At 41.0% G+C, this 71,793-nt stretch overlaps 4 protein-coding genes, 1 non-coding gene and 1 pseudogene across 6 annotated transcripts; 3 read left to right on the plus strand and 3 right to left on the minus strand.

Annotated features, from left to right (window-relative positions):
• Positions 1-11,707: 11,707 nt before the first annotated feature.
• Positions 11,708-11,812, plus strand: LOC143579805 (small nucleolar RNA R71). Its single transcript, XR_013143529.1, has one exon. It is a non-coding gene; the product is annotated as a small nucleolar RNA R71 (small nucleolar RNA).
• Positions 11,813-15,703: 3,891 nt separating this feature from the next.
• Positions 15,704-19,746, minus strand: LOC143579798 (ATP synthase subunit beta, mitochondrial-like). The gene is made up of 9 exons (XM_077062998.1): positions 19,263-19,746; positions 17,688-17,763; positions 17,519-17,607; positions 17,311-17,428; positions 17,128-17,231; positions 16,859-17,017; positions 16,544-16,768; positions 16,051-16,362; positions 15,704-15,964 (listed from the first exon to the last, which is right to left on the minus strand). Exons 1-9 carry the CDS (start codon positions 19,728-19,730, stop codon positions 15,851-15,853), a joined length of 1,665 nt encoding a protein of 554 aa, XP_076919113.1. The 5' UTR covers positions 19,731-19,746; the 3' UTR covers positions 15,704-15,850.
• Positions 19,747-36,976: 17,230 nt separating this feature from the next.
• On the plus strand, positions 36,977-39,701 carry LOC143579803 (fruit protein pKIWI502-like; annotated as a pseudogene). The gene is made up of 5 exons (XR_013143528.1): positions 36,977-37,499; positions 38,798-38,892; positions 38,980-39,075; positions 39,168-39,248; positions 39,342-39,701. The product of XR_013143528.1 is annotated as a fruit protein pKIWI502-like (transcript).
• Positions 39,702-40,269: 568 nt separating this feature from the next.
• Positions 40,270-43,658, minus strand: LOC143579804 (lysM domain-containing GPI-anchored protein 1-like). The gene is made up of 5 exons (XM_077063001.1): positions 43,002-43,658; positions 41,498-41,612; positions 41,248-41,409; positions 41,044-41,075; positions 40,270-40,585 (listed from the first exon to the last, which is right to left on the minus strand). Exons 1-5 carry the CDS (start codon positions 43,642-43,644, stop codon positions 40,305-40,307), a joined length of 1,233 nt encoding a protein of 410 aa, XP_076919116.1. The 5' UTR covers positions 43,645-43,658; the 3' UTR covers positions 40,270-40,304.
• Positions 43,659-55,876: 12,218 nt separating this feature from the next.
• On the minus strand, positions 55,877-58,263 carry LOC143579795 (shikimate kinase, chloroplastic-like). Its single transcript, XM_077062996.1, has 9 exons — positions 58,200-58,263; positions 57,341-57,393; positions 57,094-57,218; positions 56,876-56,963; positions 56,716-56,798; positions 56,517-56,646; positions 56,158-56,236; positions 56,004-56,068; positions 55,877-55,912 (listed from the first exon to the last, which is right to left on the minus strand). Exons 1-9 carry the CDS (start codon positions 58,261-58,263, stop codon positions 55,877-55,879), a joined length of 723 nt encoding a protein of 240 aa, XP_076919111.1.
• Positions 58,264-69,038: 10,775 nt separating this feature from the next.
• Positions 69,039-69,527, plus strand: LOC143579796 (uncharacterized). Its single transcript, XM_077062997.1, has one exon. It carries the CDS (start codon positions 69,039-69,041, stop codon positions 69,525-69,527), a length of 489 nt encoding a protein of 162 aa, XP_076919112.1.
• Positions 69,528-71,793: the final 2,266 nt, after the last annotated feature.

The following is a 71,793-nucleotide window of genomic DNA, read 5'->3' on the forward strand; positions in this document are numbered from 1 at the left end:
TCCATGGTAATTGGGTATGTGGTAACCATCCTCGGTCTTATTCCGAGTCAAGGACCGAACCAAAAACCGAACTAAACCGAGTTCACTAGCTTAAAACACACAAGTGTGTTTTTAGCCACCAAAACTCATATTTTTCTTCAAGATTATATTTTAAATCAATTTTAGTTAATTTCTAAACATACTTGGCATGTCGGTAACCAACTTGATCTTATAACAAGTTCGAACCGATAAGGTCGTATACTCGCTTAACGAACATTAAGGTTCTTCACAATAGAACTACATACTTGGTTAAGTCTATTTTGATTTTATTGAGCTATCTCATAACATTTATTATTTTGGGAAGTTAACTGTGAGCTTGGTCAATTATCAAGTCTCGAACCGACAAACCCGAACACTCGTTTAAACCTCGTTTTGGTATTCTTATAACCAAAAGTTTTGCAATATCGCATTTTAACCCACATTATTACTTAACATAGGTTGAGTAAAAAAAGAAAAAAAACTAATGAATAGAATACCGAGACCCGGTTTCGAGAAAACTTATTTTACAAAACTCGTTTCTTTAATTTCTCAAATATTTACATTTTAAATCCTAAACTTTATTTATTTACTTTATTTGTCATGTATTTTATTTTAAACCCTTCCAAGACTACCTACTAACACAAGACCCGTTTAATATAGGTCTTGCTCGTTAAACCGATCTCTCCGATTATTCACGACACTATCTTTCAAGTTACTTGTTAATGTGAGTACTTTTTCATCCCCCGTTTTCCATCTTTCGTTTTGGGGGTGGCATTGCATACTTATTCAAATTCAAATGATTTATACTTGAGTCTTAAACCACAACACGTATTGTATATGTTTACTTAAATAAATGCTCGATTTGGTGTTATATGCTTTACATGATTATGTGCAAATTCTTGAATGCTAAGGCGGGTAGCCTCTTGAATGCTAAGGCGGGTAGCCTCATCAAAGTATGATCATACGTTAATTCCGAGTATATATGGTATCCCCATATAGAAAGGTGTCGTCAATGTATTCTTATTGACGATTTCATTATTGTCGTCAATGTATTCTTATTGACGGTTCGTCAATGTATTCTTATTGACGGTTTTATTCTCTAAATTGTTGCTACTATTTATTGTTTTCATATACTAGTTGTGGATTTCATACTATATATTTATTGTCCAAAACTATGAAAATTGCTCACCAACCTTCGTGTTGACAAACTCTATTTTATGCAATGTTACAGGTTTGATGTTAGCTTGATTTAATTACTTGAAGAAACTTATTATCTTGGCTTTAGGATATTAGAAAATAAAAAAACAAGTTATTTGTTTATCTATCTATTTGGCATTTTGTATGAACAATTGTTATGTTATTTATGATGATATGGATTTAAATGAGTTGTTTAAATATTGTAACTTTATAGTGTCATTGTGCGATGAGCAATCATGTCGCGCCTCGACGTTTCCGCCTTCATTGGTCGGGGTGTGACAGATTGGTATCAGAGCCATCGACTATAGGATAGGTGGTTAGACGTAACAGCCTAGTATAGTTTATGCTCTAGGGTCCCTATACGTGTGCTCATACGTGTTTACCCTACTTGATTGTTTATTGCATTTATTAATTATTTATAAACTTGTTTAAAAATCTATCTCATCATAAATGTACACATACACACACTTTCAATAGTATTCTAAGGCATTTTTACCTTAAAACAAAACATTAGTTTTTATATTGTGTTTTATGGATCACAAGCTTAACTTGGATCTCGTTGTTTACAATCTCCTTAAAGCTAGGTTCTATAATTTGTTTTGTGACGACCGTAGGGAACGAAACACTTGATTCGATCATTTGACAAAAAGATTCCAAGAATCGAAGGTGATTTACTTACCTGGGATGATTGGGTTTTGTGTTGGTTTCTAGGTCAAGCAACTCGAGTTATATGAGCCGACACTTTAAGTTGTCGTATGCGAGCGTTCCGGTCGCCTCTTTATTTTTGGTGTTAAAAACATAAAAGCCACGGTGATACGTGGACAAGTGTTTTTAACATCTAGTTGTATCTCCGTTTTATTGTATGTTATTATCATGATTTGAGTCAACAACATGAAAGACGCGGTGATACGTGCACATGTTCGACTCCATATATATTACTTTTACATAAGTTTTTATTGCCGGGATATCAAATCATGGTGGTTCATGTATGATTTTCCCAACTATATATATGTTTACAAGAAATTTTGTTGTTTTTTTTTTCGGAATATCAAATCATGGTGGTTCATGTACGATTTTTCCGACTATATACAAATTTCAACACTTCAAAACGTCCAAATTTTAAATTCTCGAAACTTTGAAACATATACTTATATATACGTTTTTATCATTTGGTTTATGTATAAACTTTATTTCTACTAACATTCTCATCCTTATGACACTAGGATTCACGTAAAAAAAATGGTTACATACATCTTCTATTTTAAACTCAATGCCCTCAAACTCACTACAATTCTTTATAATTTTTAGAATGCCTCCGCTACGACGCCACTACCGCAAGGACTCTAGACGCAAGATGGCCGCTTTAGTAGCCGAACAAGTCGCCGCTGTGATTCCCAAACTCCTAACTCACTTGCAAGCAAACCAACCTCCACCCGTTGTAGTACCCGTTGAACCCACACCCGCTCCCTACTTGTATAAACAATTTACCGGTGCTAACCCAACCAAATTCCTTGGTACGAACTGTGCGACTACCTTGTTGCAATGGTTTGAAAAGATGGAAAGTGTGTTCCGACACAGCGAGTGCCCTGATGCGAAGAAAACTAATTTTGCTTCGAGTATGTTTGAGGAAACTGCTCTTACGTGGTGGGGTAGTGTTATGCATCTCCAAGGGGCGGAAATTGCCATGGCGCTTCCATGGACCGAACTTAAGGAACTCATGATGAAGAAGTTTTGTCCCAAACACGAGCTCCAAAAGCTTGAAGCCGAATTTTGGGAATTGAAACAAGAAAGTGGTGATAATGCCAATTACTCGCTCCGTTTTCATGAATTGAGCACCCTTGTACCTCATTTGGTTACCCCGCTCAAACGTAAAATCGACAAATACATCGGGGGTTTACCCATGCTAATTCGGGACTCAGTCATGAGTAGCAAACCCGAGAACATTGAGGATGCAATTACTCTAGCCGGTGCGCTATCAGAAAACCATGTTAAGGCGGGTACCCTAACGATCAAGAAGAAAAGTGATAAAAGCAAAACCGAACCCGCACCTCAAGCCAAAGTTGACCCACCACCTCAAGCCATCAACTACTCAAACTCTTCCCGCCACAACAACAAAAAGAAACCCAAACAAAACCACCGAAACTATGCCGTTACCCAACCGCAACCGCAACAACAACCCCAAGCTCCCCCACAAAATCGAAAACCCTATACCGGTACTTTTCCACTATGCAACAATTGTCAACTTCATCACCCATCTCACTTACCTTGTCGCCATTGCACCATTTGTAACCGTTTTGGCCATCAAAGTAACACATGTCGTTCCGCACAACGTACTCAACCCAACAAACCAAGAACCACTCCACAAAACACCCAAAACCGCTTTGCACCTTACCCGCAAAACCCTCCTCAACAACCCCGAGCTTGCTTTAACTGTGGTGACCCAAATCATTTCCGCAACAATTGCCCACGACTCACTTTTGCAAACCAAGCCCAAACCGTAACCATACCTTACTATCAAACCCAAGCCTACCAAGTCCAAACCTACAAACCTCAACTTCCCCAACTCAATGCACCACTCATCCAACCCATGCAAGCCATCCAAGCACCTCCTCCTCCACCACCTCATGCACCTCAAGGAAATCCCGGTAACCAAGGACGAGCTTTTATGATGAATGCTAATCAAGCTCAAGTGGCAAACGATGTTGTGAACGGTATGTTTTTAGTGAACGAGCATTTGGCTTCTATATTATTTGATACGGGTGCCGATAGAAGTTTTATTTCATTAAAGTTTGAATCTACTCTTGCCGTACCTCGCACTAAACTTTCTCGACCCTTTTCTGTCGAAGTCGCCAATGGAAATTCTATCACCATAAACTCGGTCCTTCGTAATTGTTCTCTCACTCTTTGTAAGCGTAAATTCTCCATCGATCTCATTCCGATGCAAATGGGAAGTTTCGATGTCATAGTTGGCATGGATTGGTTATCTTTGCACCGTGCCGAAGTCGTTTGTTATGATAAATTCATTCGGATTCCGCTTGTCAACGGTAAAACTCTCAAGGTCTACGGCAAAATGTTTCCTAAAAGGCTCAATCTCATGTCGTGTTCTCAATCGCAAAAATACTTACGCCAAAAGTATGTTCCGTTCCTAGCCCAAGCGGTGGTAAAAGACCACAAGGAAAGAAAAATCTAAGATATCTCTATTGTTTGTGATTTCCTCGACGTCTTTCCAGATGATGTTACCGGTCTTCCACCCATTCGTCCGGTTGAATTTCGAATCGATCTTGTGCCCGGCGCAATGCCCGTGGCCAAGGCTACTTACCATTTAGCCCCGTCGGAAATCCAAGAGTTATCAAACCAACTCGAAGAACTTTCCGACAAAGGATTTATTCGGTCCAAGCTCCTCTCCTTGGGGCGCTCCCGTCCTCTTCGTGAAAAAGAAAGATGGCTCATTTCGCATGTGCATCGATTATCGTGAACTCAATAAACTTACTATCAAAAATCGTTATCCTTTGCCACGAATCGACGACCTCTTCGATCAACTCCAAGGCGCAACGTGTTTCTCCAAAATCGATCTTCGATCGGGATATCATCAGTTGCGTGTTCGCGAAGAAGACATTCCAAAAACCGCATTCCGTACTCGATATGGACATTTCGAATTTTTGGTCATGCCCTTCGGGTTAACCAATGCACCCGCGGTATTTATGGATCTCATGAACCGCGTTTGCAAACCGTTTCTAGATATATTCGTTATTGTCTTTATTGATGACATTCTCATATTCTCTAAATCCAAAACCGAGCATGAGCATCACTTGCGTTCCATTCTCGAAGTCTTAAGAAAAGAACGACTTTACGCCAAATTCTCAAAATGTGAATTTTGGCTAGAGGAAGTTCAATTTTTGGGACACATCGTCAACGACAAGGGTATTCATGTTGATCCCGCAAAAATCGAAGCCGTCAAAGATTGGAAGACTTCGCCTACACCCACGGAAATTCGATCTTTCCTCGGTTTGGCCGGATATTATCGGCGTTTCATCCAAAATTTTTCCAAGATCTCTTTACCCCTCACTTTCCTAACTCACAAAGGACAGCCTTATGAATGGGGATCCAAACAAGAAGAAGCATTTAATACTCTTAAACACATGCTTTGCAATGCTCCCGTTCTAACCTTCCTGATGGAAACGACGACTTTGTAGTATTTTGCGATGCTTCTCATCAAGGTCTCGGTTGCGTTCTCATGCAACGAGGTCAAGTTATCGCGTATGCTTCAAGGCAACTCAAGGTCAACGAGAAGAACTACACGACTCACGATCTTGAACTTGGTGCCGTCGTTTTCGTACTCAAAATTTGGAGACATTACCTTTACGGAACGAAATGTGTGGTTTTTACCGATCACAAAAGCCTTCAACACATTTTGACCAAAAAGATCTCAACATGAGACAACGAAGATGGGCTGAGTTACTTAGTGACTACGATTGCGAAATTCGCTACCATCCCGGTAAAGCGAATGTCGTGGCCGATGCCCTTAGTCGAAAGGTTAATGTCAAATCCGTCTTGCTTCTTAGCGTCACTGTTCAAACCGATCTCCAAGCTAAAATCTATCAAGCCCAACGTACCTCCGTTGACGAAGGCAACATGTATGACGAAATGTCATGTGGAGCTGAGCTTCAACTCGAAACAAAACCCGATGGCTTATTGTATTATCTCAATCGTTTATGGGTTCCCGATCGTGATGACCTTCGTACTTGCATACTCGATGAAGCTCACAAGTCACGATATTCTGTTCATCCCAGTGCGGATAAAATGTATTTCGATCTTCAATACCTTTTGGTGGCCGGGTATGAAGAAAGACGTAGCAACATACGTTTCGAAATGTCTTACTTGCTCTAAAGTCAAAGCCGAACATCAAAAACCCTTTGGGTTACTCGAGCAACCACCAATCCCCATATGGAAATGGGAAGACATTGCTATGGACTTTATAATGAAACTACCCACTACACAAAAAGGCAACGATAGCATTTGGGTGATTGTTGACCGACTAACCAAGTCCGCTCACTTTATTCCAATTCGAGAAAAATACTCCGTCGAGCAACTTGCCCAAATCTACGTTCGCGAAATCGTGTGTCGCCACAGTTTACCTTTGACTATCATCTCCGATCTCGATGCTCGATTCACGTCTCATTTTTGGCGATCACTTCAAGAAACCTTGGGAACTCGTCTTGATCTTAGCACCGCTTATCATCCTCAAACGGATGGACAATCCGAACGTACGATTCAAACACTTGAGGACATGCTTCGAGCGTGTGTACTCGATTTCGGTGGGAATTGGGATTCTCACATTCCTTACATTGAATTCTCTTACAATAACAGTTTCCATTCTAGCATCGGTATGCCTCCTTTCGAAGCTCTCTACGGTCGCAAATGTCGTTCCCCGATTAGTTGGAACGAAATGGGTGAAGCTCAAATTACCGGACCCGAAATGGTCCAAGAAGCCACCGACTGTATCAACCAAATTCGCAAGAACCTACTTGCCGCTAGAAGTCGACAAAAGAGCTACGCCGACAAACGGCGAAAACCGATCGAATTCAATGTCGACGATCTCGTCCCTCTCAAGGTATCCCCTTGGAAAGGAGTTGTTCGTTTTGGAAAGAAAGGAAAATTAGCTCCCCGTTTCGTAGGCCCATTCAAGATTCTTGAGCGAGTCGGAAAAGTAGACTACCGACTCGAACTATCGGAAGATCTCACCGGTGTTCATCCGACCTTTCATGTTTCAAATCTCAAGAAGTGCTTAGCCGAAGGTAGTCTCCATATATTTCTTGACGAAGTACAAGTCAATGAATCAATGATTATGGTTGAACGACCCGTTGAAATCATGGACCGCAATGAAAAGAAAACCAAGCGAAGTCGCATTAAGTTAGTTAAAGTTCGATGGGAATCACGGCGTGGCGCGGAGTTTACATGGGAACGAGAAGACTCGATGAAGGAGAAATATCCAAATTTATTTACATCATCTTAATTTCGGGACGAAATTTCCTAAAGTAGGGGATACTGTGACATTTGTCAATTTCGGGTTATTTTATACTTGTATTCTTAATGTAAACCCGACCCGTTTTGTATCCCGAACCTTTCGATATTATCAAAATGATGATTGTATGTTAAATATTTGTTTTATAGTTGTTGGGTTAAAAAAAACACCATTTTCGGTTCTTAAAATTCCCCGAAAACGCTCAAAACGAACTCCGGGGACTAAAACTACCAAAATGGAGACTTGAAGGACCCATTTGTAGTTTGTGCTTTCTTGGGTCTATAACCAACCCATTTTCATGAAACACCCTTTATGAAAGACCCATTCAACTTACCCTATATATACACACCCATCTTCTTCATTTGTGCTTGCTCATTTCTTCATTTCTCTCTCAAATTCTTGAATTCTAAGATTGTTCTTCATAAGCTAATATTTCATTTTAACTAACTTCTCAATACTTAAAGCTTGATGTTACAACATATATATAATATACACTCCTTGTTTACCTTCGGTCTTTCATTTCTCCGGTCTCGGCCGGTTGAAATGTCGGACTAGTAAGGCAAGGTTACATGGAGGACTTTGTAGTCCTTGTTTATATATTTAACAAATCTAACCATATAACTTGTTATACTTGCTTAAATTCTACATATTTTAGTTTATTTTTCATATTTGTCAAGTTCCATGGTATTGGGTATGTGGTGACTAGCCTCGGTTTCATCCCGAGTTGAGAACCGAACCAAAAACCGAACTTTTGTTTAAAAGCATTATTGTTAACTTTTTGAATGTAAAACTTGAGTATTATTATTTATAAGTTATTTTACAAGTTCCATGGTAATTGGGTATGTGGTAACCATCCTCGGTCTTATTCCGAGTCAAGGACCGAACCAAAAACCGAACTTTTGTTTAAAAGCTTTATTGTTAACTTTTTGAATGTAAAACTTGAGTATTATTATTTATAAGTTATTTTACAAGTTCCATGGTAATTGGGTATGTGGTAACCATCCTCGGTCTTATTCCAAGTCAAGGACCGAACCAAAAACCGAACTAAACCGAGTTCACTCGCTTAAAACACACAAGTGTGTTTTTAGCCACCAAAACTCATATTTTTCTTCAAGATTATATTTTAAATCAATTTTAGTTAATTTCTAAACATACTTGGCATGTCGGTAACCAACTTGATCTTATAACAAGTTCGAACCGATAAGGTCGTATACTCGCTTAACGAACGTTAAGGTTCTTCACAATAGAACTACATACTTGGTTAAGTCTATTTTGATTTTATTAAGCCATCTCATAACATTTATTATTTTGGGAAGTTAACTGTGAGCTTGGCCAATTATCAAGTCTCGAACCGACAAACCCGAGCACTCGTTTAAACCTCGTTTTGGTATTCTTATAACCAAAAGTTTTGCAATATCGCATTTTAACCCACATTATTACTTAACATAGGTTGAGTAAAAAAAGAAAAAAAACTAATGAATAGAATACCGAGACCCGGTTTCGAGTAAACTTATTTTACAAAACTCGTTTCTTTAATTTCTCTAATATTTACATTTTAAATCCTAAACTTTATTTATTTATTTTATTTGTCATGTATTTTATTTTAAACCCTTCCAAGACTACCTGCTAACACAAGACCCGTTTAATATAGGTCTTACTCGTTAAACCGATCTCTCCGATTATTCACGACACTATCTTTCAAGTTACTTGTTAATATGAGTACTTTTTCATCCCCCGTTTTCCATCTTTCGTTTTGGGGGTGGCATTGCATACTTATTCAAATTCAAATGATTTATACTTGAGTCTTAAACCACAACACGTATTGTGTATGTTTACTTAAATAAATGCTCGATTTGGTGTTATATGCTTTACATGATTATGTGCAAATTCTTGAATGCTAAGGCGGGTAGTCTCATCAAAGTATGATCATACGTTAATTCCGAGTATATGTGGTATCCCCATATAGAAAGGTGTCGTCAATGTATTCTTATTGACGATTTCATTATTGTCGTCAATGTATTCTTATTGACGGTTCGTCAATGTATTCTTATTGACGGTTTTATTCTCTAAATTGTTGCTACTATTTATTGTTTTCATATACTAGTTGTGGATTTCATACTATATACTTATTGTCCAAAACTATGAAAATTGCTCACCAACCTTCGTGTTGACAAACTCTATTTTATGCAATGTTACAGGTTTGATGTTAGCTTGATTGGATTACTTGAAGAAACTTATTATCTTGGCTTTAGGATATTAGAAAATAAAAGAATAAGTTATTTGTTTATCTATCTATTTGGCATTTTGTATGAACAATTGTTATGTTATTTATGATGATATGGATTTAAATGAGTTGTTTAAATATTGTAACTTTATAGTGTCATTGTGCGATGAGCAATCATGTCGCGCCTCGACGTTTCCGCCTTCATTGGTCGGTGTGTGACATGATATTTCTATGTTTAGTTGTTTATCACATTAGCTTGCATCACGAATTCATGATTCACAGGACCATATACACGTAGTAAACTTAACACGAGAATGGTATGTAACACACACACCAAACACATTCACGTGCACATAAACAAATATACACTGACGCCCGCGCACAACACTACACTCGTACGTACATACAAAAAAAATGTTATTTAATTTCGTCACATGTCTTCACTCTTCATGCTAGCTTTTTGTTAGATAGTATAGGATGTTATGTTACCTAAATTATAATCTTGTCATCTGATAATATATGTAATTATAACCATCTAGTTATTATGAAATTATTTTTCCATAAAACACTAGTTTAAACATTAATATCTTGCACAAATACTGGCACTCAAACTTGATTTTTTAGCACAAGCTACTTTAAATAAACCATCAATCTTGATGTTTTTAGCATGATTTTCTGTTATTTGAGTTTAATATATCATATGCGAATGTGTGATTTGTATTAGATGGATTACCAATAACAATTTATTAAAGACCTGCTGAAGAAGGTGATCCAAGATGCGAGGCCCTTGATCAAACACACAAACACAAAATTGAACAAACTCGTTCGACTCTTTTTATTATTGTAAAATAAAGCGCACAAACTACAATAGCCTTAATTTACATCTAGATAACAATTCTTTTTTGGTTATTCATGATAACATAACAGTATAAGTATCCTAGCTAAAATTGAAAGGCCAACTTTTACAATTGAAACATTTTCTTCTAGCAGGAAAACATGATAAGCAAATAAAAAATGCAAATATTTAAAAGGGGGTTACTCTGAGCAGGGGTGTATTAGTCATTTGATAGAAGCTTACTTTGTAATAAGCTCAATAGTGTAAGGGTCGAATTGTAACTAGCGTAACGACCTCTCTAACCGTAAGTCGTTATAAACTGTTAATGAGATTAACGAGTATGTTTGAGCTGAATAGTTTCTCACTCTAAAATCACTCTCTTTAAACTCTCCGGCTATCATTGGTAACAAAGCCAACATTGGAGTGGTGGCTTGAGGAAGCCAATCATGACCAACGAGGACATTGGCCCTTAAGGAGGGTCGATTGTTACAGACTGAAACCATTGCAAGTGAGAAGGCTTGTCCCACGTTGGTTGTATGGACAATTGATGTAGGGTTTATAGACCAAATGGATTCCTTACCAATTAAACTAGTATTATATCCGTCCGTTTGGCTTATAACAAATAATCAAACAGACAGGGCTTAAAACTAGTTTTTTTTTTTGCTTTTTTTATTTTTATTTTTTTTAAAGACAGATAAATGGATAACAAACTTTTGTTCCAAAGAGACATGGCTACTGGTCGTTAATCCAACACTTATTTCTAATAAACGTACTGACTTGGGTTGTCTTTGTCACTCAAACAAGTCAGCTAAAACAAACAACTTGCAAATTGCCAAGAGTCTATTTTTAATGCATAACCACCTACTAAACTGTTCCTTTTTTTTTTCAAATATTTGGATTACTACCCTAAACATATTGTTTGGGCCATCATAAAAACGCATTACATAACTAATAAGATTCAACGAATGAACGATAAACTGTGCAAAAATGTTTTCTAGTTTTGATTTTCTCCGCTTGCGAACCTCTATTCAAGCCTTATAAATGCTAATACTGATAATACTCAGTGATAGTGTTTGTTTGCCAACTAGAATTCGAACGGTTCAAACTTCATTACTCGGGTGTGGTCCTCCACAAAACTCACAGGTTGCTTGCATCTGGTCTATTTTACGAGTAAGGGCTTCTAGTTTCGCAGCCAAATCAGTCATTTCATCAGCCTCGTGAACACCCTGATTAGACGGCTGAGTTCTTACGTCTGGCCACACATAGTCGCACATGGCCATGCTCTCAAATCAAATCAATAGCATCATCTGGAGATTTTCTCATTAGCGAGCCCCGTGCTGCCATATTAAGTGTTTGCTTTGCTTGAAACGATAGACCTTTATAAAACATGTACACTTGATCATAAAGTGGCAACCCGTGAGTCGGGCATCTCCTTAACAAATCTTTATCTCTCCCAACTTTCGTACAAAGATTCACCATCCATCTGTGAAAAACAAGCGATTTCTTTTCTCAACTTACCAGCTCTATCTTGCGGAAAGTATTTTGAAAGAAACTTCTCAGCCATCGTGTCCCAAGTCGTGATGGAACCAGCGGGAAGAGATCTGACCCACAACTTTGCTTTATCCCGCAGTGAAAATGGAAAGAGGTGAACCCTGATAGCGTCATCAGTAGCTCCATTGATCTTCAAAACATCACAAACTTGCAAGAAATGTGCAATATGACCATTTGGATCTTCGTCTGGTAAGCCATTGAACTGAACCTCGTTTTGCATGACTTGAATGACCCCTGGCTCGAATTGTATTCTAGCAGAGGTGGCTTTAACGATTTGTTGTTTAGACAACTGTTCCTCATTCTGTAAAGCTTCAAGTTTCGACTTGAGTTTCTTGTTTTTCTCATCCATCCGCTTCAATGTGTCATACGCATCATTGTAGTTTCTTTCAAGATCAGCAAGCTTAGAAGACATATCATCAATAACACATTACTTTACTTGAAGAACAATGTACTAATTTTTTGAATTATTGTGCATGAAACCGAGGAAAAAGACCGAACCGAAATAAAAACCGACGGTTTGTTTTATGTATTTGTAAAAACCGAAACTGAAAGCGAAAACCAAAATCGAAAAAACAGATACCGAAACTGGACGGTTTTCAAAAATTCAATAACCAAAGCTTCAATCTTTGGTTTAGTTTTAGCCTAAAATCGAACTGACCTCAAACTAAACAACCAAAACTGAAAAAACCAAAACCAAACGGTTTCAAAAAGTTCAGAAACCAAAGGGTCATTTTTAGTATAAAACTTACCCAACTCAAACCAAATAACCAAAACCGAACGGTTTCCAAAAAATTCAGAAACCAAAGTTTCAGTTTTAGCCTAAAACTGACCCAACTCAAACCAAATAACCAAAACCGAACGGTTTTCAAAAAGTTCAGAAACCAAAGTTTCAGTTTTAGCCTAAAACTGACCCAACTCAAACCAAATAACCAAAACCGAAAGGTTTTCAAAAAATTCAGAAACCAAAGTTTTAGTTTTAGCCTAAAATTGACCCAACTCAAACCAAATAACCAAAACCTAACTGTTTTCAAAAAACAAAGTTTCAATCTTTGGTTAGGTTTTAGCCCAAAACCGACTCAAACTGGACCGTGCACTGGGCTGTTCACGAGTCGAGCCAGGGTGGTTTCGAGCTCGGGCTCGAAATTTAACGAGGCAACTTAGCTAGGCTCTAGCTTGATTTTGAAGTTAAGCGAGCTTAAGATCGAGCCATGACTCGAGTCGAGCCAGGGTCAATTTTGGCTCGGTTATAAAAATGATCCAAATCAGCTCAGGATGTTTCAAATCAACTTTTTATAGCTAGTTTTATTCGAGCTTTTATCGAGCAAGCCATGAGCCTGCGCTTCGAGCCTCGAGCTTTTTGAACAGCCAGTGCACACCCTAATTAATAGTAGCAGGTGTACAATTTACCACTATATTAAAATCTAGAAAACAAAATTGTGTTTGAGTGTAACACTACAAGCAGCCAGGTCAAATTGAAATGTTAACTTATGCAATTGAAGCATGATGAGCAAATGAAGAATGCAAATAAATAAATAGATAATAACAGATATTGCAGATTGAGAGTGTTGAGCTTTCTGAGATATCACAGATGGATCGCCGTAGCAGCGGTAGTATTCTTCATAATCATCGGTCATGAACAACGGCATCTTCTCCGGTTGATGAAACCCTAACCCTAACAGATGATTCTGGAGGGAGAGATTACGCTTAAATGCCAAAATAACAATAATAATAATAATAATAATAATAATAATAATAATAAGAGTTAACGACTATTTTTTGTCCCTTTCGTTTCTAACTTTGCCGGTTTGAAATTTTGTCGATTTAATCTTTATAGCTTTAAACATTAGCCAATTATGCCTCCCGTTTAACAGCATTAAACTATGTAGTTAGTTTAAGAGTATTTTTGTATTTCTCTTTTTTATTTTGAGTTAATGGTCATTTTCGTCCCTACGGTTTGATAATTTTGTCACTTCAGTCCAAATTTTGAAAATTTGTCAATTTAATGTATAATTTAATTCAATCTTTTTTTTTTGTCTATAACCCCAAAGAGCATAATCCAAGCCCAAAACCATCGAGCATCGACCAAAACAGGTCTACATTTACTCTGTCGACAACAATAATCATACCCCCCCTCGTATTTAGTTTCTAAACATCCTAAACTCTCCCCCATGGTGGAATTCAATGGTAAAGTGGTTAGGGTAATTCCCTGAAACCGAACTATACCGAAAAAACTAAAAATTGTTTCTTTGATTAATCCATAATAGTTATTGTTTAGAAATTAACATATTGTAGCAAACATCTGGGTCGAAATCAACATCAAGAGGTCGAATATCCCACATTTCCATGTTTGCTCAATAAATCGATACACTAAATCGCATGTGTTTTCTTCAAGTCGTGGTGTTGTTCTTGAATTCATCGAACTCTAGGGTTGTAGATGGCTAAACAGTATTGATTTTGTCTAAAAAGATGAATATAGCCCTCACATAATGTATAAAAAGACATATGACCCTCACGTAAGGGAACGTGAAAACGAAGTAACGGCATAGTTGGATGCCGATAGACGGAGGGGCATAATTATTGGTTAATGTTTAAAACTATGAGGACTAAATTAACAAAATTTCAAACCTTAGACTGAAGTGACAAAAGTATCAAACCACATGGACAAAAATGACCATTAACTCAAAATAAAAAGGAGAAATATAAAAATACCTTTAAACTAACGGCATAGTTATATACCGTTGGACGGGGGGGATACAGTTGGCTAATGTTTAAAACTATGAGAACTAAATTAATAAAATTTCAAACTTTGTACTGAAGTGGCAAAATAGCAAACCACAGGAACAAAAATGACCATTAACTCTAATAATAATAATAATAATAATAATGATAATGTCTTTAAATGCTAAAAGTAGGTTACAAGGTTGTATTGTACATTTGGGGGGGGGGGGGGGGAACAATAATAATAATAATAATGTCTTTAAATGCTAAAAGTAGGTTACAAGGTTGTATTGTACATTTTTTTTTTTTTGGGGGGGGGGGGGGGGGGGTTCATTTTGCATCAAACTAGTAAATGATCTTGTTCGTTACGACGGTGATACACATTAATCTGTGCGTCGCAATGAGGACGTTGATAAAATATAAAGTTTGTTCATGCGTTATAGTGACTCGCTTTTAATAACGTTTTTTACATTTAAAAATATGTAGAAATAAGGTTGTTTTTGTGAAAATAAATAAATAAATAAACCCAAGTTATCTCGAAGAAAACAAAAATATTATATGCTTTGAATGGCTCACAAAAACTAAGCATTGAACTTGTTTATGAATGGTTCACACCCCTTGATTTCAGCATTAGACATAATCATCGTTTTAAGCACCAAAATTCATATTATAAACATAGTTATCTCAAAACAAAGGCACATGCTTGAGCACAAGTGTTTTTTTTAATATCTTCAATCATTTACTTTCATGTCATGTTCTAAAACATTAACCCATGGTTAATATTTTAAAAGACAAATCTAGTTTATATTATAAAACAGAGTCTAGACTATTTTGGTTTTACATTTAATGAATATATATTAACAAACGTTCAAGAAAGCAATTGAACAAACACGACCTCTGTTCATGTATATATGTTCCTTTAACCAATTGAGCACGATTCTTTGATTATGCTTGTTAATTTGTTAAACGCAAACAAACTTCTCGCCTAACGAATATGAGACAAATAGCATCAATGGTCAATGAATTTGTTATGCACAAACTGGGATTAAGAAAAGATCAAAGATGAACTTCCATAGAAGCAATAAAACAAACAAATATACAAATTCCCAACACTCATCCCTCTTATTATATGACAATAAAAGCCCAAACAGCCATGCCATTGCAATAAAAACTCAAAAACCAGGAATCCATTAAAGAATCCCACATACACCTCAGTATTTTTAAAACAAAATTATTCAATCATTTCTTTTCGCAACTATCTGATATGAGAATTGATGGAGAACATCTAAGAAGCATTCTCCTTGGCAATCTTCTCAGCCTTGGCAATAACCTCATCGATCCCTCCAACCATGTAAAACGACTGCTCGGGTAAGTCATCATACTTCCCATCCAACACACCCTGCCAGATCACCACCCAATCAGCAACATTTTAAATTTAAATTTCTAAAACTGAGAAAATAATAATATTAATATATAAATGCTGACCTGGAAACTGCCAATGCTCTCCTTGAGTTCCACATATTTACCAGGGGCACCGGTGAAGACTTCAGCAACATGGAAGGGCTGGCTCAAAAACCTTTGAATCTTGCGGGCCCGAGCGACAGTTAACTTGTCGTCTTCACTAAGCTCGTCCATACCAAGAATGGCAATAATATCTTGAAGATTCTTGTAGTTCTGAAGAACCTTCTGTACACCACGAGCTGTATTGTAATGGTCTTCTCCCAAAATGTGTGGTGAAAGCATACGCGAAGTAGAATCAAGTGGGTCAACAGCAGGGTAGATACCGAGTTCAGAGATCTGTCCATTAATAACAGAGTCACCATGAGCAAAACAAACAGATTATAAAAAGACAACCAAAAACAACCCATTAATAAATGAACAAACTTGGGTTGGTTAGGTTTAGTTCTGAGCTTAAACCTGAACCTTTTGGAACCCATTACCCAAACGGGCTGACATAATCTAAAAAAAGATAGATGACCTGTCTAGATAGCACAGTTGTAGCATCCAAGTGAGCAAAAGTTGTGGCGGGAGCAGGATCTGTTAAATCATCAGCAGGAACGTAAATAGCTTGAACGGATGTAATAGAACCCTTTTTGGTTGTTGTGATACGTTCCTGAAGACCTCCAAGATCCGTAGCCAAAGTTGGTTGGTAACCGACAGCAGATGGAATACGACCAAGTAAAGCGGACACCTCAGAGTTTGCCTGCATATAATTATCATTATTATTGTTAATATCATTATTAATCTCACCCATATAAAAGTAGATACATGTAATCAACTAACCAAAACCCACCTGAGTGAAACGGAAAATGTTGTCAATGAAAAGAAGCACATCTTGTCCTTCAGCATCTCTAAAGTGTTCGGCCACAGTCAACCCGGTTAGCCCAACACGTGCACGAGCACCTGGGGGCTCATTCATTTGACCGTATACAAGAGCACACTTGCTCTCACTCTAGAAACATATAGCATATCAAATATCAGTGAAAAGGAAACAATTCTCTTTAAAAGAATAAATAATAATAATAATAATAATAATAATAATAGAAGCTTCAATAAACACACCTGCTTGTCACCTAGCTTAATGACACCACTTTCCATCATTTCTCTGTATAAATCATTACCTTCTCGGGTGCGTTCACCAACACCAGCAAAGACAGAGAAACCACCTACAAAGATTAAAAGACAAATAATTCATAAATTATGAATCAATCAAAATGTGGTAAATGTATGATAAAATTTACAAACCATGAGCTTTGGCAACATTGTTGATAAGTTCCATGATAAGCACAGTTTTCCCGACACCAGCACCACCAAACAAACCAATCTTTCCTCCCCTTTGATATGGAGCTAATAAATCAACAACCTATAACAACCAAAACAATGATTAAAAATATAATCCAACATAATAAAAAATAAAAACATGTCTATATATTAAATTCCACAGACGAAATACCTTGATTCCAGTGACAAGGATTTGTTGTTCTGTTGCTTGCTCAACAAAAGCTGGAGCTTCTCTATGGATTGGCAAATAGTGGTCGGTTTCTGTTGAAAAAACCAAGAATAAGTTAGTTATTAGTTCCAATACAATAGACAGCAAGTGTGTTACTCAATAGAAAACATACTAATTTCGCCTCTGTGGTCAATAGGCTCTCCAATAACATTAATAATACGACCAAGGGTTGCTCTACCAACAGGTACCTACCAAAAAGATCAAAATTAGGTCCACAAATTAGCGTAACTCAACATAAATCAAAGATCAGATTCACAGCAAATATAAACGACAATCAAACCAAAAATCAGATTCATGTAAACCTTCTTAAACAAACAAATATGTAGAGAAAAAAAGTTGATAAGCAGTTGCAATTAGGTGCCCAAACAACCCAAGCCGCTCGTGATCTACTCGCTAAAAGCTCAAACCAATCCGAGCTTAAATGAGTTCAAGCCCAAGCCAGAGTCTAAAGATAAATGTGTTTAATAAACGAGCTCAAGCTGCGATCAATTTATGTAATTTTTATTGAGTGCATTTATTATATATTATATAATTCAATAAACAAACAAAACTCAAGATTAAAAAAACTACTCACAGTCCAAGCTCGAGCCGAGACAAACTCAAACTCAACTCATTTACACCCCCTAATTCGCAAACCACACTACCAAATTTTAAGGTTGTATCAAACTAATATAACAAATTTCAATATGCAACAATTATGTCAACAATACACTTCTATTAAACATTTTAAACCAATCAGATTCATGTAAACCTTCTTAAACGAACAAACTTGTGGAGAAAAAAAGTTGATAAGCAGTTGCAATTAGGTGCGCAAACAAACCAAGCCGCTCGTGAGCTACTCAAGATCGGCTCGCTAAAAGCTCAAACCAATCCGATTAAATGAGATCAAGCCCAAGCCAGAACCTAAAGATAAGCATGTTTAATAAACATGGCTGAGCCGGCTCACGAGCCTAAACAAGGCTTCAATTCATGTAAACCTTCTTAAATGAACAAACTTGTAGAGAAAAAAGTTGATAATCAGTTGCAATTAGGTGCGCAAACAAACCAAGCCGCTCGTGAGCTACTCAAGATCGGCTCGCTAAAAGCTCAAACCAATCCGATTAAATGAGATCAAGCCCAAGCCAGAACCTAAAGATAAGCATGTTTAATAAACATGGCTGAGCCGGCTCATGAGCCTAAACAAGGCTTCAATTCATGTAAACCTTCTTAAATGAACAAACTTGTAGAGAAAAAAGTTGATAATCAGTTGCAATTAGGTGCGCAAACAAACCAAGCCGCCCGCTAGCTCCTCGAGATTGGCTCGCTAAAAGCTCAAACCAATCCAAGCTTAAATGAGATCAAGCCCGAGCCATAGCCTATAGATGCGGCTTGCGAGCTTAAACAAGGCTTCAATTTATGTAACTTTTATCGAGTACATTTATTATATAATTCAATAAACAACAAAACTCTAAGATTAAAAAACGATTCACGGTCCGAACTCGAGCCGAGACAAACTCAAACTCAACTCAGATAACAAATTTGAATACGCAACAATTACATCAACAATACATTTCTATTATTATAAACATAGAGTATCACAGATCTTAACATCAAAACAATAAAGCAGCAAACCATATCAATTTCAAAAACTCTTATCATAATAAGTTGACCTAACATTCTAACCAATCCATAAAAAAAACAAACTTACAGTGATAGGCGAACCAGTATTAAGCACGCGTTGACCTCTCACAAGTCCTTCAGTCCCATCCATAGCAATCGTCCTCACCATATTCTCCCCCAAATGCTGCGCCACTTCCAGCACCAACCTTATCGAGTTATCCAACACCTCCAACGCCGTCAGAATCGGCGGCAATCCCTCACTAAACCTCACATCCACCACAGCTCCAATCACCTGGCACACCTGTCCGATCGCACCAGCACCGGTGAACTCATCGGTTATCTTTCCAGATCCTCCGCCGGAAGTTGAAACTGACTTCGCCGGAGCGGCGGCGGAGGAGGAGGAAGAGTAGTTCACTGCACGGTTGTGGAGGAAGCGGTTGGGCGCGTGAGATTGGGATAAGGCGCGTGCGGATCTGGTGGAGTGGGAGAGTGAAGATCGGGAGGGTGATCGGAGAGAGGAGCGTAGGAGAGTGGCGGCGAGCCTCCGGGAAGCCATCGCCGGAGAGTTTGAAAGTGAGATCTAGGGTTTGGAAATGAGAAGAAATGAGAAAGACGAAAGTCGTCTCAAGGGATATAGATATAGGGGTGGTGCCTGTTAGGGCATATATATGTAGTGGACTAGTGAGTGGCTGGCCTTATTGTATGCTTGGAGTGTAACGTTAGTTTTTTTTTTTTTTTTTTTTGTATTTTAGAAAGTTGATATGAAAGTTAAGATAAAAATTTTGGAAAATTTCCAAAATAAGCATTTATGAAAACAAATTTCTAGTTTTGGATATTATTTGTAAAAAAATTTCGAAAATAGGTATTATAAACTAGTCGTGACAAGTAGATTGTAGAAACCAATTAGAACTTGTCATGTGTCCTTAAACTAACCATAACGAGCACGTTCACTAATCATTTACTCATCACGACTAAATAAGTTTCATGCCTCTTAAGCAACCCCCACAAGCAATTCATAAGTCATTTAGTCGTTACGAGTATATTATAAGGTTAAACTAGTCGCGACGAGTTAACTACTAATAAACTACTTGTGTAGGGAATGACCAGTGCCATTGATAACGATGCATGAAACTTATTTAGTCGTGACGAGTAAATGATTAGTGAACGTGCTTGTTACGGTTAGTTTAAGGACACGTGGCAAGTTTTAGTTGGTTCTACAAACTACTCGTCACAACTAGTTTATAATATCTGTTTCTGGAATTTTTTTCAAATAATACCTAAAACTATAAATTTGTTTTCATAAATGCTTATTTTGGGAATTTTCCCTAAAAATTTGTAACATTAGGTAAGAAAAGATACGATAAAGGAGACATTCCGAAATAAGCGTTTATGAAAACAAATTTCAAGTTTTAGGTGTCATTTGTAAGAAATTCTATAAATATATACTATAAACTAGTCGTGACGAGTAGTTTGTGTAACTAATTAAAACTTGACACGTGCCCACAAAGTAACCGTAACGAGCAGGTTCACTAATCATTTACTCGTCATGACTAAATAAGTTTCATGCCTCGTAATCAACGTCCGCGAGTAATTTCATAAGTCCTTTAGTCGAGACGACTAGTTTGCCCGGTTTACATTCCCTACATGAGTAGTTTATTAGTAGTTAACTCGTCGCGACTAGTTTAACCTTATAATTTACTCGTCACGACTAAAGGACTTATGAATTACTCGTGGGCGTCGATTACGAGGCACAAAACTTATTTAGTCGTGACGAGTAGATTGTTTATGAATTACTCGTGGGCGTTGATTACGATGCATTAAACTTATTTAGTCGTGACGAGTAAATGATTAGTGAATGTGCTCGTTACGGTTATTTTAAGGACGCGTGACAAGTTCTAATTGATCTCTACAAACTACTCGTCACGACTAGTTTATAATATATATTTCTAGATTTTTTTACAAATTACACCTAAAACTATAAATTTATTTTCATAAATGGTTATTTTGAAAATTTTCCCTTAGTTCTAATCTAAGCTTTGTGTGTAAAGTTATTTTTTTATTTTGAGGAAGTAAGTTACATTAGGTAGGTAAGATAAGATATGATAAATTCCTTCATTGTCTACACTACATGTTAATAGTTAGTTTTCTTTTGGAGTTTTTAATTGATCGTGTAACTAGACCACGAAATATTTATTATTGATGAAGCTAATTTTGTTATTACAAGAGATGGGTTATTGAAGAAACACTAATTGACCCCGGGCAGATTATGGATAATTTGGGGGTTAAGTAGATGTTTCCCACGATGGTTAGGTCCGGCGAAGATGGTTGTTCTTCAGATGACCTGCAAAACAGACACCGTGAGCTCGTCACTGAGAAGGGGGGGTTCCTCCTTGTGACCACCCTCCGGCGTGAGAATCAGACTAGATTGCTCTGAATATAAGTGTATATTGAGAGAAATAACTAGTGAAGATAAGATACAAGATAATAATACCGTTCCAAGGTGTTGGAGTATTTATAGCCGAAGGTAGGTTTCCAAGCAGGTACAGCCAGCTGTATAATATTCTTGTTCTACCAACTGTGGGCTACGCACGTGCCATGCCAGTGGTTGGTGGGTAGGCAACGGCTGATAGTGACAAGGGCGGCTGTGTACTGTTCCTTTTCCGCCGGCTGTGTACTATTCCTTTTCCGCCGGCTGTGTACTATTCCTTTTCCACCAACTGCAGGCTATGCGCGTGCCACGACAAGGGTTGGTGAGTAGGCAGCGGCTAATAGTGACAAACAGTACTAGAGCGTGCTCCTCCTCGTACTGTTGTCGGTGAGCTGTCACCCTGTGATTGGTTCATGGGCTGCTCTGGTCAGATCTTGTCTATTTGGTCCATACCTTGGCAGGTATAGTACAAAAGACCTTACAGAAGCGTACGGACTGGCTCATTTGGGCGGGAGTATTCCCGCCTTGCTCATTCCTTCAGGTGACACTAATTATTGAGAGTTAGTGCCTTGTGCGTGTAGCCTTGCTATTAGTGCGGGTAGCCTTCCCTGATGGCTTGTATCCGCAGCTGCGGGAACAGGCGAGGTACTTCACCATTGGGAGGCTTTTCCTGCGGGAACAGCTGGCGTACTGCGCGTAAGGTCTTCATCTCTGAGCATGGTGGGTCCTGCGGAACCAGTTGGTCCTTGCGCAGACGTCCCTCTTCAAGGTGAGTCTTGCGGGTCCAACTGGGCTCTGCTGGGACCTACCTCTTCAAGTCCCCCAGTCCAATGTTCTTCTCATGAATTGTTAATAAGTGAGGTGAACTTTTGGACTTAAGCAAGAGGTTTTGAAAAGGGTTTTTTTAGTTTTAAGGTTTTCGTGGGGATTCTTCCCGCGGTTTTCCTAATGTCACTCGCAGAAATTCCCGACTTTTCTGCCTGATATTTGGTTGTGATGCGGGTAGGTGTTTAACCCCTTCGCACATCGGGAGCGTTGAGTTTCACTTGCATAGATTCTTCACGAGATTTTGGTAGTTTTGGACATAGTGATCAGTTATGTTAAACCACCAATTCCGCCTTGAAGTTTCAAACAAGGTAGTTCTCAACGTTCCCGCTATGCGGAGGTGCTATTTCTCTTTCCGCAAGCACGGTCCAGAAGATCCTTCTTGGTTTCAATTCCCTGCGAGTGCTAAGTATGTGAAGGGTTTCGCCTTGACACTGTACCCGCACTCGTCTTATAGTTTCTTTACTTCCAAGGTATTCTTGGCTTCAATTCCCTGCAGGTGCTAGGTATGTGAAGGGTTTCGCCTTGACACTGTACCCGCACTTGTCTTACGGTTTCTTGGATACCAAGGTAATGGGGTATATTCCCTCTTATTTTTGAATCTTTGAATCCTTTTGAATTTCTTTGAAATTCGAAGAGTTGGTGAAAGGATAAGAACAGTCCAAACTGTTGAAGGGACGTTAGTGTCCGACGGTTTCTTCTGACAGTTTCAGGACATGCAGGAAGTTATGACGACGTGACAGTATATGGTCATTCCAGACGCTTTTTCAGGCGCGTGGGCGCGAGTTTTCGGGCGGGTGGGCACGAGATTTTCGGCACGCGTCCTGTCAACAGCTGTTGCCAGCTTGCTCTTTCCACGTGTCATAGTTTCATTGCACCTGCGCTTTTCTCTCTCCTCCGCATTAAATTCATCGCATTCATTGCGATGAGTATATAAAGGGGGAGAGGGTTCATCTTAATCCACTCTTTCACTTCTCTCTTCTTCTTCTAAGCGATTTCCGGCGAATACTCTAACTTTCTGTCGAGCATTCTCCTGAAATCGTTATTCTTTAACTCCAAAACATGTCTTCTACTTATGATCCAGAAGCTACCGCCGAGGAGTCTGACGTGTACGTCGAGAACCCGACGTCTACGTCTGATAAGGATGATAAGAGCACTGCTGGCGAATGCCAGTGTGCTCTTACCACCGAGCTTTATCAGTACATCGTCAGGAAGTTCATGCTCGAGCCGTTCGAGCCTGAGTTTCCTGAGCCTCACCAGACGGTGTATGATGCCCCCAAGGGCAAAATAGGGGTATATGCTGCATTCTTCGTCTATGGGAATCTCAGGTTCCTATTGACGAAGTTTGTATACCTTGTTTTGGAGAGACACGGTGTGCACCTGACGGAGGTACACCCAATGGCGATCGCCAAGATCCGCCATTTTGAATGGGTGTGCCTCATTCTGGGTGTGGAGCCCCATGTTGACCGCCTGATGACCTTCTACTCATGGAGGTGCATCCAAGGCTGGTACACCCTGGTCACCCGGATCAAGGGTTTGAAGATCTGCGCTACCGAGCGCAGTCTTCGGTCTTGGAAGCGGGAGTTCTTCTACATCTCTGCCCGTGTCGTCCCCATAGCGATGACATTCAAGAACGGGAGAGCACTCCCCAGCCTTCACGCCTCCAACTACCAGGAGGTGGAATGGTTCTCCAAGATTTCCCGGATCCAGACTCCGGTTTACCGCTTTGCGGAATCCGGTATGGTGATGCTCGGTATGAGCCGGGTGTGGAAGGATGCTGGGGCGGAGGCGCCACAGATTCCCATCGTCCTTGAATACGGTTTGAACTTTATCCCTTATGGTATGCTCCGTCTTCTTTGTTGATTTAGGGTTTTATTCTAACTGTTTCTCTTTTTATTTCAGAGGGGAATGACTTGCAGTCGCTCCTGCATCCGCGGGAGGCTGGTGGTCCCGCTAGGTTGGGTACTCGTGCTCTTGACGAGAACGAGTTGCCCATCCTCGAGCAAACGGCGGATCGGTTTGTGGAGGTCTACCCGCCAGGCCACGAGATACTGAGCGCCACGCGGCCAGGTAAAAGATTATTTAACCCTCGCCCTCTCAATGCTCAAACCTCTGCTGGAATTCCTCTAATCTTGTCATCTTCTGATGAGGAATCCGCAGATGGTCCTTTCCTTGCGCGGAAGAAGAAGGCTGTTGGCGGGAAGGGTAAGGCGAAGGTTACCTCCACTGCCGATCAAGGGAATCGGTCAGAGTCGGAGACCGAGAGTGAAGAGGCGGCGGGGAACCCTGGTGGTGATGAGACCACTGCTCCGGAGGTTGAGACAGCTGTCACCTCCGGGCAGCCTAGTACAACGACGGTGACCGGCGTGAAGAGGCCGGCTCCATCGGGTTCATCCCCGCCTGTTCGCACCTTCAAGCTCAAAAGGACTCGTAAGTGTGAACTTAATAACTTTAACTTCATATCTTTCCGCCATTATACTTATATATATATTGTCTTCGTGTAGGCGTGGATGCTACCGCATTCCAGCGTGGAGCAGGAGGGAGCAGCTCTGGACCCATGAAGGTAGGTTTGGTCAACCTACCCGAGGCGATGACCCAGGCGGCTACGCCTGTTTGCAGTACTGGTTCAGTTGCTCATCCCGTTGAGCCAACTGTTCCAGCTGTAACATCATCCCCGCCGGCTGTCAGTGCCATTTTCACAGAATCCATCACTGAGCCGGCGGTGATTTCTCTTGCGGGTTCTTCCGCAGCAACATCCACGGTTGTGAGTTCACCTCCGGTGAGTTCACCTCCGTTGGTTTCCACTGCGGCGGCCTCCACTATGCCTCCTCCGGCGCCGGCGACTACGGTCGGTCCTTCAGGTACGTTCGGGGTTGGGGCGTCTAGCCAATCCTTGCCTCCTTCCCGTCTCCCTGACCTTTTGGATGGATATCCCTTAGGTTCAGGTGATGGGTTTGGTGGCTATCGGCCTGTTGTCGACCCTACAGGTGCGTAGGGTTATTTTGGCCTATATCCCTTTTATCATTTCTTTTTCTCTAACTGTTTTTGTTTTATTGCAGTTCGTGATTCCAACGAGGTGTACGCTCCTCGGTGGAATATCCGCCGGGGTACGACCCTCCGGACTGCTGAGGAGTGCGTCGAATGGGCGCGCCACGCCGCCCCAAGCGGTGCGCTGGGGGAAGCGATGGCCAGCTACCAGGAGGGTAGGCTGTCCAATGAGCTCCGAATCCTCCTTGCCCGGATGCAGCCGCGCGTCGAGCTACTTTGTTGTCACACCCGGCCCTGAGCGGCGGAAACAGCCGGGCGCGCGTGAGTGGGGATTGATAATTAAGCACGGGCCATTGCAAACATTCAAAGATTTTCATTGCGCATGAAATGTTTAATACCAATACATTACATTGTTTAAAAATTACATAAAAACATCCAAGTATAAAAACTGTTGAAGATTTCCATGCCATATCCCCTTGCGCGGCGGGAACAACCACGCGCATCGAATGGATAGAACTAAAATCTTCCAAAAAGCTAGTTTTAGATGTTCAGCGTGAGGTGCTCTAAGTGTGACTCCATGCGCTACCTAATTATCTCCTGAAAGACACGTAAAAACATTTGAATCAGTATAAACTGAGTGAGTTCACAAGTTTTAGTAACTTGATAAATCGTATTGCATCATAATTTTGATACAAATCATTCTGAAACATAATTCTGATAGCATCATTAAAACACATGCTTGGTAAAACATGGTTCTATCAACATATTCTGATAAAATCGTTCCGCGGGTTACGCGCGAACATTTCTGGGAACTGTGCTCGTCCATGCAAAGTGGCGCTGCCACTACGAGCTAATCAATAATTCCGTCCCGCGGGTTACGCGCGGACGTTGTGCCGGAAAACAAGGCGCTCGTCCATGCAAAGAGGCGCGACCCCTACGAGCGGGCTCAAACCCATAGTACTGCCCCATGACCATACTAGGCACTCGTCCATGCAAAGAGGTGCGACCCCTACGAGTGGGTGGATCAAACCAGCAGTCCCTACCCTTAGAGTTCCAATGGTAAAGTGATCACTTACTCGAGTTCTAGCGCACACACATCGAAAACCTTAGATAACCGTTCGCATTGCTCATCATGAAATATAATTTAAACACATAATCGCTTGCATAGCTTGTAAGTATACCATGATAAAACATTATTTAAGTACGTGTCCCTCGCCCCGAAAACAGTTTAAAAACAGTGAAAACAGCGAGAATAGGGGCTGTGAGACTCACCTGTGGTTCTTGTTAAGGGATTAATCGAGATTCGGGTTTTCTTGGTGTTGGCCTCGGAATCGAAGGTCTAGAATACGATTAAATAACAAGTATATATATTAAGATCAAGAATTAGGAGAATATAAGGGTTGGAAAGCAGATCTCAAGGTTATATTCTAGGCTTACCTGGTAACAGGATCGGAAACGAAAACAACGGATGCTTGGGAGATGATTAGTGCAAGTTTGTAGTTCTTTGAAGTGTGTTTTGGGTGATAACTTAGGTTACATATTTATAGGCAAACTCGAGGGAACACAATCCCTTGCTTTAGGGGATTGTAATCTTTTCATATCTAGGGGTAATGATGATAAAGTATGGAAATTATTATTATTTATTTAAAAGTGGAGTAGTGGATAAAAGATTTTGATTTGATTTGGTCAGGGCATGCAGGTCTGGGGTTGGTGAGAATAGGGTGGCTGATAGTTGACTTTTCGTGTTACAGTGCTTTTTCAGGTACTTTTGTTAGTGTACAGTAAAAAGTGGAAAATCTCTGAAACACGCTACTGTTTCCTTTTGGGCGGGAGTAATCTCCTTACGCCTGGAGAATAGACTAAGTGTTCTGCGCGTATTACTTTGTGCGCATAGCTTTCTGCGTGAAGGACATTTCTTTGCTGCGGGTAGGTGCGTAACCTTCTCGCAGTTAGGGACATTGAGTTTCATTTGTAGATTCTCCAGGTGGTCTTGGTATTTCAACATAGTGATCAGTTATGTTGAAGTCAATTCCATCTAGAGCTTCAGACAAACTAGCTCTCAATGTTCCCGCCATGCGGGGAGGTTAGTTCCCTTCCGCACGCGCATAAACGATTTAGGATGCACCCGCCTTAGCATCATGCGGGATGGTCAACCCATTAGACAACATAACGTTAAGGTACATGAAAACATAAAGCCAAAACATTCGCGCATGGCGCATATAACATGCCCACGCTGGTTCTTAACATGGCGCGCTCGCGCAGGGCGCACATAACAAATGCACGCGCTGACTATCATGGCGCGCTCGCGCAGGGCGCACATAACAAATGCACGCGCTGACTAACATGGCGCGCTCGCGCAAGGCGCATATAACATAATTACCTAATATTTAGGTTGATTACTTGGTTTAAGGGATTGGGAATTTACCGGGTGTCACATTTGTCGTGAAAACGACAAGTTAAAGACGGCGCGCAGCCTGGAAGTAGCTCAGGCGCGGGCTATCCTGGAGGAGAATGCGAAGCTTGCCGCCGTTGCTGCGGAAAAGGATAAGGCCTTCAAGGCCCTCGAGGTTGAAGTTCAGGCCCGTCTCGAGGTCCGTTCCAAGGCTGCCCAAGCTGTTAACGAACAGCTTCGGTTGGCCAAGGAAACTGCACGGAACGCAACCGAGAGGGCCACCAAGGCTGAAGCTGTTGCTGAGCCTCTACGCATCGAGAATGAGGAACTTAAAGCCAAATTAGAGAGGCTCCAGCAGGCTCATGATGCCTTGGCCATGAGAGATGCCAAGAAGCTCCAAGAGATCTTGGACCAGAGGGGGGTGCTTGACCACACTGAGAGTAAGCTAAAGGGCGTCGAAGAGGCTGCAGCTAAAGATGTGTTGCTTGCCAACCTTACAAAGAACGAAGCCGAACGCGCCCGTAATGAAGCTCAAGCTGCCCTCCAGGAGGCTCTGGTTACCAAGGAATGGCTTCTTCGAGAAGCGTTGTCTCAGGTATGAGCGGTTTCACAATTTCTTTACGCTTTTCCTTACACTTAGAAGAGTTTTTGATATACTTCTGTTTTGTAGGTTGTGCATCGGGTCTTCACGAACACATCATATGACGATGCGAAGAGCGCAGCCCTCAACGCTTCTCACGAGGATGGGGAAAAGGCTGGCTTTCTGCTTGGTCTGGGGTTTGTTGAACAAGGCATTCCGCCTTTCAACTTCCCTCTTTATGATGTGGATACTGAAGCTGCTTATGACCAAGCAGTGAATCAGTATGCTGCCTTCCCGCATCCGGTGGTGGAGAAGGTGAACGAGATTGCTGCTGTTGATGATGGGCTAACTCTTCTCAAGGCTTTCCTTGAACCACCACACTCTACTGATGATGCGGGTCCAAGTGGGAGTGGTCCTGAAGCTTGATCCTTTAGATCCCTTTCCACCGTTAGTGTAGATTTTTATTTGTATAGATTTATAATCTTGTATGCGGGTATGTGCCCGGCAATTCTTGTAATATTTGAATTTGATGGAATAAATATTATTTGTTAATGCCTTGCCTTGTTTATTTCACGCATATTTTGGTTTAATCTTAGCAATTTCTTGAGTACTTGGATAAGTTAACTTTTCAACGTGGCAGATAAAAAGTTAAAATTTTGATTCCTCTTTCGTGATTGTGCGGGTAAGACCGTCACTTTCACTTAGTAGGATGGCTAAACTTTACTTATATCTGACCTGCGTGGAGGTTTTCCTCATCTTTTCCTTGGAATTTTTCTAAGTATTTTGAATAAGTTAACCTTTCGACGCGCGGTTGTCAATAGGTCAATGTTCAGTTTCCTCTATCATGATTGTGCGGGTAGGACCGTCACTTTCATTTAGTGGGATGACCAAACTTCACCTATAACTGACCTGCGTGAAGGTTTTTCTTATCTTTTCCTTAGAAATTTTTACCGTTTTATGTGTTTATGCGGGTTTTGCCGCCTTCCACACGCAACGACTTACTTCTTCCCATATTTATGCGGTGAATACCGGCATCAGTGTAGGAAGTTCATAAGTATAAAGGTAAGGCTATCAACATAATGTGATAAAGGAGAATCATTTCCATTAGAAGTGGCTCTAGGCCTTTTCTTTACAAGTTTGGAATTGATCTACATGTAACATTTGCGTAATTGAGCTCCGTTCAATGTTCTTAGGATGGGAGTGTCATCGAGCCTTTCGAGCCGGTATGCGCCCTTTCCCAAAACTTCTTTGATAATGTACGGTCCTTCCCAGACCGGTGCCAGCTTTCCTGGGCGCTCTTGGTTTGAAGCCTCGTTGTTACGCAATATGTAGTCTCTTACATTAAAGTTGCAGAGTTTTACCCGCGTGTTGTAGTACTTTTGCATTTGTCGCTTGTAGTTCTCTTCACGCGCTGCGGCTAAGTCTCTGCAGGTTAGCATAAGGTCTAACCGTCTTTCCGCATCATTGTCTTCTGGCTGAATCAAGACCCTTGGTGAGGGTAAACCAATTTCGACCGGGACCATGGCTTCAGTGCCATAAGTGAGGCTGAACGGGGTTTCTCCCGTACTGGCCTTTTTCAGCGTTCTGTTTGCCCAAAGGACGTGTGGTACTTCGTCCACCCAGCCGGATCTGTGTTCCCAGAGTCTTTTCTTTATGCCTTCGACGATGCTTTTATTTGCTCTTTCCACCTCACCGTTACCTTGCGGGTGTGCCACTGAGGTAAAGGTGTGGGTGATTTGAAGTTCTTCCAGCCACTTTTGTAGCTTCTTGTCAGCAAAGTTGGTGCCGTTATCGCTCACCAAAGTCTGTGGAAGTCCAAAACGACAAATAATAAATTCCCAAATAAATTTTTTAATATGTTTTGCGGTTGTTTGGGCTAAGGATTTTGCTTCTATCCACTTGGTGAAGTAGTCGATGGCTACCACTAGAAATTGAACGTTTCCCGCTGCTGTGGGAAATGGGCCTGTCACATCGATGGCCCACTTCTGAAATGGCCATGAAGAGGTGACTGGCCCACATCGATGCGTGTTGGGTGCGTAGAGTTGGCAAGACCTACACTTTCTAATGTATGCCAGCGCATCCGTATGCATCCCCGGCCAAAAGTATCCCGCGTTGTTTAGCTTAGCTACAACAGCGCGTGGACCTGCGTGTACTCCACAGATGCCCTCGTGTACTTCCCTTAGGAGGTAGCCAGCATCTTGGTTATCTACGCATCTTAGGAGTGGGCCAAGAAAGTTACGTCTGTAAAGGATGTCATCGATGAGTTGATAGTTCAGTGCTTTACAACGTATTTTTCTTGCCTGTGTTTTTGACTCTGGTAGTATACCCGCTGCAAGGTAATTTATTATCGGTGTCATCCACGTTTCTGTGCCGGTTTGGATGACACAGATTTCCTTGTGCGGGACTGATGGTGCTCCAAGGAGTTCAATGCGGATATCCTTTCCCAAGTGGGTGAAGGCTAATGATGCAAGCTTGCTTAACGCATCCGCAGATTTGTTTTCGCTACGCTTGACGTGTATGACTTTACAATCGTTAAAATCGCGCATAAGGGTTTTTGCTTGTGCGAGGTACAGGGCCATTATGTCGTTCACGGCCGTGTACGTCTCGTTTATTTGGTTGGCTACTAACATGGAATCCACGTGGGCTTCTAAGTTTTTCACTCCCATCTTACGCGCAATTCTCAGCCCGGCCAAGAATGCTTCATACTCCGCCTCGTTATTCGTACTTGGAAAATCCAGTCGAATAGCGTAAGTGTATTCTTGGCCTGCTGGGTTAGTTAGTTTCAACCCTGCGCCTGAACCCTCGTTGCTGGCTGCTCCATCAGTGTAGAGTCGCCAGACATCATCGATGTCCTGTGCTGGGGAGGGTTGAGCCTCATCCTGGCACTCTTTCTCCCGCGAAGCGGGGAATTCTGCAATAAAGTCGGCCAAGACCTGGCCTTTTATGGCTGGTCTTGGCTTGTACTTTATCGCATATTCCCCCAACTCAATTGCCCATTTGGCTAGACGTCCCGATAACTCGGGTTTGCCTAGAACGTTTGCAAGTTTGAAGTTGGTGAGAATGGTGATTGGGTGACCTTGGAAATATCGCCTTAGCCTGCGTGAAGCCTGTACAAGTGCTAAGACTAATTTTTCCAGGGTAGAGTACCGGGTTTCTACGTCTGTTAGGACACAGCTAACATAGTAAATAGGCATCTGGATACCTTTTCGCTCTACTAGCAGGACTGCCCCGGTTGCTCTATCTGTGGCGGAAAGGTATATGATTAATTCCTCCCCCGCTTCTGGTGCTGTGAGCGTTGGGAGTTCGATCAAGCGTGACCGAATTTCCTGAAAAGCTGCTTCCGCTTCTTGTGTCCAGCGGAAGTGCGTTTTCTTTAAAAAGTTTCTCAATGTTGACACGAATGGGAATGACCTATCCGCATGGTTTGACAAAAAGCGGTTAAGTGCGACTAGGCGTCCATTCAGTGTCTGAGCCTGCTTGATGGTAGTAGGTGATTCTATTTTGATAATGGCTTCGACCTTTTCAGGGTTCGCTCTGAAGCCATCTTTAGTAACAATGACTCCTAAGAACTTCCCTTCTTCCATCCCAAAGGAACACTTGCTCGGGTTGAGCTTCATGTTTATCTTTCTGAGCGTGTTGAAAGTTTCTTCGATGTCTTTCAACATCGCTTCTGGCTCAGGGCTTTTGATGACCAAGTCATCCATGCAGACTTCCAAGTTTCTCCCAATTTGGGCATGAAACTCTTTGTCCATCAGGCGTTGGTATGTGGACCCTGCATTCTTAAGTCCGAATGGCATCATTTGATAACAAAATGTGCCATCGGGCGTCCGAAATGCGGTTTTGTCCTGATCATCTACGGCCATGTGGATTTGATGGTACCCCTTATATGCGTCAAGGAAGCATTTAAGGCGAAACGGTGCTAATGAATCCACTTTGAGGTCAATTTCGGGTAACGGGTAACAATCTTTGGGGCATGCTTTGTTTAAATCTTTGAAATCTATGCACATGCGCCATTGTTTGTTAGCCTTCGGTACCATAACGGGATTTGCAACCCATGTTTGATATCTACTAACGCGTACGATGCCCGCGTCAAGGAGTTCCTTAACTTGGGTTCTACACGCGTTAGTTTGTTCCGCCCCCATTACTCTGCGCTTTTGTATGACCGGCGTAAAAGCCGGGTCACACTTGAGCTTATGCTCTGCTTTACTTCGAGGTACACCAGTCATGTCAGCTGGTGTCCACGCGAAGATGTCAGCGTTTTTCTGTAGTAAGCGTTTGAGTAAGGTGCGCTTAGGATCAGTGATTGTTGGGCCAATGGTAACAGCCTGGTTAGGGTATTTGCCATTGAGGGCCCATTTTTCTGGTTCGGTGATGGTTGGTTTAGCCATATTTGGTTTGGGTTTAGATGAGACAGATGCGATGCATACCTGGGGGATATCGGTGATCATCGCTACACCCTCAGCAGTTGGCCATCCCATCATGCCGTGGACTGAAGATACCACGGCATTGAATCTTGCCATCCCGTCTCTCCCGAAGAGAATGTCGTATGTATGGTGTGGCTTCTTCATCACGACAAAGTCCACGTCTTCTGTGCGGGAGTGTTTCCCGTCCGTGAGAATGACGGGGAAAGATAGGATACCCAGGGGGTGTTTGTGCTGCCGTCGAACCCTTCCATCGAGGCGTAGACCGTTTCCAGGCGTTCCTTGTCTTCGTCGTCTAGCTTGTCGAAGAACTGCCTGTACATAACCGTTGACGAGGCGCCGTTGTCAGCAAGAGTGCGGGAAGTGATGTAGTGCCCCAGCTGGCTTTTGATGACGACAGGGCCTTCTTTGCTGGGTCCTCCTGGCACTCGCGGGAAGCGCACCTCAGCTTCCTTCCACTCGCATGGTTCTGTCGTTCGTCTTTTTCTTCCTTTGATGTTACTATGAACCATGTGGAGCTGGATGAGGTGTCAAAGTTTACCCTTGACTGCCAAATACCTAGCTTCCTCTTTTTGTTTTGCCGGGCGGTCCGGACGTTGTTTTCTCTAGTCCTCTGCGTGTAGAGGTGTGTATTCTGGGGAAGATCCCTACCCAGTTGCTTCTCCGTTTCGGCAAAGCGCTTGGCCGCCGTCATGATGGCATCCCATGTGGATGGCATGCCGTCCTTACCCGTCAACGTGCGGATAAGCTCTGAGTATTCGGCGCCCTGGATGAAAGCGGCGCGAACAAGATCTTCGCTTATTGTGCCCAGACTCAGCTTTTTGGAGTTGAAGCGAGTGATGAAGTCTAGTAAAGATTCATCCTCCTCTCTAACGCAGTTGAGGATCGTCCACTGCTCTTCAGTATGTTTCCTCTGTTGACTGAAGTGTTGGCTGAACTTGTGTTGGAAGTCCGCCCAATCATAGATGTGGCGGACCGGTAAACGATCAAACCACGCCCTGGCCGCTCCAACCAGCGTCATCTGGAACATATAACACCACGTGGGTTTCGTCCAGCTGCTGACGGTTGCCCCCGCTATGAATCTGTTCAAGTGATCATCTGGGTCGGACATACCATCATAAGTGCCGATGTTGGACATCTGTTTGGCACTTCTCGGGGCGATTGCTTCCGCAATGTCCCTTGCAAACTTGGATGTTCCCGCATTTGCAACAGTGGGTCTAAAGGTTTTGGAAAAGTCACGTGGGTTTCCCCCCGCGTTCCTTGGTTTGAAGGTTTCTCCGAAATTCCTTCTCGGTTGGAAGTCCGTTTCCTTACGCTTCCCTTTCGCCCTATGGCGAGGGTTTGCGTCGGTGTCGGATTCCTCCCGATCATCGTCCGAGTACTCGCACTCACTGCTCATGTTGAGCTGTTGTCGAGTGCTTCCGAATTCGTCAGCCTGCTGGAATGAACGCAAGCGTTCATCCAACTCAGCTTGGAATTCCTTCTGACGTGCTTCGGCCCACGCTTTAACTTGATCGAGTGTTTGGCGGGGGATCTTCGTCTGTTTTTCCAACTGGGCATCGGTGAATCCCGGTGAAAGATTGTTTACTGCACTTGCCCCGGCTTGGGTAACCGGGGTAGTGTTCGTAAAATTTGTGTAACCGCCGGTGTTCCTCCCAGTAGCTGGGGTTGTGGTTACCGGGGTTTCTTGGTCACTCACTGGCCTTGGGACCGGAGTAACGTTAACCATCTTTTCAGAGGTTTTGAAAAAACTGAGAAAATTAGTTCTAGCTTTTATGCACGGATGACGCCAATGAAGAAACACTAATTGACCCCGGGCAGATTATGGATAATTTGGGGGTTAAGTAGATGTTTCCCACGAGGGTTAGGTCCGGCGAAGATGGTTGTCTTCAGATAACCTGCAAAACAGACACCGTGAGCTCGTCACTGAGAAGGGGGGGGGGGGTTCCTCCTTGTGACCACCCTCCGGCGTGAGAATCAGACTAGATTGCTCTGAATATAAGTGTATATTGAGAGAAATAGCTAGTGAAGATAAGATACAAGATAATAATACCGTTCCAAGGTGTTGGAGTATTTATAGCCGAAGGTAGGTTTCCAAGCAGGTACAGCCAGCTGTATAATATTCCTGTTCTACCAACTGTGGGCTACGCACGTGCCATGCCAGTGGTTGGTAGGTAGGCAGCGGCTGATAGTGACAAGGGCGGCTGTGTACTGTTCCTTTTCCGCCGGCTGTGTACTATTCCTTTTCCACCAACTGCAGGCTATGCGCGTGCCACGACAAGGGTTGGTGAGTAGGCAGCGGCTAATAGTGACAAACAGTACTAGAGCGTGCTCCTCCTCGTACTGTTCTCGGTGAGCTGTCACCCTGTGATTGGTTCATGGGCTGCTCTGGTCAGATCTTGTCTATTTGGTCCATACCTTGGCAGGTATAGTACAAAAGACTTTCCAGAAGCGTACGGACTGGCTCATTTGGGCGGGAGTATTCCCGCCTTTCTCATTCCTTCAGGTGACACTGAATTATTGAGAGTTAGTGCCTTGTGCGTGTAGCCTTGCTATTAGTGCGGGTAGCCTTCCCTGATGGCTTGTATCCGCAGCTGCGGGAACAGGCGAGGTACTTCAGCATTGGGAGGCTTTTCCTGCGGGAACAGCTGGCGTACTGCGCGTAAGGTCTTCATCTCTGAGCATGGTGGGTCCTGCGGAACCAGTTGGTCCTTGCGCAGACGTCTCTCTTCAAGGTGAGTCTTGCGGGTCCAACTGGGCTCTGCTGGGACCTACCTCTTCAGTTATCAAACCGGATAATTTGAATCTTGGTATAATATTTCTATAATAATTTTCAATCAATTTTTTTGTTTACATGGCATTGGATGATACTAGGAACCCAAGTTTGGGGGGATGGAGATATTGTTTAGAACAGTCCTGATAACAAGATTACCATATGTGTCTTATGTTTTTGATTCCGTTCAATTTAAACTTCCCATCAACAACGTCTCAACCTTCTTAATGCTACAACGTTCACTTCAACCAAATGCTCACCCACTTTGAGGTGATCCTATGCTCGATTTTAATTGATACACTTTTGTTAAATGAAGAAACAATCTTGCTCACGAGCAATGTTCCTCCCAGTCTTGAGCATTGAAAGAAATGTTTTTTTATATCACTGTATTTGTAACTTATCTGGACACACATATTCTCACGTTCGAAACACGATGCTCGTGACAAAAGCTTTGTACGAAGGGTATAAGATATACAAGCTCTTGAATGCCTACCTACTAACATTCAACCTATACCCAAGCATTCCCTTGTGACTATTAAAAAGCAGTCTTTGTAAGTGTTGAGAGTTCAAACATGTTTACATACTTTTGCTAGTGTTCGTTCATTTAGGTTTAGTTTTGTTATCAAACCACTCGTTTGTATCATTTACTATAGGGGTGCAAACGAGCCGAGCTGAGCCCGAGCTCGGCTCGTTTAGTTTACACAGAGCTCCCAAGCTTGGCTCGTTTCGAGCTCTATTTTCAAAGCTCGAGCTCGGCTCGTGAATAGATTTTCAAGCTCGAGCTCGGCTCGTTTATTATATATCAACTATTTTTATATAATTATAATTATTTTGATATATTTTTTTTCTACTGTAAATTTTATGATATATTTTTTTATATTATAATTTTATGTATAAAATAATATATATTATTTAGTTATTTTTATTTATTTTTTCATAAAATTATATATATTAATTAATAATTATTAAATATAAATTTTATAAAATTATATAAATGACAGGCTCGCGAGCCGGCTTGAGCTCGATAAGTGAAGCTTGGGATTGGGCTCGTTTATTAAACGAGCTTATTTTTAGGCTCGGGCTCGATTAAGCTCTGGTCCATCGAGCTTTTTAACGAGCCGATCTCGAGTAACTCTGCTCATTTGCACCCGAACAAAAGACCCCTTGTTCGTTTAACTTCTGTGTCCAATTGTTTGTCCGGTTAAAACTGAAACGAATATGTTTTCTTAAGCCCAATCCCAAACACTCCTTACAGCTAGTCGCAACCAAACACTACGATATCGCCATATCCACACACACGCCACGTGTATGTAGTAAAACACGCACCTGCGCATTTTAACCTCCGCCGCCTTCTCAACAAACTTTCCCGGCAGGACCCTAAAACTAAACACCACCATGTCTACCACCACTCTCTCCTCACCGCTTCCCTACCTTAGCTCCCATGCACCTCCCCACACGCAACCATTCCCCTCCGCCGCCATCTAAACCGCCGTTCCTTCGCAATCTCCGCCGCCGTCCGTCAACAAAACGACACCCTTCCGTTTACTCCCACGCCTCTCGCTGACGTCAAACCGGCCGCGGAGTCTCTGTTCCATATCTCAATCGACGTGTCGGAGTCTCCAGATCTGGCTTCAACATACACCGTACCTGGACAGTATCTTCAGCTGCGTATACCGAACGTTGAGAAACCGTCGTTTCTAGCGATTGCTTCGCCTCCGTCGGTTGCGGTTACGAACGGTGTGTTTGAGTTTTTGGTTAAGAGTATTGCTGGATCTACCGCGGAGGTGTTGTGTGGTCTCGGAAGAGGAGATGTCGTGGAGTTGAGTCCGGTTATGGGGAAAGGATTTAATACGGATCAGATTTCGCCGCCGGAGGAGTATCAGTCGGTTTTTATTTTCACAACCGGATCGGGGATTAGGTATAGTTTTGTGATTTTACTTGCTGTTTCGAACTTATATGGCTGTTTGTTAGACAATATGTAGGTTAGCTCATATGGTATTATTGCCCTAATTACTATACATTTTCTGATTGATTGAACATGAAAAACAATAGCAATACAGGTTAATCAGTATTTATGTTAGCTCATATGGTATTATTGATGTAATTACTATACATCTGCGAATGAATTGAACATGAACAACAGTAGCAATATAGGTTAGTCGGTATGTATGTTAGCTCATATGGCTATATTTCCCTAATTACTTACACTTGCTGATTGATTGAACATGAACAACAATAGCAATATAGGTTAATCAGTATTTATTTTAGCTCATATGGTATTAATGCCGTAATTACTATACACTTGTTAATTAATTGAACACGAACAACCATAGCAGTATAGATTAATCAATACGTATGCTAGCTCATATGGTATTATTAACCTGGTTACTACACATTTGCAGATTGGTTGAAAATGAGCAACAATAGCAATAATGCAATATAGGTTATTGGTATGTATGTTAGCTCATATAGTCCTATGGTATTATTGCTCTTATTACTATACATTTGCAGTTTGATTGAACATGGACAACAATAGCAATATAGGTTAATTGTCATGTATGTTAGCTCATATGTATGTAGGTTAATCAGTATATATGTTATAGCTCATTGTTGCCTTAGTTACTACACACTTGCACAGATGAGTTGAACATGAACAACAATAGCAATATGGGCTAATTGGTATGTATGTTAGCTCATATGTATGTAGGTTAATTAGCATGTATGTTAGCTCATATGGTAGTATTGTCCTAATTACGATACATTTGCAGATTGGTTGAACATGAACAACAATAGCAATATAGGTTAATCGGTATGTATGTTAGCTCATATGGTATTATTACCTTAATTATCGTACACTTGCAGATGAATTAAACACGAACAGGTTAATCAGTAATTCAGTATGTATGTTAGTTCATATGTATGTAGGTTAATCAGTATGTTTGTTAACTCGTATGGCACTATTGCCCTAATTACTATACATTTGCAGATTGGTTGAACATGAACAACAATAGCAACATATCATTGCTTCATCTTCTTCCCCATAGTCCATTTAATAGTTGTTTACTCTGATTACAAAAACTGCAACACATTGATGGATTTAGCAATCTTTCCTGCAGAAACTTTGATTTGATTTATTCTATTTTATATTGTATTAAGTGACATTATCATTGATGTTTCCCTTCAAATAACTAACTTTCGATAATGTGTGTCACACAGCCCCATTCGATCGTTAATCGAATCTGGCTTTAGTGCAGCCAAGAGATCAGATGTGAGGTTATATTATGGTGCCAGAAACCTTAATGGCTTATCAGGTTTCATTTTCAACTGTCAGTTTTCTGTATACTTTTATCCTCAAATGATTCTAATATTGTATTATGTGTCGTGTTGAATCCTTGCAGGATAGATTCAAATCATGGGAATCTTCTGGAGTTACTATTGTTCCTGTGTTATCTCAGCCTGATGGCAGTTGGACTGGTGAAGCTGGCTATGTACAGGTAGACAGACATTGTGTGCATGTTTTGTTTCATTCGTTTTAAGGTTTCTTGTTTCATTTTGCATCCTGTAAATGTGTACATGTGTTGAGCAGGCGGCTTTTGCTAGAGCAAAGCAATTGTATGCACCTGACTCAACTGGTGCTGTACTTTGTGGTCAAAAACAGATGGCCGAGGTTAGTTTATATTGCTGTTTGATTAGGGACGAGATACACGTGTGCACATTGTACAAAACGTTCTCAAAATAACTGAATGGATGGTATTTGCAGGAGGTTACTTCTATACTTGTTGGAAACGGTGTACCCGGTGAGAAGATCTTGAAGAATTTCTGAGTTCCAGTTTGGTGGATTGTTTCATTTATCCCATTTTGCTGAGTTTCAAGTATATCTCAGTTCGGGATCACAGAATAACGCCAATTTTTTAGATGTAAATTTACAGTTGTTACCTACATAATTATTAATACCCTGCACGTTGGGTGTTCTGTTATTCAGACAGCTTACAAGCCCAAATAGAATGTACTTCAAATTATTGTAGTAGACGATCCAAATTTTGAACTACGCAGATTGGATGTTGTTTCTTGTGTTCTAGATTACCACTGGCCATCATTGTAGCTTTTCACTTGCATAAGTAGATTCTTTATTTCCTTATTCACTTGAGTTGAAGGACGATGCTATCCAGACTGGCCCAAACCAGCTTTTATCGGTTTGTAACTAGACGCGTAAAGTAAAATCTTAAACTGCTTTAAAATCTTAGTGACCACTTAGTTTGGGAACTGCTGAGGCCTGAGAGTGTCATCTTCATTTCACGACTCTACAGGAGTGCTTTAGATGGTAGGATGGTGTGTATCATTTGTTGCAAAAGTGGTCCTGATATCGTTACCACTTACCAAGACTCCGCCTTCATTAATAACTTGAAGGCTTGCAAGCAAATAGCCTACAAGCCCGTATTAGAGCGTTTACATTGGAATCTCTATATCATCTTCAACCATATTTAGAAAAACTAATGATTTTTATTACATAAAATTTAGAAAAAACTAACGATTTTTATTAGACAACACAAATATCAAATGAGGGCATCATCCAACATCAACATTCATTCATTTTAATCAAATGTCAAAAGTCCCAAAAAGTTGACTACAAGCATCCCTAATCCGAAACCTCATAAGAAGATAGTCTAACCGCGTGCAAATACGATAAATATACAACATGTTTCTACCAAATCGAGGCAAAATATTACAAGAATGGAACCATCACCTTGAGAACCAAAACCAGAGCCATGGCCAGTGAGAAACTGGATAGCGGGTTAACCAGTGTGCATGCACCAGAGGAACTTGCAGTAGGACCACTTGCAGATGGAGGGAACGCAATGCTTGAGCCAGTTGATGGCACCACCGAGCCAGGAAGACTACCAATTGGTGCGCCACCGACCTGGAAAGGTGAAGGAGCTGGAGCCGACACCATGTCTGGGCTAACCATGGTTGGTGGTGCTATTAGCGGTGGAACCTGCTGTGGCCCTGCAATATGTTTAACAAGCCAAGCGTTTGGTTAACATTTGAGCATGAAGTTAAATTATTTAAATGAACAAGCATGAAAACATGTCTCGTTCTACGTTTGTCATTTTACGGTTATTTAAGTTCGTTCGTTAATATATTCATTTAAACTTTTCAGGAACTATTTAATTTAGTCTAGTTTTAATATTTTTTTCGGCACAACAAACTGTTGTTCACATTTATTTTAATTTGCTTTAGCTTAGTTCTGTTCGTTCGTGAACCGTTCATTTATACTGTTAACGAACGAACATAAACGAACACGCTCATTTTCTTAACGAACAAACAAAAACAAGAAAACTAGTCTGTTTAATGGTTCGTGCTTGATCGTTTGTTCAGTTAAAGTTAAATGAACAACCATTTTGTCATTAATGTTTTATGCAAGTTTTTATAAAAATAAAATAAAATTTTTAAGATAAATTTACCTGGGCATCGCGGTTGAAGAGAACTTGACAACCTGCAGAGTAAAGATTTAAAGCAAAATGAGACCAAAATACCCTTTACTAACGACAAATTAAGGGAATCTTATTAACCCCTTGTTTTTCCTTTTTAACAATAATAATTAGCAAGTATGGAATTATTTTTAAAAAAGTTTCCAACTTTTCAAAATATAAAGTTCAGAAACATACGTGGTGACTATTGTTCCGTTAACAAAACCGCCATAACTGCAAGACGTGACATTGCAACCAGCACTACTCTGTTGAACCGTAACATTTCCAAGCATAAGATTGCTACCTTTGCATTGCATGCTTGAACAAGAAACCAATAATGAAGCCGGTTGACAGTATAACCTACACCAAACAAATATATAAAAAAAATAACATATCTTAAAAGTAAAAAAAGAAGCCTCTGTAACAATGGCATGAATGTAATTATAACCTGCTCCCTGGTGTGCAACTACATTCGACACAATGATCTGCTGTGACTGCATAAGCTCCGTTTGGTACAGATAACGCATAGTCAAACGCATATCTCGGGAAGTTTGATGCGCAAGCTGAAAAGAATCCACAAAATATATCAATTCATAATATAAAATGCAACTTCATTAAGTAATATATTTAAAATGAAACATATAACGATATAATAGTTGCAATCTTTATAAAACATCAAACTGCCACTCTAAAATTAAAACCATCTCATAATCTTTGAAGTAAAAGTCGAAACGAGCCGAGCTTTTTCGAGCTCAAGCCTAGCCCGGCACTCAAATAAAGCTCGCTTATTTATCGGGCCGGCGCTCAAGCCTTGTATGCGAAGCACATAAACAAGCCATTTAATTTTACCTCTTTCGGACTTCTATGTATTAATTTCACACTACACGGCCCAACTTTGATTCATTTAAGGTAGTACACGAGCTCGAGCCAAGCTTAGGCTCGTTTAATTTTTTCTCAAAATAATTAAAAACATATATAAATTAAATAATTTATAATAAACAAGCCGAGGCCGAGCCTCAAATAAAGCGCGTTTAGTTATCGAGCCCGAGCTTGAACCTTGTATGGAAAGCTAGTTTAGGCTCGTTGAAGCCTAACCTCTTTTAAACTTCCATGTTTTAATTTCGCACTACACAACCGACCTCAAGCCTATCTTAGGCTTGTTTAAACTTTTTCTCAAAATAAGTAAAACCGTATATAAATTAATTAACCTAGCTTAATAAAAACAATACATGAGCCGCACTAGAGCTCAAGCTCTCGTAAGTCAAAACAAGTCAACCTCAGGCTCGGCTCGCCTCATTTACTTCTTCTAGACTTCCATGTTTTAATTTCACACTATACAACCGACCTCATGCTAAATTTAGGCAGTTAGGCTCTATGTTTTTCTCAAACTAATTAAAACCGTATATAAACTAACGAAAAACATAACCACAAGCCCAAGCTTAAAAAAACAACTCATGAGCCAAGCTACACTCCCCAACTCATTACCCGACAACGGAATGGCGAGAATATCACCATCCTCAACCGCGGCTCATTTAAGTTTTTCCCAAAATAATTAAAAACGTATATAAATTAAATAATAAACAAAAAACAAGCCAAGGCCGAGTCTCAAATAAAGCTCAATTACTTATCGAACCCAAGCTCGAGCCTTGTATAGGAAGCACGTTTACTCTCACCGAGCCTTAACAAGCATCATGCATTATTAAGCTTTTACCTCTTTTAGACTTCCATATATTAATTTCACACCACACAACCGAGTTCCAGCTAAACTTAGGCTCGTTTAAGTTTTTTCTCAACATATATACAAACAATTAAAAACTTAAATAAATTAAACACTAAATAATAAACCAGCCGCGCCAGAGCACGAGCGCAAGCTCTCGTAAGTCAAAACAAGTCAAGCCCGTGTCCGGGCCCGCCTCATTTACCCTCACACTAATTCAAAACCAAGCCATTACCCGACAAAGGAATCGCAAGAATATCCCCGTCCTCAACCGCGGCATTCCCCAACGCATTAACCCCCATTAAATCGGTCACCGTGGTCTTATACCTCACCGCAATCCCCGCCAACGTATCGGTCGCCTTCACGACATACGACAAATACACCGCGGGCACATTATTATCCGTCCCATTAAAACACGTGCACGGCAACGGCACCACCAAGCTCTGGCCCACATCCAACACATTCGGGTCGGGTATCTCATTCGCCTCCTTAATCTGGTCAGCTGACACCAGCCCACCGTACACCACGTCAGCAATGTTCGATAGAGTGTCCGCGGGTCGGGTTTTGTACCGGGTGGATGTTGATTTGCGGATCCCGTCGATGCAAGAGCAGGTGATGGGTATGTTGATGAACAATTGGGATGGTAAGATGTGGGATGAGACGTCGGGTGTTGTGAAGTCGATTGAGTTGGTGGAGAGTATGGAGACTGGGTCGGTCTGGAATAAGGAGGCGAGTTCGGAGAGTTTGAGGTCGGTGTAGAGAGTGTAGCCGAGGAGTGAGGTGCAGGTGTCGGTGGTGGAGCATGGTTCGATGGTGGATTTGGGTGTTACGGCGGTGGTGGTGAAGAGGAGGAAGAGGATGGTGGCGATGAGGGGCATTTTGGGAATTAGGGTTTTTTGAAAGTTGCAGAGAGTGAGTTGTGGGAGAGAGTGTTGGTGTGGAAGATGGTGGCCTCTTTTGCAGAGGTGTGATGCAATAATAATAATAATAATAATAATAATAATAATAATAATAATAATAATAATAATATTATGTATGTTTAAAGTAGAGTACAAGTTTTGATGCATGGGTTACAAGTTAGTGGGCATGGTCGGAAGAGACAGTCATGGGTGATCATTGGTCTGATGCTTCGGGCGAAACCTATTCCCAGGGTGTGACGGAAAGAATATGAGCTAAGTGAGTTCTTGTCTTGTGTCAAAACGTTCAAATATTTTGAATTGGACATCATTTCATATTTTTATTGGGTTATTTTTACGGGATGCCATCACTCTTAGGCTAACTGGTCATATCTATATGACTCATATAGGGCCGTATAGGTTATGCATTATTGACAAGTATACGGAGGAGAAAAAACAGCTTTTGCAGCCTATATGAGCCAGGGGTGTTCAAATTTCGATTCGCATTCGAAACATTCGAAATTCGATTCGAATTCGATTATTAAGATTCGAATTCGGTTTTGAAAAATTCGAATTCGAGTATATTAATCGAATATGAATCGAATACAAATTTATGATTTATTATTCGATTTGATTCGAAATTCGAATTGAATTTCGAATTGGGCATATAATACGAATACGAATTCAAATCGAATAGTTCAACTTTTAATCGAATACGATACCGGCAAAAAAACAATTATTCGGATTATTCGATTCGATTTAACTTGAAAATTCGTTATTCGATTCGATGAACGTATAGGCATTTAATTGTTCGTATAGCACATGGTACACCATAAAACCTTTATATAGGCTGTACAGGGCTATGCGATAGTATAGAAAACTTATTTTTGTGTATGTGGACTAGATGTTTGTCCGTATGTTGTTTTGGCCAAATGTTTTGTTGTTTACTTAATCATTGATTGATTATTGTGTATGAATTATTGTAAGGTGTAACATAATATAATCTTAAACGAAGGTTCTCGAGGTACAACTACAAATTACTTAATTATGTAAATTTAACTATTATATTATTCAACCTTTCAATATAACATAATTTTATATAAGTAAAACAAAATATGGAAGGGTCGAAAAGAAGAGCGGCTAAAATTGCTAAAAAAATATGGTGCAAGTTCGAATGATAGCTTCATAAATATAGGATGTTAAAGTCAAAAATCACATAAATATATGGTCATCAAAAATTTATGTACAAAAAATTGTCTATACGTCCCGTATAGCCTTATACGACCCGTCTAGGCGTATACGACCAGTATAGGCCTATACGAGGCACTACAAACAATGACCGACAACGTCCAATACAAACTGACACGACTTAAGTGCTATACGGACCGTATAGGCAAAAAATAGTGTGTGAGGATCTAAAGTGTTGTATGATGATCCTCAGCCTATTTTTTAGATAACGAAGATTTAGAATACCCAGTATTGTGTCGGAGAAGTTGGTCTAATGGTAAGAGGCGTGTGTTTATTTAGTGGAGATATAGATTTGATTTGATTTTCACTTAAGTCAATTTGAAGAACATTTAGGTGAAGAGACAAATCAAGGTTTTAATTCAGGGTTTGAACCCGACAGTGCGTGAGGGTTTACGGATTCTATCTAGTTCCCGCGCATCAGGGTAGGGTCTCACGGCGTCGAAGAGTCGGCATTGGACATACACGTGAGATTCTTTATCATTCCAAAAAAAAAGAAAGAGAATACAAAGTATCAATAGACATACAATGATAAAAGAAACATGAATTCAATTAGTATTGATTAGAATATTAGTGGCAGTCATATAGTTTATGATATAAAAAAAGTAATATATGTAAAATGATATCTATTCGGTCTAAACCCGTGTGTTACGACAAGTTAACATGAATTCGGTTAGGTTCGTAATGGTGTGCAAGTTAAGCTTAAAAAAATAATTTTGTCATTAAAAAGAATAATAAAACTAATAATGTATTCGAAAGTTGAATTGTGGAACCGACGTTACGTTTTAAACTCATGTATAACAAGATAAATGTTTTTAAATAGTTAACTTAAGGTTATTTATATTTATAAAATTAAAGATGCCAGAGGAAAGATTATGAGATGGCCAAGGAATTAAGTATCCATGTGTGATGTGTTATAAGAAAAGAATAAACCTTTATTGTCACTTGGTAGATATTTATGTTTTTCATTAAAACTATTTGTATATTTTGTAGTTGAGGGGATTTAACTAACAAAATATTATTGTTAGTCATTGCCACGCAACTCACAAATTGGTAAAATGGCTTAGCTAAAAACATAAGTTATATTTTAACCTTTTTCTTTTGTATATAAAAATTATGAGTGAATGGTTTGATTGGTTAGAACGACATATAGCACCCCACATCTAGCACCTAATGTCCGCCATTGTGTTGACGCTTTATCCCTTTGATGCCTAAAGAGGTAGGTCCCAGCAGAGCCCAGTTGGACCCGCAAGACTCACCTTAAACAGGGACGTCTGCGCAGAGACCAACTGGATCCGCATGACCAACCATGCTCAGAGACGTGACGTCCTTACGCGCAGTACGCAAGCTGGTCCCGCAGGAAATGCCTCCCAATGGTGAAGGACTCCGCCTGTCCCCGCAGCCTCGGATACAAGCCATTAGGGAAGGCCACCCGCGCAGCATGGCTACACGCACAAGGCACTTAGCTCTCGATCATTCAGTGTCACCTGAAGGAATGAGCCAAGCCGGGAGCAATCCCGCACAGAGGCGGGAGGGGGAATACTCCCGCCCAAATAAGCCAGTCCGTATACTGAAGGATCTTTTACTGTACCTGACGAGGTATGGGCGAAAGATCTGATCAGAGATACGACAGCTCACTGATACAGTATGGCGAGCAGCATGCTCCTGTACTGTATCACTATTAGCCGCTGCCTACTCACCAACTACTGCCATACCACGTGCGTAGCCGTCAGTTGGTGGAACAGGAATAGTATACAGCAGGCCTGGTCACTATCAGCCGCTACCTACCCACCAACTACCAGCAGGGCACGTGCGTAGGCTACTGTTGATGAACAGGAACACTGTAGCAGCCGGCCATACCTCCTTGGAAACCTACCTTCGGCTATAAATACCCCAAATGGTATGACCATCTCATCTTATCATACCTTACTACATTATCATCATATTATACCTGATATCTGCTCTAGCAATCTCTTAATATACTTTTATATTTAAAGAGCGATCTAGTCTGATTCTCACGCCGGAGGGTGGTCACAAGGAGGAACCCCCCCTTCTCAGTGACGAGCTCACGGTGTCTGTTTTGCAGGTTATCAGAAGAACCATCTTCCAAGGGTCTAACCCCTCGTGGGAAACATCTCTCCAACCCCCAGGTTACCAGTAATCTGCCCGGGGTCCGGTTAGTGTTTCTTCATTGGCGCCATCCGTGCATAAAGCTAGAACTACAATTTTCTCCAGTTTTTTCAAACTTCTACAAAGATGGTTAGAGAAATTCCGGTAACCACAACCCCAGCTACTAGGGGGAATACCGGCAACACAGTTTTTACGAACACTACCCCGGCTACCGAAGCCGGGGCAAGTGAAGTAAATTTTACGAACACTACCCCACTTACCAAAGCTGGGGCAAGTGCAGTAAATGACCGCCTACTGGGATCCACCGATACCCAGTTTGAGAAACGAAGACTCCCCCGCCAGACTCTCGATGAAGTTAAGGCATGGGCGGAGGCACGACAAAAGGAATTCCAGGCTGAGTTGGACGAACGCTTGCGTTCCGTGCAACAGGCCGACGAATTCGAGTACTGGGAGGATGACTCGGAGGAATCCGACTCCGACGCGAACCCTCGCCATAGGGCAAAAGGGAAGCGTAAGGAAACGGAATCCCAACCGAAAAGGCATTTTGGACAAGCCTTCAAACCAAAAAGCACAGGTGGAAGTCCACGAGACTTCTCAAAAACGTTCAGACCAAACGTTGCAAATGCAGGAATGTCCAAGTTTGCAAGGGACATTGCGGAAGCAATCGCCCCAAAGAGTGCCAAACAAATGCCTAACATAGGCACATATGACGGTTTATCTGATCCAGACGATCATTTGAACAGGTTCATAGCGGGGGCAACCGTCAGCAATTGGACGGAACCCACGTGGTGCTACATGTTCCAAATGACGCTTGTTGGGGCTGCTAGAGCTTGGTTTGATCGTCTACCGGTCAACCACATCTACGACTGGGCAGACTTCCAACAGAAGTTTAGCCAACACTTCAGCCAGCAACGGAAGTATACCGAGGAGCAATGGACAATCCTCAAATGCATACGAGAGGAAGATGAATCTCTGCCAAACTTCATCACCCGCTTCAACTCAAAGAAGCTAAGTTTGGGCAATATCAGCGAAGATCTTGTTCGCGCTGCCTTCATCCAGGGCGCACATGACCCAGAGCTCATCCGCACCCTAACGGGTAAAGATGGCATGCCATCCACATGGGATGGCATCATGACAGCAGCAAAACGCTATGCGGAAACGGAGAAGCAACTGGGTAAAGATCTCCCACAGAGCACAAACCTCTACACCCAGAGGACGAGAGAGGACAACGTCCTCACAGCCCGACTAAATAAAAAACGAAAGCTAGGCATTTGGCAGTCAAGGGTAAACTTTGACACCTCATCCGGCTTGCAACATCGGTTGGGCGGAAGGGATAATGTACAGCCGCACCGAAACTCCAGATGGACGCCACTCACCAAAAGCGTCACTGAGATATTCGCCACTGAAGAGCTCCCGTGGCCAAAACCTCCGATAATCCGACATCGTCACGATGCTGATCGGAGCAAATACTGTGACTTTCACAAGACAAAGGGCCACAACACTGAAGAATGCATAGATGTAAAAGACATGGTCGAAGCATTTGTCAGAGATGGGACGCTCGCGCACCTCGTGGCGCAATAAAGGCTGAGCAGGCGGATGCGTGTAGAACCCCAGCTGGGGAAAACGAATAAAAATTCCAGCTTCAACATTGAGATTACATGCTGCGTAAAGAACGAGATCCCGAACCAGGTGCGTATCGGCTCGATGGCGCTCCCATCCCAACATGGAAGGGAGCTCATTTACACAGTTTGCATGTAAATCAATTCCAATTTGTAAAGAAAAGGCCAAGAGCCACTTCTAATGGAAATGATTCTCTTTTAAGAACATCGAAGCTGATGATTTTACATTTATACTTTTCTGAACACTAATATGCCGGTTTTCACCGCACAATTACGTGAGGTCATTGCATGGGAAGGCGGTCCTACCCGCACGAACCCAAAAAACGTGACAAACCTTCACGCAACCGCGCGTCGAACGGTTAAACTATGCAACACTGGTGACGGCATTCACATTACGTGAAGTCGTTGCGTGGGAAGGTGGTCCTACCCGCACGAACCCAATAACGTGGCAAACCTTCACGCAGGTCAGTTGAAGGAAAAGTTCAATTCTCCCATTAAATGAAAGTGCCGGTCTATCCGCATGAATCATGAAAGGAAACTGAACACTAACCTATCGACAACCGCGCGTCGAATGGTCAAAAACAAAATTCTTAAAAGGATAAGGAAAACCTACACGCAGGTCAGATAAGGGTAAAGTTTTGCCATCCTACTAAGTGCAAGTGACGGTTCTACCCGCACAATCACGAAAGAGGAAACAAAACTTCACACCTATTATCAACCACGTTCAAAGGTTAACTTATCCTCAAAGGATGAGGAAAACCTACACGCAGGTCAGATAAGGGTAAAGTTTTGCCATCCTACTAAGTGCAAGTGACGGTTCTACCCGCACAATCACGAAAGAGGAAGCAAAACTTCACACCTATTATCAACCACGTTCAAAGGTTAACTTTTCCTCAAAAGATGAGGAAAACCTACACGCAGGTCAGATGAAGGTTAAAGTTTTGCCTTCCTACTAAGTGCAAGTGACGGTTCTACCCGCACAATCACGAAAGAGGAAACAAAACTTCACACCTATTATCAACCACGTTCAAAGGTTAACTTATCTTAATGCCTTAGAAATTTCGAAAAGGAAAACCTACACGCAGGTCAGATGAAGGCTAAAGTTTAGCCATCCTACCAAGTGCAAGTGACGGTTCTACCCGCACAATCACGAAGGAGGAAGCGAAACTTTAACCCATTATCAACCACGTTCAAAGGTTCTTATTCTAAACACTTGGAAAATTGCTAATTTAAACTAAGTATGCAAGTCATAAGTTTATAAAGCAAGGAACCCAAAGAAGGAAATAACAATCTTATACGCAAAAAGATTAATATTTCAAGAATATATTACAAGAATGGCCGGGTAACGACCCGCCTAAAAGAATAAAACTATACAAGTCTATCTTAGCAATGGGAAGGGATCTTCAGGATCAAGCTTCAGGGCCGCTTCCACTTGGACCCGCTCGGTCAGAAGAACGGGGTGGTTCGAGGAACGCTTTGAGGACAGCTAACCCATCATCAGCAGCAGCTACTTCATCCACCTTCTCCACCACTGGATGCGGGAAGGCGGCGTATTGGTTCAATGCTTGGTCATAAATGGCTTCGGTATCCACATCGAACAAAGGGAAGTTGGAAGGCGGGACGCCTTTCTCAACAAACCCTAGACCAAGCAGGAAGCCGGCCTTTTCCCCATCCTCATGAGAAGCGTTGAGGGCTGCGGTCATAGCATCATCGTAAGAGGTCTCCGAAAAGACCCGACGCACAACCTACAAAAAACACGTATTAGAACCTTTTCTTACAAAAGAAAAGCGTGAAGATAAAACTAAACATACCTGAGGCAACGCTTCTCGAAGTAGCCATTGGAGGGCAGCTTGAGCTTCGCTATGGGCGCGTTCGGCTTCGCTCTTGTTAAGGTTGGCAAGTAAAACTTCCTTTGCGGCAGCCTCTTCGACGCCCTTAAGCTTCCGCTCGGTGTGGTCAAGCACCCCCCTCTGGTCCAGGATTTCCTGGAGTTTCTTGGCATCTTCCATTGCCAAGGCATCATGAGCGCGTTGGAGAGCCTCTAATTTGGCCTTGAGCTCCTCATTCTCCACACGTAAAGGCCCAGCAACGGCTTCAGCCTTGGCAGCCCTCTCGGTTGCGTTTCGCGCAGTCTCCCTGGCCAGCCGAAGCTGTTCATTCACAGCTTGGGCAGCCTTGGAGCGGGCCTCGAGTCGCGCCTGAACTTCAACCTTGAGGGCCTTGAAGGCCTTCTCCTTGTCGGCGGCAGCTGCCGCCAGCTGTTGGTTCTCCTCCCGAAGAGCACGCGCCTCAGATATGTCCTTGGCGCGAGCTGCTTTCAACTTGTCGTTTTCACGACAAAGCAGCTCGACGCGCGGCTGCATCCGGGCCTGGAGAACCCGAAGCTCATTAGTTAGCCTACCCTCCTGGTAGCTAACCATGGCTTCCCCCAACGCACCCGGAGGAGCAGCGTGGCGAGCCCAGTCCACGCACTCCACAGGTGTGCGAAGGGTTGTTCCTCGGCGTATGTTCCATCGTGGAACATACACTTCATTGGAATCCGACACTGCAAAAGAAACAAAGGCAGTAAGGAAAAGATGATAAAAAACATAAGAAAAGAAAGGAACCCTACGCACCTGTAGGGTCAATGACAGGCCGATAGCCGCCAAACCCATCACCTGAACCTAAAGGAAATCCATCCAACAGGTCAGGCAGACGGGAAGGTGGCAAAGATCGGTGGGAAGCCCTGCGCGTACCTGATGGTCCGGCCATCGGTGCCGGTGGCGCGGGCATGGTGGCAGCCGCCGAGGTCGCCGTTGTGGTCGCCGCCGCGGTCGCCGCCTCGTAGGCAGCAGCAGTAACCGCCGGCTCTGTGAAGGATGCTGTAAAAATCGCACTCACAGCCGGCGGTGACGTCATCTCAGCTGGAACAGTCTGCTCAGAGTTAGCAACTGAACCAGCGGAAGCAGGCGCAGGCACCTGGGTCGATGCCTCAGGTAGGCTGACCAAGCCTACCGTCATTGGCGGAAGGGTACTCCTCTGCGCTTCACCCCGGAATGCGTCAACATCCACGCCTGCACAAAGAAGAAAGTGTTAGATAAATTTAAGAAGTAATAAATCTGCAAAGACATTATGATTGTACTTACGGGTTTTCTTGACCCTGAACGTACGGACGGGCGGGGAGGAACCCGATGGAGCCGGCCTCTTGGTACCGGTCACCGTCGTCTTCGTTGGTTCTCCGGAGGAAACGGTCGTAGCCTCCGGAACAGTGGTCTTCTCACCACCGGGCTTCCCCGCCACTTCTTCACTATCAGACTCCGAGTCAGATAGAACCACTGGATCAGCTGTGGAGGCCTTCTCCTTCCCCTTCGCGCCGGCAGCAGCCTTCTTCTTCCGCACCAACGGAGGAGCATCTGAGGATTCCTCAGAAGAAGACGGGTCAGGAATTCCAGCAGCGGGTACAGCATTGAGGGATTGAGGAAAGAATATCGCCTTACCTGGCCGCCGGTGGCTCAGGATCTCGTGGCCTAGCGGATAGACCTCCACAAACCGATCCGCCGTTTGCTCCAGGATGGGCAACTCGCCCTCGTCCAGAGCACGAGTACCCATCCGCGCAGGACCATCGGTTTCCCGCGGGTACAGAAGCGACTCCAAATCATTTCCCTCTGAAAGAATAAACAGTTAGAAGACAAACGCGTATCAAAAAGAAAGACAAGACATACCATAGGGAATAGAGTTCAAACCGTATTCGAGAAGGATGGGAACCTGAGACGCATCCTTCCACACCCGGCTCATCCCTAACATGACCATCCCGGACTCCGCAAACCGGTAAACCGGAGATTGGATCCGGGATATCTTCGAAAACCATTCCGCCTCCTGGTAGTTGGGGGCGTGAAGGCTCGGTATCGCTTGGCCATTTTTAAACTTCATGGCAAGGGGGATGGCGCGGGCAGAAATGTAGAAGAATTCCTGCTTCCACGCGCGAAGACTGCGCTCGGTGTTGCAAATCTTCAGACCCTTAATACGGGTCGTCAAGGTGTACCACCCCTGGATGCACCTCCAGGTATAGAAGGTCATCAGGCGGTCTACATGGGGCTCGATGCCCAAAATCCGGCACACCCACTCAAAATGGCGAATCTTGGCGATCGCCATGGGGTGCAGCTCGGTCAAATGAACACCGTGCCTCTCAAGGACACGGTAAACAAATTTAGTCAATGGAAATCTAAGATTCCCATAGACAAAAAATGCAGCATAAACCCCGATCTTGCCTCTGGGGGCATCGTACACGGTCTGGTGGGATTCAGGAAACTCAGGCTCGAGATGATCGAGCATGAACTTCCTGACAACATACCGGTACTGATCGCCGGGCAGAGCACACTGGCACTCGCCAGCAGTACCCCTGTCATCGGCTATAGCTTCAGCATCACGAGAAGACATCTTGCAGAGAGAAAAGAACGATTTCGAGAGAATGCTCGATTGAATAAAGGAGTATTCGCCGGAAATCGCCTTAAAGATGAAGAGAAGAGTTAAAAGTGTGAATTGCAAATAACCCTCTCCCCCTTTATATAGTAATCGCAATTAATGCGGTGAATTTAATGCGGAGGAGAGAGAAATCGAATGTGCAATGAAACTATGACACGTGGCAAAAAGCAAGCTGGCAACAGCTGTTGAAAGGACGTATGCCAGTAATTTCGCGGCCACGCGCCCGAAAAATCGCGCCCACGCGCCTGAAAAAGCGACTGGAATGACCATGTTTTGTCACGTCACCATAACTTCCTGCACGTCCTGACACAGTCAGAAGAAACCGTCGCACGACGTTTCAGAGGTTTGGACTGTTATCTTTTCACCAACTCTTCAATTTCAAAATTCAAAATTCGAAAATATTAAAAAGTAAGCGGGAAAATACCCCTTACCCCTTGGCAAGCAAGTAACCGTAAGACGGATGCGGGTACAGTGTAAAGGCAAAACCCTTCACATACCTAGCACCCGCAGGGAATTGAAGCCAAATAAACCTTGGCAAACAAGTAACCGTAAGACGGCTGCGGGTACAGTGTTAAGGCAAAACCCTTCACATACCTAGCACCCGCAGGGAATTGAAGCCAAGAAAACCTTGGTGAACAAGTAACCGTAAGACGGATGCGGGTACAGTGTTCAGGCAAAACCCTTCACATACCTAGCACCCGCAGGGAATTGAAGCCAAGTACCTCGGCAACCAAGTAACTATAAGACGGGTGCGGGTACAGTGTAAAGGCAAAACCCTTCACATACCTAGCACCCGCAGGGAATTGACGCCAGGAATACCTTGGAAGTAAAGTAACCGTAAGACGAGCGCAGGTACAGTGTTAAGGCAAAACCCTTCACATACCTAGCGCTCCGCTGGGAATTGAAACCAAGAAGGATCTTCTGGGCAATGCTTGCGGAAACGGAAATAACATCCCCGCATAGCGGGAACGTCGAGAACTACGTTGTTTGAAGCTCCAAGATGGAATTGGTGGTCTTAACATAATTGATCACTATGTTCAAAACTACCAAAACCTCATGGAAAATACATACAACTGGGACTCAATGCTCCTGACTTGCGAGGAGGTTACAGACCTACCCGCATCATACCCAAAGACCAAGCAGGAAACTCGGGCATTTCTGCAAGTGACAAGGACTTCCGCGGAAAGAATCCCCATGGAAAACCTTACAAAACCCTTTTCAAAACCCTTTGCTCAAGTCCAAAAGTTCACCTCACTTTATTAAACACTCATGAGAAGAACATTGGACTGGGGGGACTTGAAGAGGTAGGTCCCAGCAGAGCCCAGTTGGACCCGCAAGACTCACCTTAAACAGGGACGTCTGCGCAGAGACCAACTGGATCCGCAGGACCAACCATGCTTAGAGACGTGACGTCCTTACGCGCAGTACGCAAGCTGGTCCCGCAGGAAATGCCTCCCAATGGTGAAGGACTCCGCCTGTCCCCGCAGCCTCGGATACAAGCCATTAGGGAAGGCCACCCGCGCAGCATGGCTACACGCACAAGGCACTTAGCTCTCGATCATTCAGTGTCACCTGAAGGAATGAGCCAAGCCGGGAGCAATCCCGCACAGAGGCGGGAGGGGGAATACTCCCGCCCAAATAAGCCAGTCCGTATACTGAAGGATCTTTTACTGTACCTGACGAGGTATGGGCGAAAGATCTGATCAGAGATACGACAGCTCACTGATACAGTATGGCGAGCAGCATGCTCCTGTACTGTATCACTATTAGCCGCTGCCTACTCACCAACTACTGCCATACCACGTGCGTAGCCGTCAGTTGGTGGAACAGGAATAGTATACAGCAGGCCTGGTCACTATCAGCCGCTACCTACCCACCAACTACCAGCAGGGCACGTGCGTAGGCTACTGTTGATGAACAGGAACACTGTAGCAGCCGGCCATACCTTCTTGGAAACCTACCTTCGGCTATAAATACCCCAAATGGTATGACCATCTCATCTTATCATACCTTACTACATTATCATCATATTATACCTGATATCTGCTCTAGCAATCTCTTAATATACTTTTATATTTAAAGAGCGATCTAGTCTGATTCTCACGCCGGAGGGTGGTCACAAGGAGGAACCCCCCCTTCTCAGTGACGAGCTCACGGTGTCTGTTTTGCAGGTTATCAGAAGAACCATCTTCCAAGGGTCTAACCCCTCGTGGGAAACATCTCTCCAACCCCCAGGTTACCAGTAATCTGCCCGGGGTCCGGTTAGTGTTTCTTCAATGCCCCTCCTTTGGATGAAATGGTGTCTGTGGCATTGAGCTTAAATGATCTAATGGTTACTTTTAGTTTTTGAATACCAAAATATTTGTTTTAAGCTAAGAAGTGAGAATATTGTAATTTTATGAAAAGAAACAAACATATATGATGAATAAATAAGAGGTGCAACAAATTATATGAACATGATATCAATATCATTGATGTGTATTATACTACTACAACTATATTATTATTATTATGGATACAAAATGAAAATGAAATGTAAAATCCAAGAAAGGAATAATCGGTTTGTTTGATTCGTTACAATGAGATGAGTAGCATATAATAGTATTCTTCTTACACTAAAAAGGAGCTTGACATGTTAAGTTACTTTATAGACATAAATCTAGATGGATATCACATCTAAGATCTAACTACCCAACAAAGAGAAACTTCCCATCTTTTGGGTGTTGGTTATTGTGCGATCCAAGTACATACTCGTTGCATTACTTCTTCAAATAGCTCTCGCATTGCACGATTACCTGTCAAATAATCAGGTAATCAACCAATACAGTAAAATAATTTATACATGAGACAATACAGTTAAATACTCGTATGGGTGAGAGGGACGACCTCTATAGCAATTTGAGTAGGAGTAACACGATATGCATCTCCATGCCCCAACTTAGTTGCGATATCTGTAAAATTCTCAAATAACAAGTAGAGGGAATGCGATAATATATAAAATAAAACATAAAAGTATAAAGTTAAATATTTGTATACATACTTATTAAAGAAACTCTCACATGGGCATTGTTGTAGGCTTCACTCCTTTCCTTCCATAGCATAGATAACTGTCTTAAAGTCTACATGTGTAAAAATAATAAAGTAAACATGACATATACAAGTATGGATATATACATTAAAGGGTGTTGTTACTATATAACCAATTTAAAAAAAATATATATGTAAACCGAATAAATATACATACATACGTCTTTAACTAAATATATAAAACGATTAGGTAAACGCATAGCAAGCATTCTTTATGAGGTTTTCACTATTCTCGACTCAGAGGTGGTTCTTCTTTGTCTTCTTGAGCATGCTCGTATGTATAAAATCAAGGTCGATCGAGTTTGTTTTCACCTTTACATAAGTATCACCATATCCAGGATGCAGAAGTGGCCGAGATAAAGTTCCTACATTAGTTATTCTTTGAGCCAACACTTCCAACGGTACATCTATAAAGACAACTATACCCTTGTGCATGTATATCCTGATCATAATGCAAACAATAGTCAAAATCCCGGATACAAATTTACCCTTTTGAGTTTAATTTTTGTACCAGTTGATAGGCTCAATAACAGTACCCCCACCCGTCGATATAACAAGTCGACACATTGGTGACAGTTCCCTCAACACCTCGGTCTTCAAAAAAACAAAAAAAAAAGCCATAACAGAATAATAACAATATAACAGCAATGATATTAGATAATATAACTAACCTCCTTTTCTCTGAAGAAGCTTTCACCATGCAGTTTGAATATATCAGCAACTGTAGTCCCACCAGCAGCCTCCTCTACTAATTTGTCACTGCGTAACACCAGTTCAATCTAAACGTAAGAAAAGTATAACTAGCTAGAAGAGGAACGTGCCGAACTTGCCATGTTGTTTATTTAATAATAAAATTAAAGCATTATCTTATATATTCCATGAAACAAACCTATCAAAGAAAGAGTAACCAAGCAGTAGTTGAGATAAAATTTGGCCAATTGTTGTCTTTCCAGAGCCCATCATTCCAACAAGATATATGCATCTTCCGCCTAGATGTGCTTCAATTTCCTGCGACTTAATGCACGTGTAGGAAGTGGTTTGTTAACTTAATGAGGTAGGCGGTGTGGTTATACATTTATCGCAGTTTTGTACTTATATTATGTTATGTATAAAACATCTACTTAAACATCAAATACCTTTAGTGATAGATCTTCCTCAGTAGTAAAACATTCAGATTTGAGTGACGAATCTACAGTTTAAATAACAACAATGTGGATTAATATTTGTGTAACTCATGTAGCAAAAGGGTTGGGGTTTATCTGTGAAGAAAAAGGACAAAATTGCCCCTCACGTGAGGGGCACGCTGATCGATGGATTTAACAACTAGACTTAACGTGGTTAGTGGGGTCGAGTTTAATTGCAAGTGAAATGAAACCACAGGGACGAAAATCGCAAATTTAAAACTATTGGACTAAAACCGCAAATTTAGACAAACCACGGGAACGAAAACCACAGTTTACTCTATAAACAATAAATGTATATTAACTATTTCAAATAAACACTAACACCTTGTTTTGATCTCCAAAATATGAGTACCGAGCGGCACAGCACCCCATCACGTGGGTGCTCTGTCCACCCTTAGATACAGATATTGTCGGCACGGGACACATGTGGCGACAAATAATCCATGCTACATTTACTTTTAGCATTAAGTTTGTGCCAACTGTATGTACCATCTAAAAGGTGGCCCTAAGGTTGTAAGATTCACAAAACATATATATTTATAAGCTACCGTACAATGTACATATACCATCTAACTAATTAATACTGGAAGGCTTGTAATGTAATGGCATCAAGGTATTTATGTACTTGACAAATGCGTAGATTTAACTTATAAGCATGATTTGTGAATGTGTGACAAATTAATGTGTAGATTTAATTTAGAAGTATGCATGATTAGTGAATGTGTGAGTTACCCGTTTGGCCGTTCCAAAAATTTCTAACAAATTAATGTGTCATAAAACATATGTTCACCACAAATTAGAGAACTTTTACCTGGATATCGATCACCGACAGCCATTACGCTTTTATCCGAAAAGATACAAGCATGATCAGACATTTTGCTTTCCTTTCTTCCAGTTCCTGCACAAATTAATCATTCATCAGACCGATCAGGCGATCATCATTCTTCGTCTTCACAAAGTAGATCAAAACAACAAAAAATGCTGCAAGCTGCATAATGGTACATGAACACGAGCTTATATCATTCGATCATATCATCATCAGCTGGACGGTAATTAGCATGCATAAATATATAAACATATTGATCAGAAGCTGATTGATTAACTTCCAAATATGAGTGGAGTTTGAAGAGTTGGTATTTGAACTGCAAAATATTTCTACCAAATACCACACTACAGTCTACAACTGTCAATGGTGTATTTAATGCTCTTTTGTGCATTTAAAACTAGTTAATGGTTTATATGTATCTAGAAAAAGCTTTTAGAAAAACCAATGACTTCATGATTGATATATTTTTAGAAACACCAGCGGAGGATTCGTTGGCCGTTCTAAATTTTTTTAGAAAAACCAACGTGCCTAAACATTTAATTATACTGTGTAGTTCGTACGCATATTAAAAATAGGAGATTTCATAATATATAAATTTGGGGTGTGTGAGTTTTCAATAATAAGTGAAAACACACATAGCCAAATGGGTCATGCTCAATTTGACCTCCGGGTTCACAGATTGCGCCCTGCTTGCGGTCCGCGCATATAAGGTATATATGTGTGAACCCTCGGATGGGCAAAAGTGAAATTGCACTAATTTTGACATTATTTTACTAATCTCGTGAAAATAATGTTAAAAGTGGCGGAAGGTTAATCATGTATCATGTGGTGGCGTTGATAGTCGAAAGACAAGGGTACATGCACCAATCGGTTGTGGTTCCGATGGTTGAGTGTTATGTGCCTTAGTCCAAGGCTTGATGCGAAACTACTATCGAGCCGGGGGTCTCACCGGAAGCAGCCTCTCTATTCCTACGGGGTAGAGGTAAGGCTGTCTACATCTTACTCTCCTCAGACCCTACCATAGCTTTGCTATTGGTGGGACATACTGAGTACGATGATGAGGATTAGTGTTATACGCGTTTTCTTATCTTATATATAATTTGGGCAACGTCAACAGTCACTCGGTGGATATCGGTTAGGTTTGTTACGGTAACGCAGATAAACCCGGCAGCAAATCATATAAAAATAAACCAAATAAAAATTCAAAAATATATTTAAAAATACAAACTGAAAAGATCCACTGATATAAAACATTAGAAAAACAAAACAAAACAACCACAACAACAACAACAACAACAACAATAATAATAATAATAATAATAATAAAAAAAAAGAACCAGAAAAAAAACGGATGTGACACCAAACCAAACATACACAAACTTACAAATCAAATAAAACTATAAAACACTAGAACACTTAAAAGCCCAAAGCCCTAAATGGTTTTACATGGGCTTCAATTTGAGTAGTGAGTTGTTTCTACGACCCGATTCAATTTGTAAAAAAAAATAAATAAATTGTTTTTTTTTGAACGGCGGATATTATATAAATCACCGACTAGCAAGAAACTAGCCGAGCAAAAAAATAAATAAATTGTTGACTCGGACCATTAGAATTATACATTTTTTAGAACGGCGGTTTTTTTTTTGTATTTAGGCTACCGCGTTCTTCGAATTTTGAGAATCCCGATGCCCCCATTCTGGCCAGGCTATGTTGTCTTAACTGGGCCCACGCTGGCTTCAGAGTTTGGCTTGGGTGCTTTCCCGGGAAAACATAATGTTGGCTGCCACATGACAGTCGTTGTGCCACCACAAAAGCAGAATTCTTTGACGTAACACACGGCGGGACAAAAACCCGGGTGGGCTCCAGGTTCGAACTGGCAACCTTTCCACAAGGCCTACTCAAATCCTTCATTGCAAATATCTACCCAAAAATGACACAAGTGAGATTCGAACTTGAGTCTCCACTGGAGAACCCAAGCCTCCTACCATTAGGCCACAAGCAGGGGCGGTTCTTTCTTTAGGCCAAACTGGCTTGTGGCCCCACCATGTTTTTTGTTTAGTAGTGTATTTTTATCGAAAAAATCTCCAAACAATTTAATTATTAAGTCCGGCCCAGCCATGTTATTTGAGTCTGACCCATCCATATTATTTAAGTCCGGACCAGCCAAGAAAGGTTAAAAAAATAAAGCCAAGTTACAAAGGAATTATATTTTTGAACAACTTATTACCCAAGCTCAATTAAACCTATTACCCTAACCTTTGATTGATAATCGAACAGAGATTGAGCGCCATTGAAGTCTTGAAATCAATTTGCAACTTTAGACTTTTAAGGAGGCAAGCTAGGAGTTGAGGAGCCCAAACGATTTGCAATAGAAGGAATTAAAAAATCAAGTTGCCAAAAACATTTCATCATTGTTTTATTTTGTTTTTTTTTTCCAATTTTGTAGGTTAAGGTTTGGATTTATAGGTTAAATATTTCTTATTACTATGTTACGTTAATTTGTTAAATATTTGTTGCGGTTATGTGTTAGGTTAAATCATGGTAAGGTCAAAAAGGATGGTCTCTTTTTTTTAAAAGAAAGGTTGATGAAAATTTAGATGAGGAGAATAAATGCCAAAAAGAACGGTAATAAAAGAAAGGTCGCCGGGCTGAGTTGCGATTCTTTTTCAGGTACTCATTCTTCTCCTTGCATCTTGTTTTTGTTTGTTTAAAATATTGATTTCTTTTGTGTAAGAACGGTAACTTGAATTATTGAATTTAAAGTTAAATTATTGAATTAGTATTTGAGTTGAATGATTGAATATAGTTTTTATTGTTTGATCAAATCAGAAGCGGATTGCCGACCCGAAACATAGAAGTAGGGGGGAAAATTTTTTTTTGGATTGTCGGCCCGAAACATAGAAGTAGGGGAAAAAAAATTTTTTTGGCTCTTATAAATTTCGGCTCATTCATACTAGATGCTCAAGATCCGCTACTGGCCACAAGTAGAGGATGATAATAATAATAATAATAATAATAATAATAAAAAAACTTATGACATATCTAAAATATATTCTAGGGCCTGCTACTTCATTCAAGCACAAGATCATTAACAGTTATAATCAATGCTTGTGGAAAAAATACGAGTTATGATTGGTCCGATAAAAAGCGGCCCAAGAATATATTTTATAATCAATGAACTCGACGGGTGCCTTTTTAGAATCAAGCATGAGACAATGTTTTACAATTGCGTAAGACATATTGCTTCCAATACATGTTAACATGAACATGTATGATACTAAAAGTGATTCAGACTCTGACGGATCCACCACAATCATTGTCCATGTAGCAAATGGCTTGGAGTGCACGCTCAAGTGACCATTAATCACATTAGAATAAAAACCCTACTTGACCTAGTGCTGGTGGTTGGGTGGGGGGGGATCCCTATTTGATAAGTATTTAGGATGTATACCGGTAATATCATGCAAATCATGTCGTACGCTCTGCTCTCTCAACACTCTCTATCTTATATACTTTTTTTTTTTGGTAATTATTACACATATACTTATTCTCAAACTGAAGGCTAATCACGTCTTTCCTCTAAGAGATGAGGCTAACGGCATTTCTGTTTTGTAGATTTGGTTGACGAAGGCATTCCAAGCTCACTCGGGTTTGGGTACTTTTTTCTTCTAAACATGTAAATTAAAAATTATAAAACCCAATAATACAGCCAACCCAAAAGTCATCAATATGTAGCTTTACTTTCTAAATAAATAAATAATGCAATCAACCAAAAACGAATTCCGTGACCGGAAACCACGTGAGGAAATCCAGTTCATGAACAATCACTCAATTCAACTACATAAAACACGGTGTCGTGTCGTGCTAATAAAATAAAATATTATCAAATTCATAGAGTTAAATTAGCATTATCTTTATTCTCTTTATTATATTCTAATTATTATTATTTATTATATTACATCATCATACTTTCACACATGCCATCATCATCATTTTATCATCAAAATAACCATTTTTTTTTTAAATATGTGTATGAAATAATAATAATAATAATAATAATAGTAATTAGTAATTACATATAGTGACATCGTATATGTATTTTTTCTTTTTAAGTTTTTTTATATTTCTTCATGAGCGCCGGTCTGTCAAGTAGATGATACGGATGTTGATTCTTGACCACTAATTTTGCATGAGAATCAAAATACGGAATTAAAATAATAAAATATTTAATGAATTCTAAAAATATTTTAGTTGAGCAAGTTGTATTAAATTTCATGGAAAGGAGAATACGATTATGCTATTCAAAATAGAAAAAATAATAAAAAATACGAATTATGATTGGTCTGCTGGAAAAGCGGCCACGTTGCTTCCCGTAAGTCATTTAATAATTTTGACATTTTAAAGTAGAGTTGTAACATTTGTTTGCAAACTAATAACGGATGTCGGGTCCGGACCCACGACCACGGACTCCCAGCACAAAAACACATCATAATTCAGATTCAGATTCCAAGCTTGTAGAGTTAGATTTTATAACAGCAAACCGGATGTACTCCAAAAGACGACAATTGGATCCAAACTCGTTCCATATGACCGTTGACAAGAAGGCGGAAGCAACCCCGAAGGACTCACAGCTTAGAGTTCCGATAAAGGGTATTCCAGCCTTTCAGGGCAAGGGCCAGGGAGAATAGAACTATAGGATAACGCATGCAACACTAAAATAAAATGCTTATAGTAACAAAAAGTAGAGACTATTGTTAGTCCTCGAAGAACTATAAATAGAAATCCAACCATCCAGAGTTGACATTCGATACACTCTATGCATTCACATATCACATTCAACACACACCGTTTTGATCTTGATTCTTAAGCCTTCCACAAGTTATAATCACGCGTTGATTTAGATTTCGAATAAACTGGAGCTAATTATGGTGTTTAACTATCTCTAATGAGTAATGAGTTATTTCCATACATGCATCTACATTAGAAATCCGAAGAGAATTGTAATGGTTATTTTTTATAATGCAAAAGTACAATTTAATATAAACAAATAAATTAATTGTATGCTAGTAAATTATAATAGTTGTTTCTTTTGTTTAAAAATAAAACCTGATTGCATGTTGAATAGTGATAAATTTAATTGCTAAGATGCATGTGCACAAAGTAATAATATAACAAGGTTTGCTTGATGTTCTTGCATGTTGATAATGAATATAGCAGAGCAGAGAGTTATAGTATTCACATAACATGGAATGCTATCAGTTCATGCATTATATTTTTCTAAAAATAAGTTAATGTATAAGTCATAATGTTACAACGTTACAGCATTTCACTTCTGAAAAAGTCATAATGTTTCATAAACGGTAAAAATAAGTTAATTTATAAGTTGCAATTACGTCAGTATCAAGAACTCCATTACTCCATTCGATGGCATACCTAGTAGCTACCAGAGTTCTAAGATCCTATAGAAATAAATAGTGTTACCGCATTTAATTTGCTACTTAACTCATTAGCAGGGTCGTCTCTGAGAATGATAAAAAAATTTTAGGCCTCGTGCAAGATAAAGTTTGGGCCTCTTCCTTTTAATATAAACTCATCAGTTATATCAAAAACTACAACACGAATACAATGGTTATGAAATAAACAAAATAAAAGTAGCGTATCAAAATGATCGAACTTATTTAAACAAATTTCGAGGCTCTCCTAGCGTCTTGGTTTAAGCTGGAAAAATATCTCACATTCATCGTTGTACATCGGTAGTTGATATTCGTAAAGTTGGGTTACCAATAATTGCTACATCTAAACTCTTTCTTCTCTTGTTGTATAGTTAAGCTTATTAATATTCAATATATTTTATCAAGGTTTAACCGTTTACGTCCGATTTGAGCTTTTTTCTGTTAACCAATGTATCTTTGAAAAAAAAAAAAATCTGTCCATGAAAATAATAAAAGATCTACGGCATATATGAAAAATAATAAAACCTAAAGTGAAGTAAATAATATATAATTTTTAAATCAAATCAAAATCACTTTCTTATACACTTAACGATAAGTATTATATACAAATTTCAACATTAAAAATAAAGAAACAATATAATCTGATACATAAAAAAAAGGAGATAAAAGACATGCAGTAATATATAAAAATAAATAATATATAGAATATCTATTCTGGTCTTTGGGTATTGAGCCTACTAGGTCTTTAAAAAAAACCTATCTAACCTATAAAATATTAAATATAAATACTATCCTTTTTAACCATTCGTCTTCTTCACTTTCTTTTTTTCTTCTATGCATACTTCCGGTATACTAAACCATCAGTTGCATGCTGGAAAAAACTTTTGGACCCCTTTGAACTTTTAAGCCTCGTGCCATTGCACGGATTGCACAGCGCAAGAACCGGGCCTGACTCATTAGTTAGTAACTAAAGTTCAGTGACAAACTAAAGCTCAATAGAAACTTAGTTCATTTTCCAAACAACTTTCCATCATCCATGTTGATACGGCGCACTTTTCGCCATCCTTAAGGCCCCAGCCAATGGATTGTTCTTTTGACTCCACAAGATGCTAACCAGGCCATTGACATGCCAAACCGTTGCCATGGACCGGCCAAGCGTCGATGCCCCTTGAAACCTTCTCATGATGTCGAGACTATAATAATATTGAACAAACACATACTTCAAACATCCCAACAAGTATCAAAGTCAGGGCCGGCTCTTAAGGAGGGCAGGGTGATCGACGGACACTGGCCCGACATCCCGCTAGGCCCGATTTTTTTAAAATTATATATCTATTTTTTTATGAAAAATAATATGTATATTTAATGTTTAAACTTAATTACATAACCGTTAGTTTGGTCTAGTGACAAATGGGTATAACTCTCAAGTCTCAACCAAAAGTTTGTGAGTTGTAGTCTCACTTGTAAAATGTTTAAGCATTTTTTTATACTAAAAGTTTTTACACAACTCAAATCATCCAAGTAAGTCAATTTAAAAATTAAATTTTTAAACCCAACAAAATGCCCTTTTACTTAAGACCCAATATTTTGTAACAATTTTCGTAAACGACTCTGATCAAAGTCTATCATGATTTCTCATTTGATACATAAGTAGTAACTCTTAGGGATGGCAATGGGTCGGGTCGGGTCGGGTCTGGGACGGGTCTAGGTATTCCCAGACCCGGACCCGTTTATAAAACCCCATCCCTGACCCGTCCCAGATCCTTCGGGTACTTATCGGGTAATTACCCATCGGGTCTCGGGTATACCCATGGGTTTCGGATATACCCATTAGTTTATTAAAAATACCCGTAGGTTATACCCGTAAGGTTTTGACAATATGCAACTGGTCAATATGTTTTTTTTAATTGATTGTTTATTGATATACACAAAATATCCTTTTAATGGTCTTGAACATTAATAGAATGTAAAAAAATTAATACAACAGTTAACACAAATTAGAAATATTAATTTTTATTTATATATATATATATATATATATGTATATGTATATAGATATATAGTTATTGGGTACTTCGGGTACATAATCGGGTAAATAGGTCCATATTATCGGGTAATCGGGTATATTAGAAATCCCAGACCCGTCCCAGACCCACGAAAAATTTAAAAACTAATCCCAGACCCGTCCCAAACCCTAATGGGACGGGTAAGATGTGACAACTGCCCAATCCGACCCGACCCGACCCAGGTACCCGTTTTCGAATCCGATTCTTTTTATGATTTAAAATTTGATTATTAATCTTTGTAAATTTAACATTAAATAAATCATATATATATACATATTTTTCTTATATTACTTACTAATAATAATAATTTCTTTTCCGCCGACCCGTCCCTTTCTTTTTCTCTCCGCCGTCCCGCCTCCCTTTTTCTCTCTTGTCGCCGTCCCGCCCCTCTGCTTAACCTTTAAGCCTGGAACCCCCTTTTTCTCTTAACTCTTTGCTTGTCCTTTGGTTCTTCTCGCCTAAGGATGTCTGCGCAGCTCCACGCGCCAGACTCCTTACAAGGAAGCCTGCGTGAAGACCAGCTGTTCCTGCGATACGCGAGGCGAACTGTTCCCGCGACGCGCAAAGGATTGTAGTTCTTCCCGCGGCGCGCTAAGAATGGTAGTTCTTCCCGCGGCGCGCTAAGGATTATAGTTCTTCCCGCGGCGCGCTAAGAATGGTAGTTCTTCCCGCGGCGCGCTAAGGATTATAGTTCTTCCCGCGGCGCGCTAAGGATTGTTCTCTGTCTGCCTTCGCCCTCGCGCGCAGCGCTCGAGTCTTCTCGCGCTAGACCTTAAGTCTTTTCTTCAGTTTAGGTCAGCCTGTATGCTTTTGAAATATCTTATCTTTTGTTTGAGCACTGTAGGTCAGTTCCGACATCTGTCCGAAGAGCCACTTTCGGCGCAGCATGCGCACCAATCCTATTGGTTGACAGAAAAAGTGACTGACATAATCTTTTGAAATCTTCTTTTGCATGTCTTGAACAGTGCTTTATCTGTCACCTACCATGCTTTGATCTGTAACCTGTCAGCTTTTCCCCATCCCCTGCAGCTGCCGGCATATCTTTTGATATCTTTTGCTTTTGGTTTCTTGTGCTTTTTAATATCTTTTGCTTGATTTGATAAGATCTTTTCCCCTTTCAAGGGATTGTGTTCCCTTGGGTTTTCCTATAAATTAAGCTAATTTCTTGTTTATTAACACTACACACACTACACTTAAACACTCCCCAAATCTCTCTCCCTTTTGCTCTCTGCCGTAGTTCCTCAGCAACACCTCCCCTCCCCTATTTGCATCCGTCTTCTCTTCTGTTCTGCCCAGAATCTCGGTAAATATAAATATATATATATATTTTAATTTGTTTAACTAACAAAAATCGATACTTACTGCATATATTCAAGACATAAAAACCAATCGTTAAACCAATAACCTCTTATTTATAGGTTAACTTGTGCTTGTTTAAAAATTGGATTCTTGCATTATCTTTCAACACACCTTTTTCAGGTGAGTAATCTCGTACTTAATCCCCTTTTATTTTTAACATTTTGGGATGTTCATGTGTTCGTACAACTTGAGTCTTAAACTTGTTTATGAAATTTATGTGCGCAAAACCCCATGTGTTATGGACGTTTACTTGGCTGTTTATTTGTATGTGTGAATCATTAACCGCTTTGTTCGGCCTATTCCGAAGTTTTCATGGATCCATTAGATGAACACGGGAGACCTATCGTTTACGGTTTTCTTGTTTTGTTTACACATGCACGTATGATTAATTGTTTTTGTGCTCGATTGGGAGCACGGATTGAACTATGAGCTATGATCTATTTAGGCTTGATCACAATCTGATTACACCCTATGTTAAACCCCAGTTAAGCACATGTTGCGCGCAGTGTTTGTTATTATCTATTTATATCTATTAAACTTGATTTCTCACCGACACGCAAGTGTTGACGTTTTATTTTAACACATGTTCAGGTTTGCTGTAGCTGCTCTTGGGAATCTCAAGGACACGTAGGATGTTTTCCTTTTCTTTGGACCTAGATTAAAATGTAACAAGACAAATTATGTTATTTGAATATTTTAAGTTATGATATGATTTATGTTACTTTACGATTTGTGTTCTGCGCGTGCGCAATGAAAATGTATTTATTAAATATTGACACCCAAATAGTGTCACGAGTAATGAAACAATACGTGGCGCCCCGATGTATAATCCGCCATCGGTCGGGGTGTTACATAAGACCCGTCCCAATTATGTCGGGTATCGGGTTTTCCCATCGGGTTCGGGTTTCACTGCCATCCCTAGTAACTTTCTTATTACCCAAGTTATTTTGATAACAAAAAAATCACTAGGGGAGCAAGCGAGCCGAGCTACTCACGAGCTACTCAAGATCGACTCGTTCAAAAGCTCGATCGAGCCTATCGTAATCGAGCCCGAGCCCAAGCTCGAGCCTAAATGTGACATTTGTCAATTTCGGGTTATTTTATACTTGTATTCTTAATGTAAACCCGACCCGTTTTGTATCCCGAACCTTTCGATATTATCAAAATGATGAATTGTATGTTAAATATTTGTTTTATAGTTGTTGGATAAAAAAAAACACCCTTTTCGGTTCTTAAAATTCCCCGAAAACGCTCAAAACGAACTCCGGGGACTAAAACTACCAAAATGGAGACTTGAAGGACCCATTTGTAGTTTGTGCTTTCTTGGGTCTATAACCAACCCATTTTCATGAAACACTCTTTAAGAAAGACCCATTCAACTTACCCTATATATACACACCCATCTTCTTCATTTGTGCTTGCTCATTTCTTCATTTCTCTCTCAAATTCTTGAATTCTAAGGTTGTTCTTCATAAGCTAATATTTCATTTTAACTAACTTCTCAATACTTAAAGCTTGATGTTACAACATATATATAATATATATTATTTTAAACATAAAATTATAATAGAAAAATTATATAAAAACAATTATAATTATATAAAAAGTAATTGATAAATAATCAACAAGCAGAGCTCGAGCTTGAAAATCTACTCACGAGCCGAGTTCGAGCTTTGTAAATAGAGTTCAAGACGTAGCAAGCTTGAGCTCAAATTCTATGCAAGTTAAATGAGCCGAGCTTGAGTTTGAACGAGCCCCCTCGCCTCATTTGCACTCCTAAAAATCACTAAAACATTATGAAAGAACAATTGAAAAAAAAAATAGTTTAATGTCCACATCCATAAAGTAACACAAAATCCTCGCTCCTTCCTTATTCCTTTTACGCGCATTTCCACATCCATAAATACCCAACCAACCAACCAACCATTCAAACTCATAACAAACTAATGGGAAACTACATCTCAGCATGCGCTTTGATTCCTTTCACTCCCAAAATCAAAACCGCAAAAGCCGCCAGAGTCATCTTCCCCTCGGGCGAAATCCGCCAGTTTCAAAGCTCCGTCAAGGCAGCCGAGATCATGCTCGACTGCCCTAACTTCTTCCTAGTCAACTCTCACTCGTTAAATCTCAACCGCCGCTTCGCTCCTTTGTCCGCGGACCAAGATCTGGAGTCCGGAAACGTTTATATCATGTTTCCGGTGAGACGAGTGAATTCGATGGTGACGCCGGGTGATATGGCGGCCGTGTGGCTGTCGGCGAACAGTGCGCCGAAGCGTATTTCCGGGAGGATAACGCCGGAGACGGTGGAGGTGGAGGTGGAGAGTGAGCCGAGGTTGGTGGTGGACGCGCCGGAGTTTGCTCACCGGATAATGGTTTGCCGGTCGAAGAAACCGGTGTTGGATACGATAACGGAGGAGCCGGTCCGGTTCAAGTAGTTGGGTTAGGTTTTAAGGGTAGAATGGTAAACTTGTAGATAAGGTTTATTATTGGGATTTAATGATTTATCATGTGATTATGATTTATGAATTATATAGTCAAGATAAAGATTTTGAATTTGGATATAAATAGTTGTTGCTTGTTAGTTAACCTTATTGAAACACTAATAAAGACTTCCTATGTACATGTTAGATTTTTACTCATCATTTAAATATATACGCGAAAAATTCCTTTGATCTGCTAATATAAGGTGTTTATTACTGGTAAAAAGAGTGAGTACGAGTCCATAAATTAAACAATTGGTAAAAAAAAGGGGTATCTATTTACTATTGAAAATGTATAAATTTTTATTGTTAAATTTCAATTCGTTTCTTTACTTACATATTCGTTTGTTGTTGGGACTTAACATTGAAAATCCGAAAAGTCATGGTGATACATGAATAGTTGATTTTCAATCCCCATTAACTTATGTTTTAAATTGAAGATTTGAAAAGTCATGGTGATACATGAATTGGTCAATCTCCAATATTCATTTACTCGATATTTTAAATTGAGAATTCGGAAAGTCATGGTGATGCATGAATTGTCGATTTTCAATTCGAATTCATTACCTGTATTAAGTTTGCATTTAAATTCATATTTTACTTCAAAATTTGATAGCATTTAACTCCGCGAAACAAGCTTTACGACGATATACTTTGCGCTAAAACGATTTCCCATACCAAGATATTAACAAAAACTAAAACTTTTATAGAATGCCTCCGCTATCTCGCCGTCATCTGAGGAGAGAAGCCGCGCGCAGACGTATGCAGCGTCGTTCCCAGGAAATGGCCGCCGCAATAGCCAAGCCTTAAACCAAAATAATACCAACCCCTCCGGATACAATATTAAATCCTTAATGCGGGTAACCCTCCGAAATTCACAGGGCTTGAAGGAGCCACCGTAATGCTCCAATGGCTCGAGAAAATTGAGAACACCTTCCTCCATACTCAATGCCCTCCAGACCGACGAACCTTATACGCCTCAAGTGTCCTAGAATCAAGGGCGCTTACTTGGTGGAACGGAGTAGCTCACGCGCGTGGCGCAGAGGCTGCTTCTAGCATGCTCTGGGAGGAATTCAAGGAACTTTTGACTAGAGAATTCTGCCTCTCCAACGAAATAAAGCGCCTTGAGGAGGAATTTTGGAACTTGAAGCAGTACAGTGGCGAAGCGCGCGAGTACGCTACGCGCTTCCACGAACTAAGTTTGCTTGTCCCGCACCTAGTTACCCCTTCCCGCCGAGCCATCGAGAAGTTTCTTGGGGGTCTCCCCATGGAAATTCAAGATTCTGTATGGGCCAGGAACCCAGTAACCCTCTCTGACGCATCGAGTTGGCGCTGTGCTCAGCGACAACCATGTCAGGCAGGAACCCCTGTTCCTGCGGGGAGCCGAAAAGACCAAACTCACCAAGACTGTCCCAGAACCAACAGAAACCAAGCCAGAACCCTCAAACCGTAACAACCTCAAGCGTAGGCGCAGACCCAATCATCAAACCTACGCGCTTACCAACCCGCTCGTTGTCCAGCAACCCGCCTACCAACCTCTAGTACACGCTCCTAACCCACTGCCAACCTACCCAACACCCCCTGTAGTCCATAACTATGCCTTAACCAATCCCGCACTCCCTGCCCGTCAACTAAGAAACCTTACACAGGAAACCAACCCTTTTGCCCAACCTGTAGACTTCACCATCCAACTCAAGTTCCGTGCCGACAATGTAACCGATGTGGCCGTACTGGTCACACTGCTGAAAACTGTAGAGTCCTTCCCGCCAACCCAATCGCGCAAACACCACCAACTTACCCGCTAAACCCACAACCAACATACCCTAATCCACGACCCAGGTCGTGCTATAACTGCGGTGACCCAGTCATTTCCGGAACGCGTGCCCGAGACTGCAAGTACAAATTACGCAAGCTAATCCGGTTAACCAAATTTCAAACAAGTGACGCTGCGGACGAGCTTTTAATATAACCGCGCACCAAGCGCAAGCGAATAATGACGTGGTTAATGGTACATTTTTACTTAACGGACAATATGCATCTATACTTTTTGATACTGGCGCCGATAGGAGCTTTATTTCTCGCGCATTTGAACAAAAACTTGCGCGACCACGAGTAAACTTAAACGAAACTTTTCAGTTGAATTGGCTAATGGTGAAACTATTATAATAAACTTCGTGATCAAAGATTGCACGCTTAACCTTAATGAACATGATTTTCTAAT

Source organism: Bidens hawaiensis, unplaced genomic scaffold (genome assembly GCF_021521415.1).
Source record: "Bidens hawaiensis isolate Kalapana, Puna unplaced genomic scaffold, B.hawaiensis_p1.1 tig00029978_1, whole genome shotgun sequence".
Lineage (NCBI taxonomy): Eukaryota > Viridiplantae > Streptophyta > Magnoliopsida > Asterales > Asteraceae > Bidens > Bidens hawaiensis.

Bases quoted from the DNA above. Each gene is read 5' to 3' on its own strand.
- LOC143579798 (XM_077062998.1), bottom strand. From the start codon at position 19,730: ATGGCTTCCCGGAGGCTCGCCGCCACTCTCCTACGCTCCTCTCTCCGA. The intron at 17,232-17,310 runs GTTTGTAAATTT...TAATCTTTGTAG, and splicing joins CAATGTTGCCAAAGCTCATG to GTGGTTTCTCTGTCTTTGCT. The intron at 17,018-17,127 runs GTGTGTTTATTG...ATATGTTTCTAG, and splicing joins TTAAGCTAGGTGACAAGCAG to AGTGAGAGCAAGTGTGCTCT.
- LOC143579804 (XM_077063001.1), bottom strand. From the start codon at position 43,644: ATGCCCCTCATCGCCACCATCCTCTTCCTCCTCTTCACCACCACCGCC. The intron at 41,410-41,497 runs GTTATAATTACA...TGTTTGGTGTAG, and splicing joins AGTTGCACACCAGGGAGCAG to GTTATACTGTCAACCGGCTT. The intron at 41,076-41,247 runs GTATGTTTCTGA...TTTACTCTGCAG, and splicing joins AACGGAACAATAGTCACCAC to GTTGTCAAGTTCTCTTCAAC.
- LOC143579795 (XM_077062996.1), bottom strand. From the start codon at position 58,263: ATGTCTGATCATGCTTGTATCTTTTCGGATAAAAGCGTAATGGCTGTC. The intron at 57,219-57,340 runs GTATTTGATGTT...ACGTGCATTAAG, and splicing joins AGGAAGATCTATCACTAAAG to TCGCAGGAAATTGAAGCACA. The intron at 56,799-56,875 runs GTTAGTTATATT...GTTTTTTTGAAG, and splicing joins GCTTCTTCAGAGAAAAGGAG to ACCGAGGTGTTGAGGGAACT.
- LOC143579796 (XM_077062997.1), top strand. From the start codon at position 69,039: ATGGGAAACTACATCTCAGCATGCGCTTTGATTCCTTTCACTCCCAAA.